The sequence below is a fragment of the Aegilops tauschii genome, chromosome 4 (assembly GCF_002575655.3).
Source record: "Aegilops tauschii subsp. strangulata cultivar AL8/78 chromosome 4, Aet v6.0, whole genome shotgun sequence".
Taxonomy (NCBI): domain Eukaryota; kingdom Viridiplantae; phylum Streptophyta; class Magnoliopsida; order Poales; family Poaceae; genus Aegilops; species Aegilops tauschii.
In genome coordinates, this window is record NC_053038.3 from 523,567,027 (window position 1) to 523,639,115 (window position 72,089).

Genomic DNA, 72,089 nt, shown 5'->3' on the forward strand with positions numbered 1-72,089 from the left:
CATTATAATGACCAACAATTCGAACTATCTGATCATTTTAATACGACCGGCGAAGGGAGTGTGGTTGCCGAGGCCACAAACAACCCCATTCATCGACATTATTGACATCGTTCTCCTTGGAAACAAACTTTTTTTAGAAGGTTCATGAAAAGCCCAACTTGGAATTAACAAAGCCGTCAACCAGCTAGGAGTTACAACTTATGGCATAAATTACAAGGGACAAACTATACAATGGGGAACACCGGAAACCAAACAGAACTACAACCTCCATAAGCAACTAAGGAAAGGAAAATAGAGATTAAATATTGCTAAAGGCGAAGAAGCACTCCACACTAGGATCACTGAAATCAAGGCCGGAGCAATAGAGCATGACATAGCCGACTGACGTAGGTGGACGTTACTCTAGGTTACACTTACGGAAGGAGGGAAGATGACATCTTCCTTCTTGTCACCAAAGGAGGACCCTAACCCCTCGCCTTGGATCAAAAAGCGCCGCACCGTCACGGTTCAGAGATGATCACCCAAGAGATAGAAGAATGCCGCCCTCGCATCGCATAATGGGCATAGGGCGACCACCTAGATTCAAGATATTCCTTTTCAACAACACTGCTACAGTCCAGCCCAACTAGTAGGAGAAGGAAAGCTTCAGGGAAACAGGCGCAAAAGAAGAGGCAACATGGAATTGAGCAGAGACGAAGAGGCAAGGGAATAGAGAAACACTGGCATGGAATCCCAGGTGCCTCTGGCTTTCGTCACGCCACTGCCACTGGGAGAGGAACCCTATCTCTTACCGTCAAGATCAAAGATGTCGCACCACTAGAACCGACCGACGTCCACCGCCACCTGAGAGCACCAACCTGAGGGAATAATGGTGCCTATCACTCATAATACAGTTGCACAAGCTTGAATCGCAATCAACCACAACTCCTCACCTACAAAGCCTCCCATCCGAGTCCCGTCACCCCATGACCACGTCTTCAGGGAGGTCACGAAGTGCAAGGCGCCACTACCGCCAAATCCAAAGCGGATTGAGGGTTTTCACCCGGGCAAGGGGGTCGGATTGAGCAAATGGCGGAGTATGGCCCCTGCATCTGAGAGTTATTCAAGCATCGGAACACCAAGTTCAGCCACAAGCCTTCCATGTTGCATCATTGCTACAAAGAGCTATGCAAGAACAAGAAGTGGATCCAAATAATTGTGGACCACTCCAAAGAGATCAAGGTTGAGCATATACGTTGAGGAGGATGACGAGGTTGATGAAGATGCCAATAATAGACCGGAAGGAAAGAAGATTTCAAAAGAAAGAAAGAAACAAGAGAAATGCATTCGGTGGCACTTACAAAGAAGAACTTGTGGCAATGATCGAGACCAAGAAGATCGCTGCTAGACCTGCCCGCGCGCCGCCGCGTCCCGGATGAACGCGACGCCGCCGCCCGAGGACGCCCGCCCATGCCCGCGCTAGGAGAAGATGGGGCCCCGCCGCCGCCAGCACCTACCGGGCTTTGCCCCGCGACGCGGACCGGCAGCGGCGAGGGGAGAAGAGGGGCGGGGGGACCTGAGGCACCAGCAGCTAGGGTTGCCCCCTCGGTCGCTCGCGGGGGGAGCGACGCGAGGGGATGTACGTGTCTTATCAAAAGATAGTGGTAACCATGTTAGCCTATTGTGTGATGTGGTACATTCTGAAAAAGACCTTTGTGACCTATGCAATGACTTTGTAATTCTCATGTTTTACTAGATCTTTATAAGTTTCCAGATCATTATTGAACACAAACTATAGCTGACATAATGTCTACTTTGTTGTATTGTCGACAATAGTATGTAACTAACTAACACTTGTTCTCCGCAAAAAAAACTAACTAACACATGTGAATTTCTTAGACTGTAGTGCAGATTTTAGTTAGATATTGCAAAGTTCCAAAATACGTAGAATAAAAAATTGTTTCTTTAGAACCTGATTGACACCAAGGTTTTCAAGAAAAAGGTCTCTATTTTTTAACTCCATTGTCTAAATTTTTGTACTCCTGCACAACAATACAATAAATGAAAGATAATGTGTATTACTTGTGACACTCGAATTCAAGCCACAGTTTAATTGCATCTTCCTGGCAAGAATCCTCAAAGGTTGTGAAATTGTGGATCATGCAAGCACATTTATTTTGTGAGTTTTAATAAGATTCATTTAAGCTCAGCAAAGAGGTCCGAGTCCAAAGAAATGTTGGTATTGACCTAGGTTTGCAAAGCATGTATGAGCTATGCACAACCTTGTTTCAATGGCTTCTTTGAACATGTCCTGCGACATGATTTTCTTCATGTGAGTTGAACTCTGTGTTATTACAACATTTAGACTAGAAAGACCGAGAAGCTTCTTGATGTGGTGACAAAGCTACTAAAGAATATGCAGGTTAGCAACTCTTGCATGAAGTTTGGATGACCAAACATTAATAGTACTTCAGAATTTGTGGCTCTCTATACTTTGTCACACACAGTCATGTGCCTCTATATGATGATCTATTAATCGAGTGTTGTTTATTTTTCATTCATTGAGTACTTGGCTTCCAAGTTTGGTTGAAGAATCGTGTTGGCTCAGAACCGAGGATAAGATGTGAGGATAAGATGTGTGTTAGCTGAGACGTGCATTGTTCTCGGTTATTTTAGCTCCGTGACCAGGATCGTAATTTTTTAAAATCCCGTGGCAATGCTCGGGTGTTCTACTAGTATGTTCAGGTTGCCACTGCCTCCCACGTTAGTGTGTATGTGCATGTTTTTTTCATTTCATCAGTTGTAGAATTTAAGGGACTATGATGTCGTTTCATCAGGACATCAACATGTTGAATTGAAGGCGTTACAAACTCTAAATAGATGCGGGATATGAGAAATGGGAGAAAAATATTGGCACCTGTTGTGACACAATCAGAAACCCTAGAATGACATTTTAATGCGTGCATTTGCAAGTTGAATGGATCTTTGAGAATGATCTCTATAGTTATTTGTTGCCGCGTGGCAATAGTATGTGTTAGTTTAACTCACACTATTATATTTTAAATATGAAAAATTTCGTTCCTGTTGTAACTCACCGTAGAGGTGAGGTGGGTGTCATCCGGTTTTAAAGGAGATGGCTCCAGTGAGAAATGGCCCACTATGGCGAAAACCCGAGCGAGAAGGGGAGGGTCTGGCAGAAAAAGAGAAGGATGCGTCGTGGGGTGGGTTTTTTTTGTGTTGGGCCTGTGTGTTGGAGATAACATGACGGATAGTCCTAAAAACGATATTTCTCCTCCACATATGGGCTGGATTTGGGGGAGACAAGAATGTCCATATGGTTGAATCTTCGGAAGCGGAGTTGGTAGCTTCTCCTCACCGGTTTATTTTCATCTTTTTTTCCGCCTTAGCCCCCATTGGTTTATTTTCTCGCTTCCATTAAAAACCAAATCCCATTAAAGGGGGGATATTATTTCGTGCTTGCTTTGGCAAGTGTTGATTCAGTTCAATCACGTAATTAAGACTTTAGAATTCGCATCATATATATGTGAGATCACCTTCCTAAAAGGCAGACATAATTTTTTTCTCGATGATCTTCCAACACAAAATAAGATATTCCTCAATGTGCTTCCGTTTATTGTTATCATTATCTCTACTATTAACTGGTAATCACAACTTTCTAATACAACAAAAATAACATATGTTTTTTTATCTTACCAAATCACATATATTTCCTTATCGTACTAGATCACATACATATGTACTATTAAAGGAGAGGCTGGTATGCATGGTTTATTTTATCCTCCATGGTTTGTTTTGGCCTTCACCTCCCACCACCACCCCTCCATGCTGGTTTTTTATTCTTTGCACACTCCCACCTCCATGGTGGCAGACAGGAATATGTTCAGACTGCCACTCGCCTCCCACATTAGTGTGTATGTGCATTTTTTTCGTTTCACCAGTTGGAGAATCCAAGGGACATATGATATCGTTTCATCATGACAATAACATGTTGAATTGAAGGCGTTGCAAACTCGAAATAGATGCGAGATATGAGAAATGGAAGAAAAATATGGGCACCTGGCGACACAATTAGAAACACTAGAAAAGATGACATTTTACTACGTGCATTTGCAAGTTGAATGGACCTTTGAGAATGATCTCTATAGTTATGTGTTGCCTTTTGGCAATAGTATATGTTAGTTTAACCCACACTATTATATTTTAAATATGAAAATTTTCGTTCCTGTTTGTAACGCACTGCGGAGGTAAGGTGGGTGTTATCCGGTTTTAAAGGAGAGGGCTTCAGCGAGAAAAGTCCCACTACGGCGAAAAACTGAGCGGGAAGGGGAGAGTCCGGTAGGAAAAGAGAAGGGTGCGTCGTGGGTGGGGTTTTTATGTTGGGCCCGCGTGTTGAAGATAACATGGTGGATAGTTCAGACGACAATTGTCCCACACATATGGTCTGGATTTGGGGGAGACGAGAATGTCCATAGTATTGTATCTTCAGGAGCCTACTAGGCGCCCTTTTGATGTCCGAACACGCCCAAACGTATGAGGGAGAAATGAACTTCGACCTTGGAGACGATCTTAAAGCAACTGCAACACGCCAACCCAAACGGACGCGCGCTTTCTCCGTCTTTTGTCTGTCCGTCTGGGTTGGCTGAGCGGACGTCTGTGTTCATTTTTTTGTTTGGGTTTGTGCATACACCCAATGCTGGCTCGACACAATTTTTTGCCCGCGAACTTAAAAACACACACACACACACACGTCTAGACATGACATAGTTAAACACAAAACGTCGGTCAACTACTGGCCAAAATCAACTTAAACATTAATAAAACATAAGAAAGTTTGTGCCTTCCCATGCGCCATCCTAGGCGTCGTCATCCTCTCCTGGATCGGTGATGTCAATCAACTCCGACGCCGGGACAGCCCAGGAGAAGGCCGCCTCCCAGGCCCACTCCGCCTCCTGCGTCGACTGCCATGATGCGGCTTGAACTACGTCGGTATTTTCCTAAAGAGGAATGGATGATGCAGCACAACAACGGTAGGTATTTCCCTCAGTGATGAGACAAAGGTTATCGAACCAGTAGGAGAACCATGCAACACTACGTGAATGGCACCTGCACACAAATAACAAATACTCGCAACCCGACGTATTAAAGGGGTTGTCAATCCCTTTCGGGTAACGGCATCAGAAATTGGCTAGTTGACGGGATAAAAATTGTAGTAGATTGGATAAATAGATCTCGCGGGAACGCGAGATAAAAATAAATAATAATAAATTGCAGGAAGGTATTTTTATATTTTTGGTTTAATAGATCTGAAAATAAAAGCAAATAAAAATAGACCGCGAAGGCAAATATATTAAAGAAGAGCCCCGGGGGCCGTAGATTTCACTAGTGACTTCCCTCGAGAAAAATAGCATACGGTGGGTTAACAAATTACTGTTGGGCAATTGATAGAACTTCAAATAGTCATGACGATATCCAGGCAATGATCATTATATAGGCATCACGTCCAAGATTAGTAGACCGACTCCTGCCTGCATCTACTACTATTACTCCACACATCGACCGCTATCCAGCATGCATCTAGTGTATTAAGTTCATGGAGAAACGGAGTAATGCAATAAGAACGATGACATGATGTAGACAAGATCTATTTATGTACAAATAGACCCCATCTTGTTATTCTTAATAGCAACGATACATACGTGTCAGTTCCCCTTCGGTCACTGGGATCAAGTGATACATCTCCGTCGTATCTATAATTTTTGATTGTTCCATGCCAATATTCTTCAACTTTTACATACTTTTGGCAACTTTTTATACTATTTTTGGGACTAACATATTGATCCAGTGTCCAGTGCCAGTTCCTGTTTGTTGCATGTTTTTTGTTTCGCAGAAAATCCATATCAAACGGAGTCCAAACGGGATAAAAACTGATGGAGATTTTTTTGGAATATATGTGAATTTTGGAAAGTGGAATCAACGCGAGACGATGCCCGAGGGGCCCACGAGAGTGAGGGGCGCGCCCTGGGCCCTCGTGGCCACTCCGTAAGGCGGTTGGTGCCCTTCTTTCGCCGCAAGAAAGCCAATATCCGGATAAAAATCGTGTCCAAATTTCAGCCCAATCGGAGTTACGGATCTCCGGGAATATAAGAAACGGTGAAAGGGCAGAATCTGGAACGCAGAAACAGAGAGAGACAGAGAGACATATCCAATCTCGGAGGGGCTCTCGCCCCTTTCATGCCATGGAGGCCATGGACCAGAGGGAAAACCCTTCTCCCATCTAGGGGGAAGGTCAAGGGAGAAGAAGAAAGAGGGGGTCTCTCTCCCCCTCTCTCCCGTTGGCGCCGGAACACCGCCGGGGCCATCATCGCGACAACGATCTACACCAACACCTCTGTCATCTTCACCAACATCTTCATCACCTTCCCCCATCTATCTACAACGGTCCACTCTCCCGCAACCCACTGTACCCTCTACTTGAACATGGTGCTTTATGCTTCATATTATTATCCAATGATGTGTTGCCATCCTATGATGTCTGAGTAGATTTTCGTTGTCCTATCGGTAATTGGTGAATTGCTATGATTAGTTTAATTTGCTTGTGGTTATGTTGCTGTCCTTTGGTGCCCATCATATGAGTGCGCGCATGGATCACACCATAGGGTTAGTTGTATGTTGATAGGACTATGTATTGGAGGGCAAGAGTGACAGAAGCTTCAACCTAGCATAGAAATTGATGCATACGGGATTGAAGAGGGACCAATATATCTTAATGCTATGGTTGGGTTTTACCTTAATGAACGTTAGTAGATGCGGATGCTTGCTAATAGTTCCAATCATAAGTGCATAAAATTCCAAGTTAGGGATGACATGCTAGCAGTGGCCTCTCCCACATAAAACTTGCTATCCGTCTAGTAAAGTAGTCAATTGCTTAGGGACAATTTTGCAACTCCTATCACCACTTTTCCACACTCACTATATACTAACTGTATTGCTTCTTTCCTAAAACAGCCCCTAGTTTTTATTTACATGCTCTTTATATTCTTGCGAACCTATCTCACAACACCTACAAAGTACTTCTAGTTTTATACTTGTTCTAGGTAAAGCGAACGTTAAGCGTGCGTAGAGTTGTATCGGTGGTCGATAGAACTTGAGGGAATATTTGTTCTACCTTTAGCTCCTCGTTGGGTTCGACACTCTTACTTATCGAAAGAGGCTACAATTGATCCTCTATACTTGTGGGTTATCATCAAGCACCGTAAGATCGAACCCATCACGAAGCACCTCTTCCCATGGCAAGAAAAATCGATCTAGTTGGCCTAACTAAACAAAATATTCGAAGAAGAAATACGAGGCTATAAGTAATCATGCATATAAAAGATCAAAGAAGACTCAAATAATTTTCATGGATAAAAAGATAGATCTGATCATAAAGTCAAAGTTCATCGAGTCCCAACAAACACACCGCAAAAAGAGTTACATCAAATAGATCTCCAAGAGACCATTGTATGAAGAATCAAAAGAGAGAGAGAGAGAGAGGAAGCCATCTAGCTACTAACTACAGACCCGAGGTCTACAATGTACTCACGCATCATCAGAGAGGCACCAATGAGGATGATGAACCCCTCCATGATGGTGTCTAAATTGGATCTGGTGGTTCTGAAACTTGCGGCGGCTGGAATTGATTTTCGCCGACTCCCCTAGGATTTCTGGAATATTGGAGTATTTAGAGCAAAGAGGCGGTGCAGGAGGCCACCGAGGTGCGCACAACCCACCTTGGCGCGCCTGGGGGCCCAGGCGCGCCCTGGTGGGTTGTGCCCTCCTCGGGGAACCCTCTGGGTGCTTCTCCGGCCCATTGGGTGTCATCTGGTCCATAAAAATTCCACAAAAAGTTTCGCTGCATTTGGACTCCGTTTGATATTGATTTCCCGCGATGTAAAAAACAAGCAGAAAACAACAACTGGCACTGGGCACTATGTCAATAGGTTAGTACCAAAAAATGATATAAAATGATTATACAATGATTGTAAAACATCAAAAAACGATAATATAACAACATGGAATAATAAAAAATTATAGATACATTGGAGACGTATCATGCCCTTGCACTGTTGCGCCGCAGCGGGCGTGCTCCACCTACTACCTCTCCCGACGCTCCTCCTCCTCCCGTGCCCAGCGGCACTCCACCTGCATCCGCCGCTCGCCCTCGGCGCCCTCCTCCACCAGCGCGCCCCCTCCAGTGTTCGAGGTACACTGTCTCTTGCTCCGGCTGTTGGAGATACACATAACAGGTAGGCCCATGAAGGGTCGAAATATCATAAAGCATGGGGTCCACACAACATGTGGGTCAAGATAAATCTCATATAGTGTACTATCCACTCGGACATATCAACGTACCGTCCACTCGGAAGACAGTCAACCACTCGGTGGTATGGCTCACTCGGATATGTGAAGACCAAGCAGTCGGCAAGGCAGTCGAAGCATTGTTCTCATAGTGGAGGTTTAATAGTGGGTTGACATTATGTCATTCATGACCCTCTTTGTAACATAGGAGGTGTGGGGGTGGCGCACTCTATATAAGCCACCCCACCACTAAACTAGGCAGGTTCTCATTCTTCTCCCTCTACTCTCTCGCCATTAGTCTCAGGACATAGCTCTGACATGGGGATCCGTTCCTCTCTCTCTTATTGTAATCATCTCCGGATACATACTCAGATAAAACAAAGCCTCTTCGGAGCATGAGACGTAGGGCTGTTATCTCCACCGCGAGAGGCCCGAACTCGCTAAAACCACCGTGTCACCCATATGCATCTCGACAGATCATGCTTCTTTACCCTATCCCTTATTATTGTCGGAATCGTTCCCACGACAGTTGGCGCCCACCGTGGGGCATGGCGTCTATCGAACCATGATGGAGCTAGTTTTTTCATCCATCTCTGGCCAATGGTACGGTCCACCTTGCCGTCGTCTCCGGCCTCGTCTACGACGTCGTCTGCGAGCTCCTACACACGGGCACCGACGTGGTCCACCTCGTCGTCATCTCCGACCTCATCTGCGATGCCATCGCCGAGCGGCCACACACGCGCAGCCGCTAACGCTCGGCCCGGCTCCTTGGCCGCCGGTCGACCCGGCTCCTCGGGTGACAAGGCCCGGCTGTCGGCACTCGGCCTAGCTCCGCGGGCGTCGAAGTGTGACTCCGACTGGTGCAGAGCTCCGGCAGTCCAGGAGTGAAACGCGACACCAGTGCTCGCGTCAACCTCACCCTCGGCTGCGCCGGCCTATTTTATCTCTGGCGCTTGAGCTGCGACCAGCCGCTGGTCCTCCTCATCACCACTCGGCCGCCCCGCGCGCTGCCACTCGGTTGGTCACCTCATCACCACTCGGCCGCCCCGCGCATCGCCTCTCGGTTGGTCACCTCATCACCACTCGGCCGCCCCGCGCGTCGCCTCTCGGTTGGTTACCTCATCACCACTCGGCCGCCCCACGCGTCGGCACTCAGTTGGTCACCTCATCACCACTCGACCGCCCCGCGCGTCGCCTCTTGGTTGGTCACCTCATCACCACTCGGCCGCCCCGCGCGTCGCCTCTCGGTTGGTCACCTCATCACCACTCGGCCGCCCCGCGCGTCGCCACTCGGTTGGTCACCTCATCACCACTCGGCCGCCCCGCGCATCGCCTCTCGGTTGGTCACCTCATCACCACTCCGCCGCCCCGCGCGTCGCCACTCGGTTGGTCACCTCATCACCACTCGGCCGCCCCGCGCGTCGCCACTTGGTTGGTCACCTCATCACCACTCGGCCGCCCAGCACGTTGCCACTCGGTTGGTCACCTCATCATCACTCGGCCACCCCACTCGTCGCCACTCGGCTGGTCACCTCATCACCACTCGGCCGCCCCGCCCGTCGCCACTCGGTTGGTCACGTCATCACCACTCGGCCGCCCCACGCGTGGCCTCTCGGTTGGTCACCTCATCACCAGTCGGCCGCCCCGCGCGTAGCCTCTCGGTTGGTCACCTCATCACCACTCGGCCGCCCTGCGCGTCGCTATCGGTTGAACACATCTTCACCACTCGGCCACTCGCGCGCGTTCAGACAGCTAAGTCATTCCAAATGCATTACATTCTGTCATTTCCGCGTTCCCGAGTATCCTGTAATTCACACATCACATTCACTCGGAGGCCACGCCACCGAGTGTACCTCTACGCTCGGCTGCTTATTTTGACATACTTGCTTAATACTGGTTATGTGACTCCCGAGTCCAACTTCCATTTTTCGCATACATCATTCACGAACACCATGTGTTCTTCATTCAGAGTTTGCATCGGTCCTCCGGGGCTGCAACTCATTCGTAACACTACACTTCCGTTTTATTTGAGCCAGTACTCCAACGAGTTCAGTCGGATCCATCGCTTCGACAAGTTTGAACGGATCCTTTGCTCTTTCAGACTCTTGCTGGTTAACCAGCAAGCCCCTTGCACTCCCAGCGGGTGTCTATGGGTGTTATTCACACAAATTATTTCAGCACACATCAAATTTCCTTGAGAAATTATTACGTCGGCTTGTGCTATTTTTCATACACAAGTTACGCGACCATTCGACGACCCTATGCACCAACTACATCTCTACTCAAACTCGGTCACCATACCGGTCTTAGCGCACCACAACACCGACCTTGTCGCTCTCTTGACTTCAAACACATCCGTCCAACCCCTCTGTCGAATCCTCTTCATCGTATCAATGATATATACCTCGTTAGGCATGAGATAGATAAGTCCCTTTTATAATCAAACTGCACACTTCACTCGTTTGCGAGTTTGCCTCTTTCGAGCATCACTCGGAAGCTCCTCCTCACCTTTACATGAGTCCGACTCGATGAATTACAATTTATCCATTCAAAACTATATTAATCGTGTTCCGACAGGACCGTTGTCGAAGCCTGTAGTACTCTCGGGGGCTACGCCGCACTCGGGGGTTGCAACTCATTTGGAATGACACTCTCCTGAGTGGTCGAGTACTTCATCACCAGTCAGATCCTTCACTTCAACAAGTGCATTCGATCCGCCACTTTGACAAGTTACATAATCACTCAGACACTTTGCGCGCCATCTTCATCCCTACTCACACTCAGTTGGCACGCCGGTCTTGTTGCGTCACAACCACACTACACCGACCTCGTCGCTACATCAGCTTTGAAAGCATATGGCTAACTCCTTCGAGGATTATTTTTTGCCACTCAGCTGCCTCGCTCGTCGCCACTCGGCCGCCCAGCGCATCGCCACTCGGTCCACTCTGTTGTGCACATCTTCACCACTCGGCCACCCCGCGCGTCGCCACTCGGTTGTGCACGTTTTCACCACTCGGCCGCCCCACGCATCGCCACTCGGTTGTGCACGTCTTCACCACTCGGCCGCCCCACGCCTCGCCACTCGGTTGTGCACGTCTTCACCACTCGGCCGTCCCGCGCGTCGCCACTCGGTTGTGCACGTATTCACCACTCGGCCGCCTCGCGCGTCTCCACTCGGTTGTGCACGTATTCACCACTTGGCCGCCCCACGCGTCACCACTCGATTGTGCACATCTTCACCACTCGGCCGCCCTGCGTGTCGCCACTCGGTTGTGCACGTCTTCACCACTCGGCCGCCCCGCGCGTCGCCACTCGGTTGTGCACGTCTTCACAACTCGGCCGCCCCGCGCGTCTCCACTCGGTTGTGCACGTCTTCACAACTCGGCTGCCCCGCGCATCACCATCAGTTGGACATGTCTTCACCACTACACCCCAACACGGGAACGAATAAGTTTCTCATATGATCAAACCTCATATCGCACTCTGTACCAAGCTTTGTTGGGGAACATAGTATTTCAAAAAAATTCCTACGATCACGCAAGATCAATCTAGGAGAAGCATAGCAACGAGCGGGGAGAGTGTGTCCACGTACCCTCGTAGACCGAAAGCGGAAACGTTTATCAACGCGGTTGATGTAGTCGTACGTCTTCACGATCCGACCGATCCTAGCACCGAACGTACGGCACCTCCGTGTTCAGCACACGTTCATCTCGATGACGTCCCTCGTACTCTTGATCCAGTTGAGGCCGAGGGAGAGTTGCGTCAGCACGATGGCGTAGTGACGGTGATGATGAAGTTACCGGCGCAGGGCTTCGCCTAAGCACTGCAACGACATGACCGAGATGTGTTTCTGTGGAGGGGGGCACCGCACATGGCTAAGAGAAACTATGGTGTGTCTTTGGGGTGCCCCCTCCCACATATATAAAGGGGGAGGGAGGAGGAGGCCGGCCAGGGGGAGGAGGCGCGCCATGGGGGGCAATCCTACTCCAAGTAGGATTCGACCCCCCCTTTCTTATTCCAACAAGGAGAAGGGGGAATGAGAGGGAGGAGAGATTGAAAGGGGGGACGCCCCCCTAGTCCAATTCTGTTTGGGCTAGGGGGGGCGCCACACCTTGGCCTGCCTCCTCTCTTCCACCTATAGGCCCATGAGGGCTAATAACCCCCCGGGGGGTTCCGGTAACCCCCTGGTACTCCGGAAAGTACCCGATACACCTCGGAACTATTCTGGTGTCCGAATATAGTCTTCCAATATATCAATCTTCATGTCTCGATCATTTCGAGACTCATTTCATGTCCGTGATCTCATCCGGGACTCCGAACTACCTTCGGTACATCAAAACACATAAACTCATAATATCGATCGTCATCGAACGTTAAGCGTGTGGACCCTACGGGTTCGAGAACTATGTAGACATGACCGAGACTCATCTCCAGTCAATAACTAATAGCGGAACCTGGATGCTCATATTGGCTCCCACATATTCTATGAAGATCTTTATTGGTCAAACCGCATAACAACATACGTTGTTCCCTTTGTCATCGGTATGTTACTTGCCCGAGATTCGATCGTTGGTATCATCATACCTAGTTCAATCTCGTTACCGGCAAGTATCTTTACTCGTTCCGTAATGCATCATCCCGCAACTAACTCTTGCAAGGCTTATAGTGATGTACATTACCGAGAGGGCCCAGAGATACCTCTCCGACAATCGGAGTAACAAATCCGAATCTCGATCTATGCCAACTCAACAAACACCATCGGAGACACCTGTAGAGCATCTTTATAATCACCCAGTTACGTTGTGACGTTTGATAGCACACTAAGTGTTCCTCCGATATTCAGGAGTTGCATAATCTCATAGTTATATGAACATGTATAAGTCATGAAGAAAGCAATAGCAATAAACTAAACGATCATAGTGCTAAGCTAACGGATGGGTCTTGTCCATCACATCATTCTCTAATGATGTGATCCCGTTTATCAAATGACAACACATGTCTATGGCTAGGAAACTTAACCATCTTTGATTAACGAGCTAGTCTAGTAGAGGCATACTAGGGACACTCTGTTTGTCTATGTATTCACACATGTACTAAGTTTCCGGTTAATACAATTCTAGCATGAATAATAAACATTTATCATGATATAAGGAAATATAAATAACAACTTTATTATTGCCTCTAGGGCATATTTCCTTTAGTCTACCACTTGCACTACAGTCAATAATCTAGATTACGTAGTAATGATTCTAACACCCATGGAGTCTTGGTGTTGATCATGTTTTGCTCGTGAGAGAGGCTTAGTCAACGGGTCTGCAACATTCAGATCCGTGTGTATCTTGCAAATCTCTATGTCTCCCTCCTTGACTTGATCGCGGATGGTATTGAAGCGTCTCTTGATGTGCTTGGTTCTCTTGTGAAATCTGGATTTCGTTGCCAAGGCAAATGCACCAGTATTGTCACAAAGATTTTCATTGGACCCGATGCACCAGGTATGACACCTAGATTGGATATGAACTCCTTCATCCAGACTCCTTCATTTGCTGCTTCCGAAGCAGCTATGTACTCCGCTTCACACGTAGATCCTGCCACGACGCTCTGCTTAGAATTGCACCAACTGACAGCTCCACCATTCAATATAAATACGTATCCGGTTTGTGACTTAGAGTCATCCGGACCAGTGTCAAAGTTTGCATCGACGTAACCATTTACGACGAGCTCTTTGTCACCTCCATAAACGAGAAACATATCCTTAGTCCTTTTCAGGTATTTCAGGATGTTCTTGACCGCTGTCTAGTGATCCACTCCTGGATTACTTTGGTACCTCCTGATAACCCACAAGTATAGGGGATCGCAACAGTTTTCGAGGGTAGAGTATTCAACCCAAATTTGTTGATTCGACACAAGGGGAGCCAAAGAATATTCTCAAGTATTAGCAGTTGAGTTGTCAATTCAACCACACCTAGATAACTTAGTATCTGCAGCAAAGTATTTAGTAGCAAAGTAGTATGGAAGTAACGCTAACGGTAGCAAAAGTAATATTTTTGGGTTTTGGAGTGATTGTAACAGTAGCAACGGAAAAGTAAATAAGCGAAGAACAATATGTGAAAAGCTCATAGGCATTGGATCGGTGATGGAGAATTATGCCGGATGCGGTTCATCATGTAACAATCATAACATAGGGTGACACAGAACTAGCTCCAATTCATCAATGTAATGTAGGCATGTATTCCGAATATAGTCATGTGTGCTTATGGAAAAGAACTTGCATGACATGTTTTGTCCTACCCTCCCGTGGCAGCAGGGTCCTAATGGAAACTAAGGGATATTAAGGCCTCATTTTAATAGAGTACCGGACCAAAGCATTAACACATAGTGAATACATGAACTCCTCAAACTATGGTCATCACCGGGAGTGGTCCCGATTATTGTCACTTCGGGGTTGCCGGATCATAAAACATAGTAGGTGACTATAGACTTGCAAGATAGGATCAAGAACTCACATATATTCATGAAAACATAATAGGTTCAGATATGAAATCATGGCACTCGGGCCCTAGTGACAAGCATTAAGCATAGCAAAGTCATAGCAACATCAATCTAAGAACATAGTGGATACTAGGGATCAAACCCTAACAAAACTAACTCGATTACATGATAAATCTCATCCAACCCATCACCGTCCAGCAAGCCTACGATGGAATTACTCACGCATGACAGTGAGCATCATGAGATTGGTGATGGAGGATGGTTGATGATGACGATGGCGACGGATTCCCCTCTCCGGAGCCCCGAACGGACTCCAGATCAGCCCTCCCGAGAGGTTTTAGGGCTTGGCGGCGGCTCCGTATCGTAAAACGTGATGAATCCTTCTCTCCAATTTTTTCTCCCCGAACACGAATATATGGAGTTGGAGTTGAGGTCGGTGGAGCAACAGGGGCCCACGAGGCAGGGGGCGCGCCCCCCACCCTCGTGGACAGGTGGTGGCCCCCCTGGCCTTGATTCTTTCGCCAATATTTTTAATATTTTCCAAAAATAAGTTCCGTGGAGTTTCAGGTCATTCTGAGAACTTTTGTTTCTGCACATAAATAACACCATGGCAATTCTGCTGAAAACAGCGTCAGTTCGGGTTAGTTCCATTCAAATCATGCAAGTTAGAATCCAAAACAAGGGCAAAAGTGTTTGGAGAAGTAGATACGACGGAGACGTATCACCTCCCTGCTAAACTAATAGCAAGGCACACATCAGGTCTGGTACACAGCATTGCATACATGATAGAACCTATGGTTGAAGCATAGGAAATGACTTTCATTTTCTCTCTATCTTCTGCAGTGGTCGGGAATTGAGTCTTAATTACTCAACTTCACACCTTGTAACACATACAAGAACCCTTTCTTTGCTTGATCCATTTTGAACTTCTTCAAAACTTTATCAAGGTATGTGCTTTGTGAAAGTCCAATCAAGCGTCTTGATCTATCTCTATAGATCATGATTCCCAATATATAAGAAGCTTCACCGAGGTCTTTCACTGAAAAATTCTTATTCAAGTATCCTTTTATGCCATTCAGAAATTCAGTATCATTTCCGATCAACAATATGTCATCCACATATAATATCGCTACAGAGCTCCCACTCACTTTCTTGTAAATACAGGCTTCTCCAAAAGTCTGTATAAAACCATATGCTTTGATCACACTATCAAAGCGTATATTCCAACTCCGAGAGGCTTGCACCAGTCCATAAATGGATCGCTGGAGCTTGCACACTTTGTTAGCACCTTTTGGATCGACAAAACCTTCTGGTTGCATCATATACAACTCTTCTTTAAGATATCCATAAGGAATGCAGTTTTGACATCTATTTGCCAAATTTCATAATCATAAAATGCGGCAATTGCTAACACGATTCGGACGGACTTAAGCATCGCTACAGGTGAGAAAGTCTCATTGTAGTCAACTCCTTGAACTTGTCGAAAACCTTTCGCAACAAGTAGAGCTTTGTAGACAGTAACATTACCGTCTGCGTCAGTCTTCTTCTTGAAGATCCATTTATTCTCTATGGCTTGCAGATCATCGGGCAAGTCAACCAAAGTCCACACTTTGTTCTCATACATGGATCCCATCTCAGATTTCATGGCCTCAAGCCATTTTGCGGAATCTGGGCTCATCATCGCTTCCTCATAGTTCGCAGGTTGGTCATGGTCAAGTAACATGACTTCCAGAACGGGATTACCGTACAACTCTGGTGCGGATCTTACTCTGGTTGACCTACGAGGTTGAAGTTTCATGATCATCATCATTAGCTTCCTCACTAATTGGTGTAGGAATCACGGGAACTAATTTCTGTGATGAACTACTTTCCAATTCGGGAGAAGGTACAATTACCTCATCAAGTTCTACTTTCCTCCCACTCACTTCTTTCGAGAGAAATTCCTTCTCTAGAAAGGATCCATTCTTAGCAACGAATATCTTGCCTTCGGATCTGTGATAGAAGGTGTACTCAATAGTCTCCTTTGGGTATCCTATGAAGACACATTTCTTCGATTTGGGTTCAAGCTTATCAGGTTGAAGCTTTTTCACATAAGCATCGCAGCCCCAAACTTTAAGAAACGACAACTTGGGTTTCTTGCCAAACCATAATTCATATGGTGTTGTCTCAAAAGATTTAGATGGTGCCCAATTTAACGTGAAAGCAGCCGTCTCTAAAGCATAACCCAAAATGATAGCGGTCAATCAGTAAGAGCCATCATAGATCGCACCATATCTAATAAAGTGCGGTTACGACGTTTGGACACACCATTACGCTATGGTGTTTCGGGTGGCATGAGTTGCGAAACTATTCCGCATTGTTTCAAATGAAGACCAAACTCGTAACTCAAATATTCACCTCCACGATCAGATCGTACGAACTTTATTTTCTTGTTACGATGATTTTCCACTTCACTCTGAAATTCTTTGAACTTTTCAAATGTTTCAGACTTATGTTTCATCAAGTAGATATACCCATATCTGCTCAAATCATCTGTGAAGGTCAGAAAATAACGATACCCGCCGCGAGCATCAACACTCATCGGACCGCATACATCAGTATGTATTATTTCCAACAAGTATGTTGCTCGCTCCATTGTTCCGGAGAACGGAGTCTTAGTCATCTTGCCCATGAGGCATGGTTCGTAAGCATCAAGTGATTCATAATCAAGTGATTCCAAAGGCCCATCAGCATGGAGTTTCTTCATGCGGTTTACACCAATATGACCTAAACGGCAGTGCCACAAATAAGTTGTACTATCATTATTGAACTTATATCTTTTGGTTTCAATACTATGAATATGTGTATCACTACTATCGAGATTCAATAAAAATAGACCACTCATCAAGGGTGCATGACCATAAAAGATATTACTCATATAAATAGAACAACCATTATTCTCTGATTTAAATGAATACCATCTCGCATCAAACAAGATCCAGATATAATATTCATGCTTAATGCTGGCACCAAATAACAATTATTCAGGTCTAAAACTAATCCCGAAGGTAGATGTAGAGGTAGCGTGCCGACAGCGATCACATCGACTTTGGAACCATTTCCCACGCGCATCGTCACCTTGTCCTTAGCCAATCTTCGCTTAATCCGTAGCCCCTGTTTCGAGTTGCAAACATGAGCAACAAAACCAGTATCAAATACCCAGGCGCTACTAAGAGCATTAGTAAGGTACACATCAATAACATGTATATCAAATATACCTTTCACTTTTCCATCCTTCTTATCCGCCAAATACTTGGGGCAGTTCCGCTTCCAGTGACCAGTCCCTTTGCAGCAGAAGCACTCAGTCTCAGGCTTAGGTCCAGACTTGGGCTTCTTCACTTGAGCAACAACTTGCTTGCCATTCTTCTTGAAGTTCCCCTTCTTCCCTTTGCCCTTCTTCTTGAAACTAGTGGTCTTGTTGACCATCAACACTTGATTCTCCTTCTTGATTTCTACCTCCACAACCTTTAGCATTGCGAAGAGCTCGGGAATCGTCTTATCCATCCCTTGCATATTATAGTTCATCACGAAGCTTTTGTAGCTTGGTGGCAGTGATTGAAGAACTCTGTTAATGACACTATCAACCGGAAGATTAACTCCCAGTTGAGTCAAGTGATTGTGGTACCCAGACATTCTGAGTATATGCTCACTGACAGAACTATTCTCCTCCATTTTGCAGCTGTAGAACTTATTGGAGACTTCATATCTCTCAATCCGTGCATTTGCTTGAAATATTAACTTCAACTCCTGGAACATCTCATCTGCTCCATGATGTTCAAAATGTTGTTGAAGTCCCGGTTCTAAGCCGTAAAGCATGGCACACTGAACTATCGAGTAGTCATCAGCTTTTCTCTGCCAGGCGTTCACAACGTCCGGCGTTGCTCCTGAAGCGGGTCTTTGATACGTCTCAAACGTATCTATAATTTTTGATTGTTCCATGCTATTATATATTCTGTTTTGGATGTTTAATGGACTTATTTATACACTTTTATATTATTTTTGGGACTAACCTATTAACCGGAGGCCCAGCCCAAATTGTTGTTTTTTTGCCTATTTCAGTGTTTCGCAGAAAAAGGATATCAAACGGAGTCCAAACGGAATGAAACCTTCGGGAGCGTTATTTTTGGAACAAATGTGATCCAGAGGACTTGGAGTGGACATCAAGCAACCAACGAGGCGGCCACGAGGCAGGGGGCGCGCCTACCCCCCCCACCCCCAGGCGCGCCCTCCACCCTCGTGGGCCCCTCGTGGCTCCACCGACCTACTTCTTCCTCCTATATATACCTACGTACCCCAAACCATCAGAAGCGACCACGAAAACCTAATTCCACCACCGCAACCTTCTGTACCCGTGAGATCCCATCTTGGGGCCTTTTCCGGCGTCCTGCTGGAGGGGGCATTGGTGACGGAGGGCTTCTACATCAACACCATAGCCTCTCCAATGATGTGTGAGTAGTTTACCTGAGACCTTCGGGTCCATAGTTATTAGCTAGATGGCTTCTTCTCTCTCTTTGGATGTCAATACAAAGTTCTCCTCGATTCTCTTGGAGATCTATTCGATGTAATCTTCTTTTGCGGTGTGTTTGTCGAGATCCGATGAATTGTGGGCTTATGATCAAGATTATCTATGAACAATATTTGATTCTCCTCTGAATTCTTTTATGTATGATTGGTTATCTTTGCAAGTCTCTTCGAATTATCAGTTTGGTTTGGCCTACTAGATTGATCTTTCTTGCAATGGGAGAAGTGCTTAGCTTTTGGTTCAATCTTGCGGTGCTCGATCCCAGTGACAGTAGGGGAAACGACACGTATTACTTATGCTCTTGAGAGAAGCCACTAGTGAAACCTATGCCCCCCGGGTCTATTTTCCATCATATTAATTTCCATTATTTCCATTACTGTTTACTTTGCTTTCTTTACTTCTACTCTTTATCATAAAAATACCAAAAATATTATCTTATCATCTCTATCAGATCTCACTCTCGTAAGTGACCGTGAAGGGATTGACAACCCCTTTATCGCGTTGGTTGCGAGGTTCTTATTTGTTTGTGTAGGTGCAAGGGACTTGAGCGTGACCTCCTACTGGATTGATACCTTGGTTCTCAAAACTGAGGGAAATACTTACGCTACTTTACTGCATCACCCTTTCCTCTTCAAGGGAAAACCAACGCAATGCTCAAGAGGTAGCAGTCTTGCACCTAGCGGTGCTTCCAGGACGTAATTCTTCTGTGTAGCAATGAGGATAATCCTCAAGTTACGGACCCAGTCCGTGTAGTTGCTACCATCATCTTTCAACTTAGCTTTCTCTAGGAACACATTAAAATTCAACGGAACAGTAGCACGGGCCATTTATCTACAACAACATAGCCATGAAAAATACTATCAGGTACTAAGTTCATGATAAATTAAAGTTCAATTAATCATATTACTTAAGAACTCCCACTTAGATAGACATCCCTCTAATCATCTAAGTGATCACGTGATCCATATCAACTAAACCATGTTCGATCATCACGTGAGATGGAGTAGTTTTCAATGGTGAACATCACTATGTTGATCATATCTACTATATGATTCACGCTCGACCTTTCGGTCTCAGTGTTTCGAGGCCATATCTGCATATGCTAGGCTCGTCAAGTTTAACCCGAGTATTCCGCCTATGCAAAACTGGCTTGCACCCGTTGTATGTGAACGTAGAGCTTATCACACCTGATCATCACGTGGTGTCTTGGCACGACGAACTGTCGCAACGGTGCATACTCAGGGAGAACACTTGTACCTTGAAATTTAGTGAGAGATCATCTTATAATGCTACCGCCGTACTAAGAAAAAATAAGATGCATAAAGGATAAACATCACATGCAATCAATATAAGTGATATGATATGGCCATCATCATCTTGTGCCTTTGATCTCCATCTCCAAAGCACTGTCATGATCACCATCGTCACCGGCTTGACACCTTGATCTCCATCGTAGCATCGTTGTCATCTCGCCAACTATTGCTTCTACGACTATCGCTACTGCTTAGTGATAAAGTAAAGCAATTACATGGCGATTGCATTTCATACAATAAAGCGACAACCATATGGCTCCTTCCAGTTGCCAATAACTGTTACAAAACATGATCATCTCATACAACAATTTATATATCATCACCTCTTGACCATATCACATCACAGCAAGCCCTACAAAAACAAGTTAGACGTCTTCTACTTTGTTGTTGCAAGTTTTACGTGGCTGCTACGGGCTTCTAGCAAGAACCGTTCTTACCTACGCATCAAAACCACAACGATTTTTCATCAAGTGTGTTGTTTTAACCTTCAACAAGGACCGGGCGTAGTCACACTCGATTCAACTAAAACTGGAGAAACAGACACCCACTAGCCACCTGTGTGCGAAGCACAGCGGTAGAACTAGTCTCATGAACGCGGTCATGTAATGTCGGTCTGGGCCGCTTCAACCAGCAATACCACCGAATCAAAGTATGACATGTTGGTAAGCAGTATGACTATTAACGCCCACAACTCTTTGTGTTCTACTCGTGCATATAACATCTACTCATAGACCTGGCTTGGATGCCACTGTTGGGGAAGGTAGTATTTCAAAAAAATTCCTACAATCACGCAAGATCTATCTAGGATAAGCATAGCAATGAGCGAGGAGAGTGTGTCCACGTACCCTCGTAGACTGAAAGCAGAAGCGTTTATCAACGCGGTTGATGTAGTCGTACGTCTTCACGATCCGATCGATCCTAGCACCGAACGTACGACACCTCCGTGTTCAGCACACGTTCAACTCGATGACATCCCTCGTACTCTTGATCCAAGTTGAGGATGAGGGAGAGTTGTGTCAGCACGACGGCATGGTGACGGTGATGATTAAGTTACCGGCGCAGGGCTTCGCCTAAGCACTGCAACGATATGACCGAGGTGTGTTTCTGTGGAGGGGGGCACCGCACACGGCTAAGAGAAACTTTGGTGTGTCTTTGGGGTGCCCCCCTCCCACGTATATAAAGGGGGGAGGGGGGAGGAGGCCGACCAGGGGGAGGAGGCCGACCAGGGGGAGGAGGCGCGCCATAGGGGGGCAATCCTACTCCAAGTAGGATTCGGCCCCCCCTTTCTTATTCCAACAAGGAGAAGGGGGAAGGAGAGGGAGGAGAGAAGGAAAGGGGGGCCGGCCCCCCTAGTCCAATTAGGTTTGGGCTAGGGAGCGCGCGCCACACCTTGGCCTGCCTCCTCTCTTCACCTTTAGGCCCATGAGGGCCAATGACCCCCCGGGGGGTTCCGGAAAATACCCGATACACCTCGGAACTATTTTGGTGTCCGAATATAGTCTTCCAATATATAAATCTTCATGTCTCGATCATTTCGAGACTCCTTTCATGTTCGTGATCTCATCCGGGACTCCGAACTACCTTCGGTACATCAAAACACATAAACTCATAATACCGATCGTCATCAAACGTTAAGCGTGCGGACCCTACGGGTTCGAGAGCTATGTGGACATGACCGAGACTCATCTCCAGTCAATAACCAATAGCGGAACCTGGATGCTCATATTGGCTCCCACATATTCTACGAAGATCTTTATCGGTCAAACCGCATAACAACATACGTTGTTCCCTTTGTCATCGGTATGTTACTTGCCCGAGATTCGATCGTCGGTATCATCATACCTAGTTCAACATCGTTACCGGCAAGTCTCCTTACTCGTTTCGTAATGCATCACCCCGCAACTAACTCTTTAGTCACATTGCTTGCAAGGCTTATAGTGATGTGCATTACCGAGAGGGCCCAGAGATACCTCTTCGACAATCGGAGTGACAAATCCTAATCTCGATCTATGCCAACTCAACAAACACCATCGGAGACACCTGTAGAGCATCTTTATAATTACCCAGTTATGTTGTGACGTTTGATAGCATACTAAGTGTTCCTCCGATATTCGGGAGTTGCATAACCTCATAGTCGTAGGAACATGTATAAGTCGTGAAGAAAGCAATAGCAATAAACTAAATGATCATAGTGCTAAGCTAACGGATGGGTCTTGTCCATAACATCATTCTCTAATGATGTGATCCCATTGATCAAATGACAACACATGTCTATGGCTAGGAAACTTAACCATCTTTGATTAACGAGCTAGTCTAGTAGAGGCATACTAGGGACACTCTGTTTGTCTATGTATTCACACATGTACTAAGTTTCCGGTTAATACAATTCTAGCATGAATAATAAACATTTATCATGATATAAGGAAATATAAATAACAACTTTATTATTGCCTATAGGGCATATTTCCTTCAAGCTTACCTCTTTCGAGCATCACTCGGGGGCTACGCACAGCCGCCCTCAGGGGTTACGCCCATTTGATCAACCCATTGATCACATCAGGAATATCTTTCTGACCATACATGCTCGGTCCGCCGAAAATCTATAAGGGTAATACTGTCCACTCGGACAATCGCCCAAATCATTACCTAAAGTCATCTTCAAGACTGCAAAAGGGTGAAAACGACGCTCCTCTACGGATACACTTGGCCCTTATTCTAGGCTCCAAGGCGTCAGTTTCACAAACTTGGACTCAGAGATGGCATGTGCTGGTGTTCCCCCGGGATAATGAGTGGCCTCTCTCCGGAGAGTCAGCCCACACACTAGCCTCGCCATCCGGGTTTCATGGCATGTCCACGTCAGACCACTAGTCTATCTCCTCCGGGAGACATACGAGTGCCACCAAGTTTTTCCTTGCAGTCAACATACCCCTATTAGTTGGGAAGCATGTCCACTCGGACATATACGCATTTCATGCAAAAGGGTGAAAACGAAGCTCCTCTACGGATACAGCTCTTACAAATACCCCTTTCATGCAAAAGCTAACGGTCAATGTAAGAAGTACTACTGGAATGAATACTCACCGGAGTGTCCAGCTTTTTTCTACAGTCGGCAGTTTCAAAGCCGAATTCATTCACTGTGCCGAGAGCATGAAGATCCACCTGCTTGACCGAGTTCCAGGCCGAATTTATTTAGCGTGCCGTGTGCACGAGGATTAGTTCGACTGATTCGGCTCCAGGCTGAGCTTATTTACCACGCCAAGTGCCTGAAGATCCATCTGATCGACTCAATTTCAGACTAAAAGATAATTACCATGTCGACCGCATGGAGGTTTACCAGGGGACTTAAACCCTCTGCCAGACTCATCTAGTCCGATAGAGGCTCGGGGACTACACCCAGTGGGTGCACTCAGCATGGCCCCACTGGAAGAGAGCTAAAAAGGAAACATTTTGCTCGAACAAAATTCCGAGTAATCTGTTACTCGATGCAAGACCAGTACAAGATCCTCAAGTACTGCTCGACTTCTGAGTCGAGGAGGAACAAGCTAGACCAATACCAGATCCTCAAGTATTACTCGACCTCCGAGTCGGAGAGGTACAAGTTCGATCAGTACCAGCTAAGAAGATTTTTAGTTCTCTCAGACCCCCGCCGACTGCCCACAGTCGACGGTGGTCTCGGTGACTACACCCAGTGGGTGCACTCAGCGTGCCCCCACTGGAGTAATCTCCACTCGGTACGGCCTGACCGGTTCGAGTGACGAACAATAAACAAACAAGTTCTAAGGCTCCCGTCGACTACCAAAAGAAATTGCTATAAGATGAGTTTAACGCTCCTCCGCGGACTTGGTTTGAGCCTTCTTCTAGGACTCAAAGCGTGAAACTCATAAGTTTGGATCTAGAACCGACTCGTATTGACGTTCCTCCGGGATAAGAATGGCATCTCTCCGAGAGAGCAATCCATGCGTCAATCTTGTTGCAAAGATTTAATGACACACCCATACTCTGATCACGAGTTAACCTCTTCGAGATATGAACGAATGTCACCAAATTGCTCCTCGCGGGCATTTACCCCAGATCAGTCGGGAAGCGCAGTGCTGGAATCCATTGAGATTTTGTTCAAACCTTGGTTGTCTTAAAGCATGATGACATGTACCGAGTATTTCTGTAATCACTCAGGCCACACCGTGTCTTTCACAAACTCGTTCTACAAAATCACAATCGATTCGGGGGCTAATGTTGGGGATACACATAACAGGTAGGCCCACGAAGGGTTGAAATATTATAAAGCATGGGGTCCACACAACATGTGGGTCAAGATAGACCTCATACAGTGTACTATCCACTCGGACATATCAACGTACCGTCCACTCGGAAGACAGTCAACCACTCGGTGGTATGGCTCACTCGGATATGCGAAGACCAAGCAGTCGGCAAGGCATTCGAAGCATTATTCTCATAGTGGAGGTTTCGTAGTGGGTTGACATTATGTCATTCATGCCCCTCTTTGTAACATAGGAGGTGAAGGGGGTGGCGCACTCTATATAAGCCACCCCCACCACTAGACTAGGCAGGATCTCATTCTTCTCCCTCTAATCTCTCGCCATTAGTCTCAGGACATAGCTCTGACATGGGGATCCGTTCCTCTCTCTCTTATTGTAATCATCTTCGAATACATACTCAGATAAAACAAAGCCTCTCCGGAGCACGAGATGTAGGTCTGTTATCTCCACCGCGAGAGGCCCGAACTCGCTAAAAGCACCGCGTCACCCATATGCATCTCGATAGATCATGCTCCTTTACCCTATCCCTTATTATTGTCGGAATCGTTCCCACGACACCGGCGTCGTGCTGAGCCACACGGGCGACACGCGAACCCACTCGCGGAGCTGTCCGGTCCTCATCGCGCCTGCTCTCCTCCAGAGCACATTGTGTCGCCGCCTCTAGCATGGCCTGGTAGGCCGCCTTCTCCTCTGGCTTGACCTCTGGGGCCGGCGGGGGATGCTGTGGTTGAGCTGCACGTGGCGGCGGCGCTCCTCCTTGTGCACCAACGCGAACCAGACCTCCCAGTTGGGAGAGTCCGCCATGTAGGCAGGGAGCCGCTGCTGCTCGGGCGTCAGGAGCTCGCGGTTCCAGTGCACCTCCTTGGCATGCGCCCGCGCCGACTGTGGCACCGCCGACACCGGGATGCGGTGCATGTCCAGATGCCAGCCGTGGGGCAGGTTGACATCTGGACAGGGCATCGGCTGGCGGTACTGTCGGTGCCACTGCGCATGGTGCACCGGGATGTACAACCGCTCCCTTTGCCGTGGCGGACCGCTGCGTCGAGGAGGCGCGCCGGACGAGCTGGCGCGAGGGTAGAGCTTCGCCTTGCTCTTGCCGAAAAACCCCAGGGCAAGCTAGGGTTTGCGGTCGTCGGCGAGGGAGCACGCGTGACCAGATGTGGAGGGAGAGAGGAAGTGGATGAGCCCCCCCGGCATGCTTGCATTGAAAAAGGACGGCGACTCGCGGCTTCTACCCACTTCCAAGCGGGTCAAGGAAGGTGGCCACGTTTAATACGACCGGGCGGTGGTTGGGCGGCAGACATGTTGGGCCGCGGAGGAGCGGAGAGCTCGAACCGGGCTGCCGGCCCAGCAGCTTAGGTGTATGGGTGTCAGGGACGGACTCTCTCACGTCGCCCCTTTCCTATAAAGAAAAAACTTCTAAACGAGAGGGCTGGTTGGCCCAAGCAAGAAGGGCCACCTATTCTTCTTCACCTCCATCCTGCCCCTCTTGCCTTCTCGTTTAGGGTTTTCTTCTTCGCTCATAAAACAGATCGGCTAGGAGAATCGAAGCGTAGGAGAGAGGGCCGCGGAGGAAGGGCGATGGCGACCAGGATGTCAAAGGAGGAGCTGGCGGCGTATCAGCCGAGGCCGGGGGTGCGCTGTGAGAAGGCGGCGGCGGAATTCTTGGCGAGGAGGAAGAAGGAGATGGAGTCAGAGCCCGAGGAGTCCCGCACCGACCTGAACGCGTACGAAGCAGGCCTCTACCGTGTTTTCTGGGAGCAGATGTTCGGCAAGGACGGCGGCTCCTACGAGGACATCAGTAAGTAGCCTCCGACCTAATTTCTTGCTGGCCGAAAGAACTTCTATACAACAATTAAACATTAGCTTTGTTCTAGTTTCTTGTGCTGGAAGCTTATCGCATTGAAAACTTTATATTGTAATACTTTTAGTGCTGTGTTGAACCTGGGTTTAGACCAGAAGACCTGTTTGAACTGCTGGTTTCATTTTAATAAAATGGAACCGGGGGGACTCCCCTTTGATCGGAAAAATAAATAGCTTTGTTCTACTATTCTGATGTTTGTACCTACCAAGTTTTGTTCTGTTCTAAACATCCTTTGAATCAAAACTTCAAAAGTAATTGCTGCAACATTAGTCAGAATGAACAGAATAATCAGTCAAGTAGGTACCTAGCTAGCTAGCTGCTGCAACACCTCGTGTTAATCTTGTAGCTGCCACCGTCCCATCGACATTCAAAATATACATTAACACCATGGGCGTGCTTGACCTTCTTGCTGTTGCTGTTGGTTTTGGTCTGGTAGTTGTTGGCTGTAAACCAAATCGTACACTTCGACCTTTTATCTCGCAATCTCCGACCTAATTGCTTGTTGATCGTGTGCAAGAAATTAAGAAGGAAGGATAAAGCTAAGTGAGACTAATTTCTTAAATCAATTTTTCAGCGATGATCCCTCCCATGGCTTTCACTGATCGCGGCTGCAAGTTTGCCGACCTTCAGTCCACTATACAGATTTTTTCCATCAAAGTCAAGGAGACAACAGGAGGGTTGAAGTGGCCGTTGGATGTCTACGGTATGGTCGCTGTCCGTGATGTGGTCGATCACAACCTAAATGTGATCTTCCATCGTGAGAGGGATAACTGCCAAATCATTACCACAGAGGTTTGTTTATATTTGTACTTCCATCCATGAATGCTATCTTTTTTACAAGAGGATCATTATGCGATTGTTTCTAAACTTAAAGTAATAACTTTTTTTCGTAGGCTCTATTAAGATGAAATAAACCAGCTGTTACACTGATTGTTAGGTATAACATTAACTTGTATAACCTTTTTGGCTTCATTAAGATGAAATACACATAATCCTAAGTCCATCAGCATTGAGTTGTTGTAATGTTTTCTACTTGTACGCCGAATTCATATGCTTTATGATGAAATACACATAATCTTCTTTCGCATTAGGTAACCTATTACTGTTTGTTTAGAATAGTTTCTTTCACCGTTCAGAGTTCTTGATGACTTAAGCATGTTTCCTGACCCAACTCTAAATTATTGGCTTTTGCCTCTCAGTCAAATTCTGCTCACCATATGTTACCTGTTGTGGCTGCTAGCTTCTCATTCAAGTCAATAGGTTTAAGTTCCACTTGATAAATGAGTTGTGTATCCATGGACAAACTCTATCAACCATAGACCAGTGACTAGTGACTACAATAATTATGATTGATGTCTTAGGAATTCCATGCTCTTTACATCTGCTCCTGGGATGGCAGACCATTAAACCATATTTGATTTATTTTTTTGCAATATTATTTTCTGTACTTGATAGTTTTTGTGTTCTCTTCTTATTTCTTACTTGAAAGTGTTTTTATCATTGCTTGTGTGACATCGGCTTTAAGATTTTCAGTATACACCTGAACAATATGGGTGTCTTCAAGATACTGTATTATTTTCTCCCATATTTATGCTATTCACCTGAAGCCATGCTTCTTAATATTTACCCCTTCTTTGGCATCAGTTAACTTATTATTGTTCGTTTAGATTTCCGTTGACACTTTAAGGTTCTTAAAGATTTAAGAACACTCTTGCTCCTGGTCAAATTCTGCTCATCATTGGTTACATTTTGTGTCTGCTAGGCTTCTCATTCAAGTTACTAGAATTAAGTTCCACCTTATAAATAACTTGTGTATCCATGGACTGACTCTATATCAAATAGATTTGTCACATTTCACTGTAGCCTACTAGCCTTCGAGTCTTATTATTTATGAATGAAACATTGTGATAATTTATTTACGAATTACATGTTTCATGCAGGATCCATATCTGGCACTAACAGGTCCTACCCGAGCTGTTGTGGTGTCTGTTCATCCTATATACTTTGATGTGGACCTTAAAGTGAAAGGTGACACAAAGTCTGAAGACAAAGATCTAAGCTTTCTAGCAGCCTGTTACAGCAGTAACGGCCCATGGGGATCCTGCTTGTTTGATCGTGCTTGGACCAGCAAGCTCAGCACTCTAAAGTTTACATTCGGCCACTTGGTTCACTCGGTGGAGGCCACAGTGAGTGTGAAACTCATTGTAGGGACGTGGCCCCATGGTTATCGAGGCGTCTTTACTGCAGAGACCTCCGGTATTCCCGGAAAGGCCATGTTGCTGCTGGATTCTTATGATGGCAAACTGCCCATGGATGTTGATGGTCGGGTCAAGCTTTCGCGTCGCGTTGTTTGCGTTGAGTATGTTCAGCCTTTGGATGAGCTTGGTAGGGCTAATCTAAGAGTTTCGGTGGAGGCAGTGTACATCAAAGGGAAGGATAATGATGAAAAGGTCAAAGGGAAGAAAGATAATGTGAAGTTTGGGGTTGATTTTTTGCCCAAGAAAAGGGGTAGAAGCCGGCAAATGATAGAAATTCTCTCGTGTGAGATGGAAGTAAATGTTGTGTGGTCTCTTATGTCGACCTTCAAGAGCAGCTATAAGAAGGCCATTGCAAGTCACCTGGAGAGTCTAAGTTTGATTTAGATGCTGGAGATTTAGTGGTTGTTGGAAGTTAGCTGTGAGAAGTAACTATCTGTTGGAAGTTATGTTTGTCATATCTATCTTATCATGTGGCATGTATATATGCACTTATTAACCTAGTAGTGTAGTGGCTGTTTAATTGATCCAGTTGGCAGCTCATTCTCTCTTTTTTTTTGTTTAATTGATCCAGTTGGCAGCTCATTCTCTTATCCCTATAGTAGTTAAATGTGTTGTACCGACTAAGCTGAACTATGTTGGAGTGGTAACTAAGGATGTTGTGTTTCTTATGTATCGTAGTGGTGGCATGTATGGACAGAATTAATTGATCCCCTCGGTATCTATCCATTATTTTACGGTTATCTTTGGAACGTTCCTTGTGGAGGAGGTCCCAGGGAACGCCCCCACGGCGGTTTCATGCAAATCACACGGTAGTATCATGTTGGTGCTGTGAGCATGGTGAAATGTTTCCATTGTATAGAAATGCTTGGACTAGAACTTGTATGCGGTAGTGGGAGGGGAGAGCTAATTGTGTAGTATTAGTGCTCTTAGTTCGGAAAATACACAGGAGCTCTCGGGTGCTCCGCACCCCTATACGAAAAATATTCGTAAAAAATTCTCAGAAAATCAAAAAAATCCAAAATTTCGGGATGTCAAACCTGGTTTCCCAATCTACTTCCGTGTGAAATTTCGTGAAAAAAATACCAAAAAACGTATCCGTGGCGAAGGAATTACTGCCCGGAAAAAAAATGTACTCAAACAGTGTTTTGCGATACATAAGAAATTTTTGTCTTTTTGCCGCGAATACGTTTCCTGGTATTTTTTCACCAAATTTCAGACGGAAGTACATCGGGAACCCGCGTTTGATATCCCAAAATCCCAGATTTTTTTTTCAAATTTCTCGGTATTTTTTTTCTGGTATTGTACGTATAGGGGTGCAGAGCACCCGAGAGCTCTAAATCCTCATCCCTCTTAGTTCATACTATAGTTTTACCATCACTCCTAGTTTATACTTGTTCGCCCTGGGATTGGCAACTTTGGCCTTGGTCCCTAGCCCGGGGGAAAGAGAGAAAAAGAGTTCCACGATTCCAAGTTCATATACAAAGCACATCGTGTGATGGTGCTTCCTAGGTCTTTGGTGGGCTAGTTACAAGAGACCATGCTAAGTGTTGTTATTAATAATGATGGGGCGTCCCATTTGTGTTAAGAAAAAAAGTTCATACACAAAGCCTTCATGGTTACGTGACATAAGGACTGTGGTTGTCAATCCTGCTATCTTATTTGGTTGATTCAAGATCAGGCCAGGCCAGGTCATTGCAGGTAGATGCTAGTTAGTTCATGTGCCCTTGGTGATGTAGACTTTGGCGATCACACCTAAGTTTAGCAATGACAAAAGGCTTCATGAGTTGTTAAGAATGCACTTCGCGTCAAGTTCCATATAGATGTGCACATTTCAGATTTTGCGGCAGTTTACAGGTAATATTTAGTCCATTTCCTTCATTAGTGTACGTACAACATACTGCCTCTCGTTTCCATTTTATCCCATATATGTTGTCTTATCTGCAGTTGTGCATCGCGTACAAAAGACAAAGAATATATCCCAAAACAACTCATAAAAAGGAAATAAACTGCTCATGCCGCCTCTGCTTCGACGCAACAGGTTCAGTGCACTATGTATAGGTAGAGCTAATGTATCATTGTATCCAACTCTGTCTTTTCGCATCATCTCCGCAGTTCATGGTTGCGACAATGAAACCGGACAATCTAAACAAACTCCACGCTCCTCAGACCACCCCCTACTTGCACCTGGACTAGAATCACCGTGAACACCGATAAATTATAAGGCGTTGTATCGACGAGCTGTGAGCCTTGGATGTTAATCCCGCGCTGCCATGTTCCTCCAGGCAGCAATGGGCTTCGGAAGGATGTGGAAGAGCAACTTCGGAAGGCTATCCAGTAGCAGGATCGGGAGAGGCAGAGTGAATGAGTCTGGTTTCAGGTTCCACTTGCTCCTCAGCCACACTGAAGGGATGCTGTTGTCCGAGTCCTGGAACTCCGGGGTGCTCCACCATTTCCTGACGGCGAGCAGGCCATCGCCATATGAAGGCACCAGCCTGACCGCTACAAGATCCTGCTGGCTCCTGTTCATGTCTGGTCGGCCTCAGCGCCAAGCCTTCCCCGTTCCTCGACAATAGGCCACAACCACTGTCCTTCCTCATCGTTGTCAGCTCAAGATCGGCCTTCTGGTGCCGCCTTATTCGATTTTCAACGTCATCAGTCTCCCAGCTGGCATCGCTAGTCGATACTAGCGTGTATACTGATTGTTGTGCGGCGATTTTCTTTTCGATGTTCTTAAAATTTTGTTTACAACTTGGTTGGTAACATTCATTCATACATAGATAAGGTACATTGAGTCAACATAGGCAGCGTAGTTCTAGGATATACAATAGTACAGTTTTTTTTGGAACATAGACGCTAGAAGCGTCCGGCTTTAACTTAATAAAGCCACCAGGCAGAATCCACACAAACAGTCTTACAAAACAAGAAAAACAAGTCCAGCGAGCACATGGCTCAAGATAAAACTAAGTAGCACACAACCACAAGCTCGGAAACACAAAAGCGGAGTATCAAGGCCAGAGCTAGCAGCACGAGGAGGATCATGAGGCAGCCATCGACCCGTGCCGCGCCTTCATCATGGATGTCTTGATCAGCTCCATGGCCTCGTTCATGCGCTCGATGTCACGCTTCTTCCTCAGTGGAGCCCAGACCTGAAGGAAAATATGGCATTTGAAGATAATATCAGCGGGGTGGGTCGGGAATTTGTGTTCCATCGTAATTTTGTTACGAACCGTCCAGAGGGACCAAAGAAGTGCCCCAACGCATCTCCAAACTATCCTAGCATTGGCCTCTCTTTGCGCCGTTAAGATAGATAGCAATTCGTGGCTAGACTGAGGGTTCCAATTTTGATTGAATGCGTCTCTCACTGCACTCCACGCAAATCTAGCAAGCACACAACCAAAGAAGACGTGGTTCGCGTTTTCCCCTAAACCGCAGGTGGTGCATGTGCCGTCCGCTGGCCCATTTCGTTTGGCAACGTTGTCCGACGTGGGTAAGCGGTTGCGAAACATTTGCCAAAAGAAGATCTTGATTTTGAGAGGAATGGCAGCCTTCCATAGCCCCCTAGCTATATCTAATGTAGGTCCCGAAGATAGCATGTCATATAAGGACTTGACCGAAAATCGCTTAGAAGCGGTCAACTTCCACGATATCGTGTCCGCCCCAGTGCTACGGTTCAGACCACCCAAGTCGACCGTCAAAGCGTCCCAGCTTGCAGCCTCCCTGGGCTCTAGATTCCTGATGAACGAAATGGCTGGAGGGTGGACGCGTAAAGCATCGGCCACGAAAATGTTAGTGTCCGTTGCCAGTTGGTACAATTCCGGATGGGATTGCCATAACGGCTCCTGACCCCACCAGTGGTCGAGCCAGAACCGTGTGGACTTGCCGTTGTTTACCCGGAACTGTGCACCAACTGAAAACGCCGGTCGTACCGCTTGGATCCCGTTCCAAAAGGCCGAACCGTTGGTTTTAGCCTTGAACAGATTCCCCTCCGGAAAATATTTGGCTCGAAGGATGTCTGCCCAGAGCCCCGACTCGTTTTGGGCAAGACGCCACCACCACTTAGTTAGCAACGCCACGTTCATGAGTTTAGAATTCGTGATACCTAGGCCGCCAAATTTTTTTGGCCTACACGCTGCTGCCCATTTTACTAAGTGATACTTGCGCTTGGTCCCGGCTCCTTCCCAAAAGAACCGGGAGCGAGGGGTATCGAGTCTTGTGTGAACCCCATCCGCTAGTAGGAACATCCCCATAGTGAAAATAGGGAGGGAAGATAAGCTCGAGTTGGTTAGGATTAGCCTCGCCGCCGAGGACATAAACCTACCCCTCCAAGGGCTCACTCGGTTAGCGACCTTCCCATAAAGCGGTTCCCATTCCGCTATGGTAGGTTTCTTGGTCGAAATCGGGAGGCCCAAGTATTTAATTGGAAAGCTCCCTAGCTTGCAATTAAGGAGATTCGCAACCCGCGAGCTAGCTAGAGCATCCATCCCAATGGTGATCACTTCGCTTTTCAGAAAGTTGATCTTAAGCCCTGATAAGATCTCGAACGCAAGCAAGAGTAGCTTGGTAGTTGCTAAGCTGTGGTCATCGGGTTCGAGTAAGAGCATCGTATCGTCAGCGTATTGCAAATGCGTGACCCCACCCGGAATCAGATGCGCAACGAGCCCTTTGATGTGGCCCGCTGCCCTTGCTTTATTAATCATGGCCGCCAAGGCATCCGCAACAAAGTTGAAGATAAGCGGGGAACTTGGGTCTCCCTGGCGGAGACCACGCTTGTTACGAAAGAACTTGCCCATTGTGCCGTTGATATTGACCACCGTGTGCCCACTACACACGAGGTGCATGATACGATTTACGAATCCTGCCTCAAACCCCTTTTTGAGGAGGACTTCTCGCACAAACTCCCAGTTCACGCGATCGTACGCTTTCTCGAAATCTAATTTGAGAAGCACTCCCTGTGCCTTGGTCCTTTTCAACTCGTGAACGATCTCTTGTAACGCAATTGGTCCCTCGAGAATGTTACGGTGTTTGAGGAAACCCGTTTGACTAGAGCTAATCACTCGTTGAGCGACCGGAGCCAAGCGCGATGCATACACTTTCGCACAAATTTTGAACGGGACGTTGATCAAGGTAATGGGTCTAAAAAGTTTGATATTGTCCGCCCCTTTGACCTTAGGAATAAGGCAAATGGCTCCGTAGTTCAGCCGGGAGAGATCCACCGTGCCTAAGGCGAAGCCATTGACAATATCGTAAAACAAGTGCTTAAGGCAGGGCCAAAATGTCTTAAAGAACTCCACCGGCCAACCGTCCGGCCCAGGCGCCGTGCTCGTTTTCATGCCGTGTAAGGCCTGGTCTATTTCCTCAGGAAGGAAAGTAAGGGCTAACCTATCGTTCTCTTCCTGCGAGACCCGCTCTGCGGTATCCCACAAATCACCGAAGGAGTAATGGTTTTTCAGCGACCGTCCCCAAAAGGCCTATGAAAAACTCGTAGATATGGGCCACAATTTGGTCCTGCGCCAACAGAACACCCTGTTCTGTTTGGAGATGCAGGATGGTGCATTTCCTTTTCCGCCCGTTCGCGTAGGCGTGGAAATATCCAGTGTTTGCGTCTCCTTTCGTGACCCATTTGACTCCGCCCCTGCGTCGCCAATATTCCTCTTCCGCGCGTAAAATCGCTGTCACTTGATCCTCTAAAGCGTACCTATGCGCCCACTCGGCCTCCGAGAAAGGTCGGCGATCAGCCTCCAAATCTAACAGCGAGATCGCCTCAACTATGCGCGCGCGCTCTTTCTTGGACTCGCTACCATGATTAGCGCCCCACCCGCGCAGGTAGGCACGCAGCTTGCTAGCAGCCGCGACCCAGCCCTCTGCTGGACCGCGTTGAGGTCCCAGATGAGCACAAATCACGCCCCAGCGCTCGACCACCATCTGGGCAAATCCCTCTGCTTCAAACCACGCCGTTTCGAAGTAAAACCGAGGGCTACGGCGAATGAGCTCCTCCCCTGAGGAGAAAATTAGCGGGACGTGGTCTGATCCGATGCGCGTCTCCGCCACGAGGGAGCACATGGGGAACAAGACCTCCCATTCCGGAGTAAAAAAACCCTATCTAACACGCTACGGACCGGCTGCATTTGCTTGTTAGTCCAGGTATATCTGGCACCAGTCCGTGCGGCCTCCCGCAATGCTGCTGCCGCAATGGCATTATTGAATAAGGACACCCTTGTCCAGTCAATACGGCCATTATTCTTATCCGCCCCCGAGCGAATTAAGTTAAAGTCTCCTCCTACCACCACAGGGAGGTTGATATCCCTTTTGGCCCCGACCAGGGTGGTAAGTTCTAGTAGGAACGCTGGCGATCTGGAGTGGTCAGCCGGCCCGTAGACACACACGACCACCCACGACCGGCCAGAAACACGGTGCTTAATAGTAGCAGATAAAAGGAACACACCAACATCCCAATGCAAAACCTCACAGACATCTTTATTACAACCCAAGAGAATGCCACCAGAGTGACCGACAGAGGGAACCCACTGCCACTCAAAACGTTGAAGAGGATCAAAAGCAAGCAAATCCCTGAAGGTAAAATCAGATTTAATCGTCTCTTGTAACGCAACCACGTCTATATGATCTTTGACAATGAATTCTCTGAGCTGCGTGCGTCGACCACCGTGGCCACAACCACGGATATTCCAGAACATGTAACGCATCTAAATCACCCTGTTACGTAGGCGCACACCTCTAGAGGTCACCGCCTTCGCCACTCTCTTCCTAGCCGTCGCTCGGCCATTAGAAGGAAGGACACCAGCATCCCTAGCTAGTGACACCTCGTCAGGCACTCTCTCAGCAACAACCTCTACTGGCACAATGGCTAACTCGCTGTTGTTAGCACAGCGTACAGCAGCGGCCGCCAGCGCAGCCTGCGCCTCTTCCCTAGCGCGCACAAGAGAAACGATCTCGGACTGCGCCCCACGAGTCTCCACCCCGCAGTCATCTAGAATGCTCACTAGTTGCTCATCCGAGAAGGCATTAAGAATGCGAAAAGAGGGCAAGGGGTTACCTGCGGCGTCCATGTTCTTGTCAGCGGTGCGAAGTTTGGCGCTTTCCAAGGAGGAGAGGTCGCCGAGCTTGGCCTTGGCCCGAACGCTCGGGGCGCGCTGCACCACCGGGATCGCCTTGGTGCGCCTGGCCTTGTTGATAGTCCCCGTCGTCCCCAGCGCTGCGCCCAACTCACCACCAAGGTCAGAGCTCTCTGCCTCCGCCACCACCATCGCCTGCTTGTTCGCCGGTTTCCTCCCCGCCGTCTTCTTCGGTTGCCTGCCCCCACTGTTGGAGCCCCGGCGCGGAGCAGGCGTATTGTCAGCTGGCTCGCTAACCACGCCACCGTAGTCCGCCCCCACAGTCACTGGTGAGGAAGAGGTTGGCAGAGAAGGAGGGACAGCAGAGGAAACCCCACCCGCGCCAGTCAAAGTCGCCGCCACCTAGGATGAGCCAAGGTTGGACCCGTACTCGTTGAAGGTAAGTTCCAGCGACCTGGCTAACGGGGGCCCGCTGACCGCGGTGTCCTGTGTCGCCACCCCCATGGCACCAATCTCGGCCGACAACGCACCCAGCTTGTCCCAAGTTTCCGTGTCAATGGAAGTGTCCTGAATGCTGTCGTCTTGGTCCTCTCCCTTGTCTGTCATCTTGGTATCCTGGTACTCCGCACCACGAGGGCCGCCCTCGCACCCTTGCGACTCCTTGCCTGGTTCGGCCCTGCCGTGCTTTTCGGTGCCCAGCGTCCGAGCGCCCGGATTCGCGACCTTGTCAGTGGGGTTGGCAGGGCCCGCTCCCAGCACGGCCCGCTCACCACCCCTTTTGGGCAGGGTCTCGCGCTCCACCTTGATTTGGTATCCCTCATGGTTGAACCATACCTCGACAACTCCATTGAGCTTCTCCGGGGCTTTGCACGCAAGCTTCATCCGAACAGGCCCCAACCTGATCAGAGAAAGTTCATCGACCACAATTGGCCTGCCCAGCATTCGGAACCCTTCCCTAATGCGATCTTCACGCCTATGTTTCTTTGGGATGCCATGGAGACGCACCCAAGTCTCCGGCATCACCATGGGTTGGACCTCCTCGTGTAACATGTCGCGCACCCGCGCAGTGATGTCATTGATGGACAGAAACAATTTGCCACTAGACTTCGCCATGTGTAACAGGTCTGCAGAAGGAAAGACCACCACGAAATCATCATCCCCCACTTGAGATACCTGCCAGTCCCAGTCGCCTGTCACCATGTGCTTCAATTCTTGCTTGAGAATCCGTAGGTTCAGTTTCCCCGGCTCCGCAGATAAGATGGCCGCGTTCTTGATGCGAGCATCTATGGGTGCTTCGGCCTCGTCCATGTCCTCGAACTCTAGGCAGAAAAAGCCTTCCCCAGAAATGGCGCTGCCCATGATTTGGAGGTGGAGTTGCCGGCCCCTTGTTGGGCAGTGTGCAGACGCATGCCCTTCTTCCTTGCAGAGTACACAGAGGGGCAAGAACTTGCACCGGGACTGGAAGTGGCCGGGGCGCCCGCACTTGAAGCACTCCACGTCCGCCGCCACTTCCACTGGGATGGGTTCCTTCACCGTACCCTTGGGAGCAGAGGGCAGTGCCACCGCCAGTGAAGCTGCCCTCGGCTTCATGGCCTTTGGGTCCCCGTGGCCCCCACCACCGCTGGGGAACGGCTCGGGCTTCCTCTCAAGCTCTCGACGCCGCTGCTGGACCTTCTTTTTCTTGCGCTCCTGCTGCTGGATCCACCACGGGGGAGGAGGACCCCAATCCCCCTCGCGCCCGCCCTGGTCGCGGGATCCGCCTCGCTCTTCTCTGGTCTCGCGTCCACCCGAGCGCGAGCGCATCACACACTTCGCCTTGTCACGAAGTTCCCGCTCCCTACGCCGCTCCGCCTCCGGATCTGAGACCTCCATCGGCCGCTTGTCCGCACGCCTGTCTCCCATCACCACCGCCGCGAAGGACTGGAGAAGGGGGGAGGAGGGGGGCAGATCTGGATCGAGCTAGCGGAGTGGGCAAAGCGCCGCACCTCGCGAGTGGTGGCTGGAAACCCTAAACGGGGATCCAGGCAGCCCCGCCTCACCCATATATATCCAGTTATCGGGCCAGAGTCGGGCCGCGGCGCGTTGGGCCGTTGTGAAGCATGAGGCTGCGGTGCCGCGGCCGACTCCAGGCCTAGTCCACTCGGCCCAGGCCCAGAAGCCGCTGCCAGCTCCACGCACGACGCCGACCCCGAAGGGGCCCCCACCAACGGCCCACCCGGCCCAACCCTAGGGCCTGGTGCCGAGCGCATCGGCTCGGGACCGCACGTCGCCCCCGCCGCCGCCACTGCCGTCGCCACGGGGGACGCCGGCAGGCGCGGCCAGTCCTCCCTGGACAGCTCCATCTGCGACTCCGTCAGGCTCGCCGCCGCCTTGGCTCGAATGCTCGCCGCTGCCCCCGACGAACCGCCAGCACCTGAGCCCGAGTCGAGCTCCCGCGGCGGCTGCCAGATGCGAGAAGCAATGGATCTGGAGCCACGGCCGCCCGGCGCGAAGCGACTCCCGCGCCCCGAGCACGAGGCCACCCCGCCGTGCTTCGCAGCCAAGGCCACGAAGTCGCCGAGCGACGGCCCTGCCGGCGCCGCGCACAGGCCTCGCTCCGGATCCAGCTCCCCGCCTTCGTCTTCCTCTTCCGAGTCCTCCGCCGCCAACGCCCAGAAGCGGTTGTGGCGACCTGCGGCCCCCACTGCCGGTGAGCCGGCGCGGCCCTCCCCGCCGCTCACCTGAAGCACGCTCGCGGTGCGCCGGACCCCGGTCCAGCCCGTCTTCCCCGCCACGGCTGGCTGCCACACCGCAGTCGCGTCGCCCACGCTGTCGCCCTTGCTGTCGCCCATCTTTTCCTCATACAATAGTACAGTAAGTGCAACGTTTCTATTTCCACTTAGAGCTGAGATCCTCGGCTGAGTTTGTTTCTGTATAGAGGGCTGGGGCCGCGCTTTATTTGCATGTTTCAAAGAAGTTTTGTATATGTTGAGAAAAGGCTCATGCGATTGGTTATCCCTTTGTTGGTCCATGTCTTCAGGAACGAGGGACATTTATGTATTGTCATTGTTTGTGTCGAGTCTTGCCTACAGGTAGCATTACGTCCAAGCTGACATCGCTAGTCGATATGCTTCTCGCTTTCCTTTTCTGACCTGGAGGTCGGTTAAGATTCAGAAGTCAGCACATATCGGAACCATGGTTCATGCATCATCGAAGAAAACAGGGGACGGTTTTAACTTTGATAGCCATCGCCATTTCGGCGCCATTGTCTGTCGGGTCACGCTTCGGAGTTGGCGCGAGGCCGTAATATCCTTGTATAACAGGCTCATGGACGGTGAAACCGTGCTCGGCGGCAGTTTCAGGAATGGATCCAAGGAGGCATTTTTGGCAGGCCGGCACAGTTTCAGGAATGGGTCCAAGGTGGGATAAGTTGTATGTCACAAAATTTATATTGTTGAATTCATATTTGAAAGAGGTTTTCAAAGATATCATTTTTATGTTATATAACTTATTTTTTGATAGTGAAATTAAATGTCAGAGTTTAACCCAAAATACAAGGGAGATTCATAAACCAGGCGGAGGTAGTAAATGTTATATTGTAGTCAGAGCATCAAGTGTGTACCAACCAGCAAGGAAGTCCACCATTGATCTTCTTCAGATCCAGGTGTACCAGGCTACCAGCAGAGAAGTCCACTTGTAATATTCAGGCTCGGCATAGTAATCAGCACTCACATGGTGTGATCATTAAATGGAAACGCCAACTAGGGAAGTACTATGATTGCATATTGTATAGCATCGACGAAAATATGCCTCCCTGTAGAATAAAATTCAGCCGGAGGGCAAACACGATTGCTACAATCCTACTTGTGTTCTGTCGGTGCCGCCATGATACTGTTCACTTGTGATTATGTTTTTGCAAGTACATATGACAAATCTAGGACATGTGTAATGTGGGCATTGAGTGCAACTGTGCAAGCATGTGGAGCGCATTACACCTGTCATGCGTCCACATGCAAGATCCCATTTTCTTCCTTTCATCCTTGGCTTTCTCTTGATGTTCCCAACACCACCGTTGGCACTTGCAACCAAGTGGGCCCCTTTGGAAGGTTCCGCAAAAGCAAAGCACAATTGCCATTCCACTAGGTGTCGATGTCATCAGTTATTAGAAGGTTTATCAGCAAGGCCTCTCGGCGGGGATCCTTCTGGTTGTGGCCGGGCGTGGCGGCGGCAGCACCCGTTCCCACTCCTTCTGCTACGGTGGTGCGTGGCAGCGGCGGTGGGGCGGGCTCGATCTAGTCTCACATGGGCCTGGCATGCCCCGATCTTGCACCATGTTGCTTCCTGTGCATGGCATCGACGCTGTGTGGCTCTGCCCGCATCACTTGGGCGCCGGACCCCGGACCCGGCGGCGGCAACGGCCTCCTCCTTCCGCCGGAGGTGGGCATCGAGATATGGTTGATCTTGGGATCTCATGTCTCGCAAAATAATCGGCCAAGCGGTGACCCTAGTGGTCTTCGCGCAAAGTCACCGTTCTACCTATGATCAGTCCTCTTTGATCTGTCCATCGGTGAGTTCTGGACTTCTCCTTCAAAGGAAAACAAGAACTAACATATATGGTGCTCTTTGGACACCTTGATTGGACAAGGGTCGGTCGTATGCACCCACAACATCGGCATAACCAGCTTCACCGGGGTACCGTGAAGCTCTGTATTTGTTGACACCTTGGGACATCTCTGCATCAAGATTTCCAAGGGATAAACACATTCGGAGAATGCCACGGCGTGATTGGAGGACCTGCAACTGGCGAAGGCGGGGTCTTGGATGTGATGAAGACTTTGCTTCACATGCAGTTGTTCGGACTTGGCTTGCAAGATATGTTCTTGTCTAGACCGGACATGGGTTCCTGTGAGCCTGGTGGTACATGACTTGTAGTTGTAGCCTCCGCAAATGGGGGTGGCGGGATTGGAGGACTTCTTTGTTGGTGCTGCTCCTTTGAGTACCGAGTCATGATTTGCAGGGTGAAAACCCAAGGTCTGACCTTTATTGGTTGTACCTGACGGTGTCCTTGTTGAAGGCTTTGTTCTGGGAACGCGGTGTTTCTCGAGGGTGGAAACCTACGATCTTTGATTGGGCAACGACAACACTTGTGCATTGTTTTGTTCCTGGAGGCGTTGCTTTTGGAGAACCTTCTTTAGTCCGAGTGTTGTCATTGGTGGTGGTTAGAGTGATGCTACTGCGGGTGATTGATCACCATGGCAAGGTCTTTTTTTCTCCATTTTTCCTTTTTCCCTTTTCCTCTTTTTATTTTCTTTTTTATTAGTTGTGTGCATCCTGGATGTTTTTAGTCATCTTGTTGGTGCAGAGGCCGAGCGTAATTGGTATCTACTTGATATTAATATATTCTCCTTCTCGAGAAAATATTGTTTCTAGTACATGCTTTGTTTTTCTGCTTGGCAAAAAATGAAACGGATAAAGTTTTTCCGTTGAGTCTTGTGTTAACTGGTGGTATTTGGTTTACTGGTAATTTACCTTCCCAGTAAAAGCTAGCAGTCAAAGACATCAACCGTCCTACATAACCACGATAAGCGAGAGGAAAGGTTTCCAAAATTGTAACCATCAAAATGAAAATTACAATTGGTGTTACAATCCAATGGGAGAGGAGAGGTATGTATATATTTTTATCCTTATTTAATTCAAATTACAATCATAGTTAATATGTTTTCACAAATTAATTATGATAATTAAATATATGATAGTGTTGATATTAATAATAGCGGTGTATATATGCTACAATTTTTATGTGATCGTTAAAAAAACATGAATATATTGTGCTAAACTTGAATTGCGTTTGTAATGGAAGTTAAAAATTTTGATACATTGTGACTTAAAAGAAAGTTAAACCAATCATCGTATATGTGAGAAAAAATGCATGCAATTTGGGTTTTATTTATACCAGCATTAACATAGTGTATACATCTTTATGTGTTTCCTTGAATGGGTTGATAGGGGTCACTAAAGCACATGGTCTTTTAAATGTCTTGACGGCAGTTTATAGTTTATAACTAGGTATATGAAAAAGAAATAGAGTAGATTAAATATTTATGAGAAGCTTGTACCAAAACATTATATTGGTGCTTCATCCTTTTCTCTGGGTCAGATGTGTCTCGTATGTTACAATAACCCCATGATACAAGTATGCACTCCATAATTGGTAATAAAATAGAATCGTTGCAGGTTGTAGCTATGTTAGATTTTAGTACTACATGTAGCCACTCATCAGAGAGACACTAGTACATACAAGGGCATTATAGGCGGTTCCCATGCAAAGCTCTCAAGCGGTTTTGAGTTCCACCTCTAGGCAATAGTCGTTCTAATACTTCATGTATTGGACAAAGTTCGAAAACTGTCTGGGACAATTTTTCCACCGCAAAAGGTTTCTTGGGCAAACCATCTCCAACAGTAGGAGTATCAGAGGCGCCTTTCTCTAGAGAACCACCTCTAATATTTAAGTATTATAGAAACTTTATTTTCCATAATTGTTTGTATTTTACTTCAAGACTGGAATTTCAAATGTGCTTTGCAGTCAGTCGTCAGGCATTTGAAATAAATCATAGAAAATTTACATACATACACACATCCCCATTTATCTCATAACTGCACATTGCATTTCATAATAAATTTGCATATTTCCAAATTTCTATGGACAATATACGCAACAATGTGCTAAAATCTAAAAGTTGTATTTGTTGGTTACCGTCGTTGTCGTGGACTTTGCCGACCACTAGTGCCAATTGGGCGAAGATTCTTCACCAATGACTCTGCACTTTGTCCACACAACTGGTAAACCCCATATTCATACAAACATATTACTGATATGTACATCTTCTATATGTTAAGGGACATAACTGATACGTACATTGTAATTTCACTGTAGTGTTTTGGGTTGGAGGGAAGCATTTTTTGCATCCGTTGGGACGTTCCACCATGTGTGGCTCTCTCTCCAAAGCATAGCAAATGGAACAATATGTGCTACTATGATAACTATTGTCAGGAGAAGATATTTCTCTACTTGTTATGACTAAGTTGATTTTTAGGTCTGCTCAGGGCAGCTTAACAACAAACTTAGATATAATACTTGCCATCGATGATACTTACTAGTTCATGTGCTGATTTTTTTTCGTCTATGATGTAGAACGTAACGAGTTACTCCACGGTCTTTAGTTTTACATGTGGATGTACATATTTTAAATTATGCACTAGTTTTTATGTACTCTGTAACATCCCAAATTTTCAATTTAGTATGTTATACATAGATCATCATTGCATATCATATTTTATTGCATTTTGACAAATCCTCGATAAATCCTAAGCAACTCAAGGACCCTCGGAGAGAGTTGGGGATTTTCTCGAATTTTCATATTTGATTTTCATCAAATAATAAGACGAGGATTTTGATTTTTATTATTTTCTCTCCGGAAAAATATTTCATTAAACAAAATAAATGAGAGGAGAAAATATGACTTCTCCAAAACAATTGAAATACTGGAGGAAAAATGTTAAAATCATCTATTGGATTTTATTTGCAATTTTTATTGCATTAAAAATATTGCATATTTTCAAAATATTTATTTTGTGTAAAAAAATGTTCACCCTATTCTAGATTTTCTAACTAGACGGGGAAAATTTATTTTATATTTTTTGGACTTTTATTTATTTTTCTACGAATTATTTTCCGCGGAACGTTTAAAAAAAAACAGCACGACGCCCGACCGGGCCGCAGCCCAGCCGAGCGCCGGCCCACCCCGCGCCCCTCTCCTTCCCCAGCACGCCGCCGCCGCCGCCGTGTCCGCCATGGACACGGGAGCCGCCTCCCGCTCGGCTTGCCCCCTCCTCCAAGCTGCTGCCGCCCCTTTATATACCCCCGCACCCCCCCCTCTTCTCTCACCTCGCCCACCGCCGCCGCACCCGCCTCGTTCGCCGCCGCCGGAGCCGAGCCCGAGCCGCCGCCGTTCGCCGCCCCTCGCACCCCTCCCCCCGAGCCCCCAAGCCCCGCCGCCCTCGCCGCCCCTCGACCGGAGCACGGGAGCCCCGCAGGAGCCCTGCACCCGACGAGGTACTACCTCGCCTCGTTGCCGGTTTTCTTTAAAAAAACCATTCGTTTTTAAAAAAACCCTAGATCGGTTTTTTCGGTTTTATTATTTTGCGAGCGTTCACCGAACCGTTCGTTTTAACGGACGCGTTCGTCGGTTTTTCTCTGTTAACGAACGTCCGTTCTTTAACCGTTCGTCCGTTTTTTCTTTTTCGTCGGATTTTTCCGCTATTTTCTCAGATTCGATTTCTGATCGAATCTTCGTTTCTGTTTAACTTCTCGCTCGTTTATCGGAATCAGGCGATTCAAGCGCCTAGAGTTTCGTCTCGAAATTCTCTTTCCGTTTAACCTACTCAAACAAGATTTTGCTACAGTAAAATTTGACCTAGATCCAGATTAGTAAACGAAGCTTCTTTCTTTCGCAGTTTGGCTTTCGTTGCTTCGTTCGAGTTGATTCTTTTTGCAAACCGGAGTTCTTAAGTTGAACTTTCTGGTTGGATCTTTCATTCGAGTTTTACCTGTGCATTAGATGAGTACTGATTGTATGCTTGTTTGTTTGCGATAGAGTACCCGGAGTGTGCCGCTTGTTACTTCGAATTGCTAGGTTTTGCGGATCATCAGCAAGGCAAGTAACACTTTGATCATACCTTCCATACCCAGTTTTATTGCATTAGATCTATTCCTCAAACGCATGATTAGGATCTAATTAAATTGTGGGTACTGGGAAGTAGTTGAGGTAGTACCTATTACCTGTTTTATTTTCAAACCCTTGGGAGTTACTTCTACGTTTGCTATTATATTGCCATGCTATGCTCGTAGACGTGGATTGGGTTTGAGAGATTTCCATGACAGATGTGAGATTGTTAATTAATGGTTTACTTAAGGTGGCAACTAAAACTCACATCTGGGTGGATTGAGGTACCTGGGTATTCCAGGATTGCCTTTTTTCTTTTGGACCGCCACCCAGGTTCAAAGGGATCATGAGATTATTCATGCTAGAAACTTCCGTGTGCAGCCGCAAGCTATTATGGGCTCTAGCATAGTTGACTAAGTTGTGTGAACTCTTACAGTGGTAGACTAGCAGATGTAGGGGAAAGTAGGTGTAACTGTCTACCCATACGTAAGGTGTAAACACTTCTGAAAGACTGTGTCTCGGTCATCCGTTACTCAAACACCATGTAGTGCGAGTAATCCAACGGAGGAGATCGAGTCTTGTGGGCAAAAGTGCACAAACCTCTGCAGAGTGTACAAACTAATCATGGTTAGCCGTGTCCCCGGTTATGGACAACTTGAGTATCTAGTATCTGGATTATCATGTGAATCTCATCATCATGTTACTTCTAATTAATTTTGTTGGGTTATTGATGACATTTAATTGGGATTGAGATGCTGTCAACCATCTCAATGTTTCACAACCACCATGATAGTTAAATAAAATTTATTCCTTTGAAGTAGGATAAAATTGGCTTTTCGCAAAATTGTAACCATAGAGCTTTCCACCAGCCATATATGCATGTAGTATAGCATTATTATTGTTCATTATTCTCTATGTGTTACATTGCCAGCATATTCTATGTGCTGACCCGTTTTCGGGCTGCAACGTTTCATGTTGCAGACTTTTCAGACGACGAGTAAGGTGCCTTAGGTCGTGGTCTTATACTCAGTGATGCCGCTGGAGTTGATGGACTCACTTATCTTCCAAGTCTTCCGTTGTTATCGTTATTAGATGGCCTTAATCCATGTTTATCATACTTATTCTCTTTGGAGATATTCGATGTAATAAGTGTGTGATTGCTACTCTGTTATAAATCCTCCATTTGTACTGTGCGTGTCAGCATTACTGATCCAGGGATGACACTGGTGCACAGCAGCACAGACCATTTGAGGTCTGGTCGCTACAAAGTTGGTATCAGAGCACACGCTGACTATAGGACACGACCACTAAGCTTAAGCCCTAGAAAGCTTCTCTCTTCTCATTTCTGACCCCTCTCCACTTTCTACTCTTTTAGGAATGGCGGATGCAAGGAGCAAGTTCATGCAACCAGATGAAGACACGCCGTTTGGTCGACACTTGAAGGAAGTCACCAAGTACTTGAACATAGGAATACCAAGCATCACCGGAACCTACAACGCCACATTACCTGAAGAGGAGAGCTGGAAGATTCAAGTTCACATTCCAGGAAGGACGTTTGTGCCAGTTACTGAACCTATAAGATTGGTTTTCGAAGCACCAACCTGGAGTTTAGGGAAGAGCATGGCCGCACACATCGCCATGGGACGCATTGGAGAAGTCTATCATGAGGAGCTTAAGGATACAATTTACCAAATTTGTGGACGCCGAGACGCGCAATGGGAGATGATCAGAACCAAGAAGGATGGATCAATTGCAGCTTTCATCCAGGAGCAGAACCAACATATTCGTCGCCAGGAGAACCAGATGTGCACGGACAAGGAAGAACTGAAGAAGGCATTAACGAAGATCAAGGAGCTCCAAGAAGAACTCAAGGCTACACGCGAGGATTATATGGAGGAAATCATCGCACTAGTAGGGAAGAATGACGACCTGGAGAAGAAGATTGGAGTATTCATGGGAAATCCAGTGCCAAAAGCAGAAGTCGACGAATGCACTTGTCCGGATAACTACATCATCATCGACGACACCGACTCGGAACCAAGTGAAGGTTGACGAAGCTGGAGCAGACATCATGGAGTCTTCAACGGATTAGAATTTTATTAGACCACCATATCAGTAGTAGTTTTTCCCCATTTAATAGTATAGTTCAAGCACTTTGTAACGCTAGTTAGATCGATTGTTTTGCCTTGTTTGAATTGATTGAGTGATATTGATTGAAATTGTCTCATGAGCATATGGGTAGTGTTTTCTCTCTAGACCTCATTCTATTCTTAACTCTCATCTTTTCTAAACCTATCAGATGCCTCCGAGACGCGACACCGGATTTGTTTTTCCACCAGAGATCACCCAGTTGATTCAGCAACAGAATGCCCTGATGCAAGTGTTAGTGCAGAACCAAGGCAACAACAACAACCCACCGCCACCACCACCTGTTGATCACTTAGCCCGTTTCTTAAGGCTAAACCCGCTGGTGTTTTCCAGTAGCACCGAGCCGATTGTTGCAGATGATTGGCTCCGCAAAGTTGGAAGGGAGTTGACCACTGCAGGATGCACAGATGCGGAAAGAGTGCGTTTTGCCACACATCAGCTTGATGGACCCGCAGCATCATGGTGGGAGAATTATACAGCCACGCACCCTATTGACACTGTCACATGGGACCAGTTTCAGCAAGCTTTCCGTACAGCTCATGTTTCAGCAGGAGCTATGGCTATGAAGAAGCATGAGTTTCGCAACCTACGCCAAGGAGGACGCACCGTAGGCCAGTATGTTGAGGATTTCAGTAAGTTAGCACGTTATGCACCAGATGACGTTGCTACAGATGCAGCCAAGCAGGAAAAGTTTTTGAAAGGACTGAATGATGAGCTGAGTATGCAGTTGATGGTAGCAACTTTCAACAACTTCCAGGAGCTGGTAGATAGAGCTCTCATGATTGAAGGAAAGCAACAGCAGATTGAAAACCGTAAGAGGAAGTATGGACAAGGGAAGTACAATTCTGGAGCTCAGCAGAAGCCACGATTTGCCCCGAAACCGGGAGGACAGTTTCAGCATACCCATGGAGGAGGTAGTTCGCACAACCATAATGGCTCTAAAAATGGTAATGGGAATGGAGGAAGCAACGGATAGAACCGCACCAACCCATCTACCCCAGCCAAGAGGGACCTGAGCCAAGTCACTTGCTTTAAGTGCCAGAAGAATGGACATTATGCCAATGAATGTCCTGAAGCCCAAAATGGAAATGGCAATGGAAGCTCTGGGAAGAAGCCGAACCCGTTCAACAAAGGGCATGTGAACCACGTGAGCGTGGAGGAGGTTGAAGCTCAGCCTGATGCAGTAATAGGTAAGTTTTTGGTTAAGTCATTTACTGCAACCGTTCTTTTCGATACTGGTGCATCGCATTCATACATATCAAGGGGATTTGTGAATAAGTTTAAGCTGTCCACCAAAGTTCTCAGAACCCCTATGTTAGTAACCTCGCCAGGAGCAGAGTATATGGCCAGCCAAGGATGTTTTCAGATACCATTGGCCATTGGTAGGCATGTTTTCCCCTCAGACCTCATAGTTTTGGAGTCGCAAGGTTTGGATGTGATTTTGGGAATGGATTGGCTATCGTTGTATGGAGGAAACATCGATTGTGCCAACAAGACGATTTTGCTTACCACCCCGGAAGGAAAAAGGATTAAGTATGTATCCCGGCATATGCCGAAGAGGACTCAAGTAAATTCCTTATCAGGAGTTGTACAGGAGGAAGTACCAGTGGTGAAGGATTATCCGGATGTATTTCCAGAAGAGTTGCCAGGCATGCCGCCAGATAGAGACATTGAGTTCTTGATTGAACTTTTGCCAGGCACAGGGCCAATATCTAAGAGACCGTACAGGATGCCCGCAAAAGATTTGGAGGAAATTAAGAAGCAGATCAAGGAGTTACTGGATAAAGGCTATATTCGCCCAAGTTCGTCACCTTGGGGATCACCGGTACTTCTAGTGGAGAAGAAAGATGGATCGCTGAGGATGGTTGTTGATTACCGTGGATTGAAAGAAGTGACCATCAAAAACAAGTACCCGCTGCCGATGATCAATGATTTGTTTGACCGCCTACAAGGAGCTAAAGTATTTTCCAAGATCGATCTACGATCAGGATACCATCAGTTAAAAAATTCGAGAGCAGGATATACCCAAGACGGCATTTACCACCAGATATGGATTGTATGAGTATACGGTTATGTCATTTGGTCTGACTAACGCACCTGCCTATTTCATGAACCTGATGAACAAAGTGTTTATGGAATTTCTGGATAAGTTCGTCGTGGTGTTCATTGATGATATTTTAGTCTTTTCCAAGGATGAGGAAGAGCATGAGGAGCATTTACGATTGGTACTTGAGAAGCTCAGAGAACATCAGTTATATGCCAAGTTCAGCAAATGTGAATTTTGGCTGAAGGAAGTTGGATTCCTCGGACATGTTATTTCTGGAGAAGGAATAGCAGTGGACCCTGCCAAGGTTGACACAGTGACAAGTTGGGAATCACCCACGACAGTTGGAGAAATCCGGAGTTTTCTTGGACTTGCAGGATACTACCGGAGATTCATCGAGAATTTCTCGAAGATTGCTAAGCCCATGACTGAGCTATTAAAGAAGGACACCAAATTCAATTGGACTGAGGAATGTGAAGCTAGTTTCCAAGAGTTGAAGAAACGATTGGTTACATCACCAGTGTTGATTCTGCCAGATCAACGGAAGGATTATGAAGTTTATTGCGACGCTTCTCGTCGAGGACTTGGAGCAGTGCTTATGCAGGAAGGAAGAGTTGTGTCATATGCTTCACGACAACTTAAACCCCATGAGAAGAATTATGCTACGCATGATTTGGAATTAGCAGCCGTGGTGCATGCATTGAAGACATGGAGACATTTTCTCATCGGAAACCATTGTGAGGTGTACACGGATCACAAGAGTTTGAAGTATATTTTCACGCAGAAGGAGTTAAATCTCAGACAGAGGAGATGGTTGGAGCTCATTAAAGATTATGATATGAGATTGCATCACCCTGGAAAGGCTAACGTAGTAGCAGACGCGTTGAGCCGCAAGAGTCATGTCAACACCCTCATGACAGGAGAGTTACCTCAGGAGTTAGCCGAGGACCTTCGCGAGCTATGTTTGGAGATAGTCCCAAGAGGCTATTTAGCGACACTGGAGATTCAGTCTACCTTGATGGAAAGGATCAGAGAAGCTCAGAAGGCAGACAAGGAGATTGAAGAGATAAAATAGAAGATGAGCAAAGGTAAAGCCAAGGGATTTCGTGAGGATGAGCACGATACCTTATGGTTTGAGGACCACGTATATGTGCCAAATGATCCAGAGATCAGGAAGTTGATTTTGCAAGAAGCCCATGATTCACCGTACTCGATTCACCCAGGGAATACGAAGATGTATTTGGATTTGAAGAATACTTTCTGGTGGACCGGAATGAAGAAGGATATTGCAGAATATGTAGCAGTTTGTGATGTGTGTCAGAGAGTGAAGGCAGAGCATCAGAAGCCAGCAGGATTGCTACAACCATTGCCGATACCCGAATGGAAGTGGGATAAAATAGGCATGGATTTTATCACAGGATTACCCAGGACTCGTTCAGGCTATGACTCGATATGGGTTGTAGTCGACCGTTTGACGAAAGTAGCTCATTTCATTCCAGTGAAGACCACTTACACCAGTGCTAAGTTGGCAAAGATATACATGACCAGGATCGTATGTTTGCATGGAGTTCCGAGGACCATTGTATCAGACAGAGGAACCCAATTTACCTCGAAGTTTTGGAAGCAGTTACATGAAACATTGGGAACCAGGCTGGAATTTAGTACAGCTTTTCACCCGCAGACAGATGGACAGACCGAGAGAGTCAACCAGATTTAGGAGGACATGTTGAGAGCTTGTGCCCTAGATTATGGATCTAGTTGGGACGACAACCTGCCATATGCGGAATTTTCTTATAACAACAGTTATCAGACCAGTTTGAAGATGGCCCCTTTCGAAGCCTTGTACAGAAGGAGGTATAGAACACCGTTGTTATGGGACGAAGTTGGAGACCGTCAGTTGTTTGGACCAGATTTGATTAAGGAGTCTGAACAGAAAGTGAGGTTGATTCGCGATAGGCTCAAGGTAGCCCAGTCCAGGCAGAAGAGTTATGCTGATTCTAAACGAAAAGAGACAGTTCACGAAGTCGGAGACCGAGTGTATCTTCGAGTATCACCACTTCGAGGAGTGAAGCGCTTTGGAGTGAAGGGAAAGTTAGCTCCCCGTTTTATCGGACCATACAGAGTTGTGGAACGTTTGGGAGAGGTTGCCTACAAGCTGGAATTGCCCGAAGGATTGTCTGGAGTTCATGATGTATTTCACGTTTCCCAGTTGAAGAAGTGCCACGCAGAGATGGCTGAGATACCACTGAGAGATACTGTGCCACTGGAAGCGATTCAGCTGGAAAGTGATTTGACCTATGAGGAGAAACCAGTTAAGATTCTTGAGTATGCCAGCCGAGTTACCCGCAGCAAGGTTATCAAGTTTTGCAAAGTCCAGTGGAGTCACCACACGGAGGATGAAGCCACCTGGGAGCGAGAGGAAGATCTACGGAAGGACCACTCCCACCTGTTTTCTAGCCAACCCGAATCTCGAGGGCGAGATTCATCTTAAGGGGGGTAGGTTTGTAACATCCCAAATTTTCAATTTGGTATGTTATACATAGATCATCATTGCATATCATATTTTATTGCATTTTGACAAATCCTCGATAAATCCTAAGCAACTCAAGGACCCTCGGAGAGAGTTGGGGATTTTCTCGAATTTTCATATTTGATTTTCATCAAATAATAAGACGAGGATTTTGATTTTTATTATTTTCTCTCCGGAAAAATATTTCGTTAAACAAAATAAATGAGAGGAGAAAATATGACTTCTCCAAAACAATTGAAATACTGGAGGAAACATGTTAAAATCATCTATTGGATTTTATTTGGATTTTATTTGCAATTTTTATTGCGTTAAAAATATTGCATGTTTTCAAAATATTTATTTTGTGTTAAAAAATGTTCACCCTATTCTAGATTTTCTAACTAGACGGGGAAAATTTATTTTATATTTTTTGGATTTTTATTTATTTTTCTACGAATTATTTTCCGCAGAACGTTTAAAAAAAAACCGCGCGACGCCCGACCGGGCCGCAGCCCAGCCGAGCGCCGGCCCACCCCGCGCCCCTCTCCTTCCCCAGCACGCCGCCGCCGCCGCCGTGTCCGCCATGGACACGGGAGCCGCCTCCCGCTCGGCTTGCCCCCTCCTCCAAGCTGCTGCCCCCCCCTTTATATACCCCCGCACCCCCCCTCTTCTCTCACCTCGCCCACCGCCGCCGCACCCGCCTCGTTCGCCGCCGCCAGAGCCGAGCCCGAGCCGCCGCCGTTCGCCGCCCCTCGCACCCCCCCCCCCCGAGCCCCCAAGCCCCGCCGCCCTCGCCGCCCCTCGACCGGAGCACGGGAGCCCCGCCGGAGCCCCGCCCCCGACGAGGTACTGCCTCGCCTCGTTGCCGGTTTTCTTAAAAAAAAACCATTCGTTTAAAAAAAACCTAGATCGGTTTTTTTTCGGTTTTATTATTTTGCGAGCGTTCACCGAACCGTTCGTTTTAACGAACGCGTTCGTAGGTTTTTCTCTGTTAACGAACGTCCGTTCTTTAACCGTTCGTCCGTTTTTTCTTTTTCGTCGGATTTTTCCGCTATTTTCTCAGATTCGATTTCTGATCGAATCTTCGTTTCTGTTTAACTTCTCGCTCGTTTATCGGAATCAGGCGATTCAAGCGCCTAGAGTTTCGTCTCGAAATTCTCTTTCCGTTTAACCTACTCAAACAAGATTTTGCTATAGTAAAATTTGACCTAGATCCAGATTAGTAAACGAAGCTTCTTTCTTTCGCAGTTTGGCTTTCGTTGCTTCGTTCGAGTTGATTCTTTTTGCAAACCGGAGTTCTTAAGTTGAACTTTCTGGTTGGATCTTTCATTCGAGTTTTACCTGTGCATTAGATGAGTACTGATTGTATGCTTGTTTGTTTGCGATAGAGTACCCGGAGTGTGCCGCTTGTTACTTCGAATTGCTAGGTTTTGCGGATCATCAGCAAGGCAAGTAACACTTTGATCATACCTTCCATACCCAGTTTTATTGCATTAGATCTATTCCTCAAACATTGCATGATTAGGATCTAATTAAATTGTGGGTACTGGGAAGTAGTTGAGGTAGTACCTATTACCTGTTTTATTTTCAAACCCTTGGGAGTTACTTCTACGTTTGCTATTATATTGCCATGCTATGCTCGTAGACGTGGATTGGGTTTGAGAGATTTCCATGACAGATGTGAGATTGTTAATTAATGGTTTACTTAAGATGGCAACTAAAACTCACATCTGGGTGGATTGAGGTACCTGGGTATTCCAGGATTGCCTTTTTTCTTTTGGACCGCCACCCAGGTTCAAAGGGATCATGAGATTATTCATGCTAGAAACTTCCGTGTGCAGCCGCAAGCTATTATGGGCTCTAGCATAGTTGACTAAGTTGTGTGAACTCTTACAGTGGTAGACTAGCAGATGTAGGGGAAAGTAGGTGTAACTGTCTACCCATACGTAAGGTGTAAACACTTCTGAAAGACTGTGTCTCGGTCATCCGTTACTCAAACACCATGTAGTGCGAGTAATCCAACGGAGGAGATCGAGTCTTGTGGGGAAAAGTGCACAAACCTCTGCAGAGTGTACAAACTAATCATGGTTAGCCGTGTCCCCGGTTATGGACAACTTGAGTATCTAGTATCTGGATTATCATGTGAATCTCATCACCATGTTACTTTTAATTAATTTTGTTGGGTTATTGATGACATTTAATTGGGATTGAGATGCTGTCAACCATCTCAATGTTTCACAACCACCATGATAGTTAAATAAAATTTATTCCTTTGAAGTAGGATAAAATTGGCTTTTCGCAAAATTGTAACCATAGAGCTTTCCACCAGCCATATATGCATGTAGTATAGCATTATTATTGTTCATTATTCTCTATGTGTTACATTGCCAGCATATTCTATGTGCTGACCCGTTTTCGGGCTGCAACGTTTCATGTTGCAGACTTTTCAGACGACGAGTAAGGTGCCTTAGGTCGTGGTCTTATACTCAGTGATGCCGCTGGAGTTGACGGACTCACTTATCTTCCAAGTCTTCCGCTGTTATCGTTATTAGATGGCCTTAAGCCATGTTTATCATACTTATTCTCTTTGGAGATATTCGATGTAATAAGTGTGTGATTGCTACTCTGTTATAAATCCTTCATTTGTACTATGCGTGTCAGCATTACTGATCCAGGGATGACACTGGTGCACAGCAGCACAGACCATTTGAGGTCTGGTCGCTACATACTCCCTCTGTCCCAAAATAAGTGACTCAACTTTGTACTAAAGCTAGTACAAAGTTGAGTCACGTATTTTGGGACGAAGGGAGTAATATTTTCAAGAACAGAGTTGAGATGACAAATCCACGGGTTTTTTTTTGCGTTCAATCCACGACAAAGTTTAGCACAAAGCCACAAGTAAGATATATATAATACTTACCATTGATGGTACATACGTGTTCATGCCTGTGATGTGGTTTGCAACGACTTATTCTGTGGTCTTCAGTTTGATAATAAGCACATGTAGACGTATACATTTCAGATTATCCTATAGATAGTAGCTATATTTCCAAGGATAGATTTGAGGCCACAAATCCCCAACTAAGAATAACACACAAGGACTAACAAAGCCATCTCCTTCATTAGTGTATGTATAGCATATTGCCTCTCATTTCCCTTTGCTTCTATGTGTTGTTTATCTGTAGTTCCACGTTGGATAAAAAAAACAAGAAATTTATCCTCAGATAACTTAAAAGGAAACAAATTAACTGATCCTTCTCCTTCTGCTTTGGCGCAATAGGTTCAGTACGCTATGTATATGTAGAGCTAATGTATGACTCTATCCAACTATGTATTTTCGGCAGCATCTCTGCAGATTATGGAGTAAGAAGAACCACACCTCTACGACGCAACAATGCCCGCTGACCGAACCAGGCCATCTAAACAAACTCCTCACACTTCGAAACCCGCTTCTTGCACCAGAACTAAAATCGTCAGCTGCCAAGGATAAACTATAAGGCGTATTTATGAGCTCTAAACCTTGTTGGAAATTTATGAGACAATAATGCACAGAAAGGATTACTGAATACATATAAATATTACATAATGGCATAGCAATATTTTGTAGGAGTGGGCTTTAAACATACCATATAGGCTATGATTAAAATTGGGGAATCATTGGATCAAAGGAAAAGAAGTTTTCTTTGTAATGGTTGAAAAAAAAATCAGGTTTTTAATATGGTGTCATTAGGGTTTTCAAGATAAACCCTAAGAATTGTCTTGTGGGATCAAAATTTTCATTGAGGTGGTTCATGGTTCCAGGGAAGAGAGCTTGCAATTTACCAAGTCGTTGACCAAAGATCCAAAGAAAAACTAAGAAAGTCAATGCATTAAAAAGTAGGGAGGCACCTGCCAAATTTCACCAATTGATGTTTGGTCTGTCATTCTTTCCATCACAGGGTATAGGGAAAAGGACGTGTTGACGTGAGATTCCTTCCGCCGGCGCCATAGGGTATTGCATAAAGGGAAATGTGTTGACTAGCTACGCTTCTGCCAGGTCAAGCACAACGAGAGATATGCATTTTTGTCAATTTTGTTTGGTAGGGGTGTATAATGTGCTCCGACATCCAAACTGGCACTCGCGACATCTACCAGTCAGTTGAAGCACCAGAGATACGCCTACAACATACATCATCAAACTACAAACTGGAAACATATGCAAGGATAAAAATTGAAACATTTCAGAATACAATACATTTTAAAAAATACAAAACTATTTCAGAATGGAAGACATTTTAAAAAAATATGGATTGGATACCAAACGTCCTAGTGAAGTATCAAGGGCCACCCAAAAATAAGAAAAGGGTAAAAGTGTTCCCGTTGTGTTTAATTGTGGTCTTTGGTCTGCTCCTCGTCTGCAAAAGCCTTCGATAAAAATCAACTACACACCGGTTCCTACATAAAGGTAAGTGAAAAGGGGTTTCCAGCTGACTCACCATGGAAAATATTTACTCTTGACATGTGTCCCCGGAGGCTTCGGTGGAGAAGCCTCGGAGCCCTCCTTGCTCTTTCTCTCTACTAAGAACGTGGATATTGCTAGCCCAACTAGCGAGTATCTAGTCTTCCGATGATCAACCAGGCAGAGAAAAACACAACCTAAACTACAGCTATCGCAAGCTAGCAGAACACACATACACGCATACACTTAGATGGAGCTGCTCCTAATAGCTTAGAGCTGGATGGCTTGTTTCCTGATTGGAATGGCCTGATTACAAACCAGAGAGCTCAGCCCTTTATATAGTACAATGAACCAACTATATTAGCTGCTTTATGTAAACTCATACGTTATATTATAAAGTACGTCACTGCTGACCACTAGTATTTGCTTAGCTACTAAGTTACGTAAATTCCAGTAATTCCTTTTTTCTTTTTTATTAATGCCGCTGGTGTTGCATGCTGCCGAAATGCACATGCATGTCTACCGTAAACATGGCTTAAAACCACAGATATGGAGTCATACCTAAAAACATACTAATTCGTTTTCTTCTATTTTGTTGTTATGTACAAACTACTAATCCATCATTGATTATACTAAACTTTTCTACTTATTTATGCATATTTTAATCAAATCACAATTGTAGTTAATCTTATTTGATAACTTCCTTTTGATAGTTAACATACCTCGACATTAGAAAATATTTTAATGATGTTTTTTATGTAATACTTGTAATATATCAGTGAAAACTATGAATTCATTTTGCTAAATTTGAACTGTTTTGTTGTCAAATTTACATTTTTTTAATCTTTGATACAGTGTGCATTAAAGAGATATTTATACTATATCCTATAATTGTGTGGAAAATAAGAGAATGCAAAATCACACATGAATTAATCTGTGATATTCGCATGACATATAGTGTATTTATTTATGCCTTTATATTTAAATATCTTGGTAGATATCTCTAAGCCTTGTGATCTTAGAAATATCCGAATAGCGGTTTCTAATTTGATATTAATGTATACATAAATTCTAATGCATATTTATTTACGAGCATCTTGTCATTGAATCATTAACATGTTACTTTATAATATCTAGGTCAAATGTGTCTCAGATGTTACGCTAGGTCCATTAATCCAGAAATATTAGTACTACCGACGGGTCAAAACCCCGACCATTGTGTGTCGGTGACCAGCTAGTTACTTTCTGGTCACCCGAACCACTCTGCATTTATCAAGGGTATGTTCATCTATATTTACACCCAATATGAAAAAAAGAGCGACTTACGGAGATCCAACACATCTCACACATCCAAACACGTCTATCAAATGGTCTATGATGCTCTAGTGTTTACCGCTAAACATGTTTAGCATATAATTAATATTGTACCTAATATCAACTTCTGTGCTAACCATGTAAGTGTATCCTGCTTAATATCAATATGCAGTCAATATATTTCCTAATATTAACGTGGAATGCAACTAATACTTCTTATAATATACCCTTGTAATTATATTCTTCGTAATATCAACGTGCAATCAATATATTCCCCAATATTAATGTGAATGTAATTAATATCTTTTTTATATAACGTGCATCGCACATACACGGTTACTAGTACTAGAAAGTGTAGTGATGGCACATCAAGTTCTAGACTCTATGCATTCCTCTCATGAGAAAGGACTTGTTCTCAATCTTGACTACGAAAAAACTTTTGACAATGTAAGCCTTGAATACCTAGCCAAACTTCTTCAAATTTGAAGTTTTGGTGAGAAATAGATTTACTAAATTCACCAAATTACTCATGACACCTATAGGCGTAGAAGGTAATAACTTGGAAGAAAAAAATTCAAATTGAAAAAACTTAGAATAGGGTGGGTCCCCCTTCTCCCCTCCTTTTTAATCTAGTCGCTAAGATATGATCTAAGGCAGCCACACATGACGTAATTCAAGGGTTGTGTCCCGGTGTCTCCCTTGGAGGCATCCTATGCCTATATTATGCATATGATACAAAATTTTCTTAGAAAACAACCTAGAAATAACAATATCATAAGTGGGCACCTCCAATGTCCAGTGGCTTTCGATACCCGCAAAACCTACCCGTGATTTATCGCACCATTTTTGGCCGCCACCACTTCAAATTCCGAAGCGATCTTTGTTTCCAGCCCTGATCTGGCACTCAGCCGGAGGGGGGAGTCTTCGTCTTCAACCTCTACATCAACCCTTACTGCTCCAATGGCAATGCAAGAATAGTCCACCTTCAAGGCTGGGGGTTTGTGGTAGTAGCTTTGTGTCATGTACATCTTTTTCTTGATCTTATTGTGAACTCTCATATGATTGATCTTAGGTACTGATGATTTGTTGAACTGTTTGAAGTACCTCTCGTGCATTTATGGATCAAATCTTGTTCATGTTATATTCTTAGATTTTGGGAGTTCATGAGATTACATGATGCATACGTAGTATAATCCCTGGAGACACTTGATGAGACACCCAAGGTTGAAAGCATGCAGATCGTCATGCTAGTACAGAAAAGATGCAAATGCTGAGATTCATCTTCTCGATGATCAGCGACATCACTGATACATTGTAATTTCAGTGCAGTGTTTTGGATCGGAGGGACGTTCCACCAGATGTGTTTCTCTCCAAAGCAGAGCAAGTTTGGTACTTTAGGTTGTGTTTGCCCTGCACCTGCAAGTTTGGAACAATATCTGCTACTATGGTAACTATCGTCAGGAAAGATATTTCTATTATTGTTATGACTAAGATGGTTTTTGGGTCTGCTGAGTGCAACTTAACAGTAAACTCAGATATAATACTTGAAATTGATGACACGTATACTAGTTTATATGCTGATTTTTTCCGCCTGTGGTGTAGTTTGCGACAAGTTATTCTGCAGCCTTCAGTTGATTATAAGCACATGTAGATATATATTTTAAATTTTGCACTATTTTACAGGCAATATGCTCAAGAACAGAGCTGAGATGACAAATCCACGACTAAGAGTAACACACAAGCACTAACAAAGTCCATTCTCCTTCATTAGTGTACGTACAACATACTGCCTCTCGTTTCCCTTTGATCCTCCTATATGTATGTTGTCTATCTGCAGTTCTGCGTCGCGTACAAAAGACAAAGAATATATCCTCAAACAACTCATAAAAAGGAAACAAACTGCTCCTGCTGCTGCCATCGCCGCGGCGCAGCAGGTTCAGTACACTATGTATATGTAGAGCTATTGTATCACTGTATCCAACTCTGTCTTTTAAGCATCATCTCTGTAGCTCATGGAAGAAGAAGAAGAAGAAGCGCACCTCTCGGTTGCGACAATGCCCACCGTCCACACCGGACCATGTAAACGTACTCCCGAACCAGACAATGTAAGCCAACTCCTCACCCCTTGTTGCACCTGGACTACAATCACCGGCATACACCGATCAATAAATTAAAAGGCGTTGTATCGATGAGCTGTGAGCCTTGGATGTTAATCCCGGGCTGCCTTGTTCCTCCATGCAGCAATGGGCTTCGGGAGGCTGTCGAAGAGCGGCTTCGGAAGGCTGTCCAGGAGCAGGATTGGGAGAGGCACAGCGAAGGCGTCTGGTTTCAGGTTCCACTTGCTCAGCCACACCGAAGCAATGTTGTTGTCTGAGTCCTGGAACTCAGGGGTGCTGGACGATTTCCTGACGGCGAGCAGGCCGTCGCCATACGAAGGCACGAACCCTGCCGCGACGAGATCCTGCTGGCTGCTATTCATGTCTGGCCGACTTCCCGACTTTGGCCTCAGCGCCAAGCCTTCCCCGGTCCTCGGCAACAGGGCACCGCCATTGTCCTCCCTCATCGTTGTCAGCTCGAGATCGGCCTTCTGGCGCCGCCTTATCTGCTTTTCAGCGTCATCCGTCTCCCAGCCGGCATCCCCGTTCACACCAGGGAAGCCGGTCGATATGCTCCTCGCTTTCCTATGCTGGCCTGGAGGTCGGTTAAGATTCAGAAATCAGCACATATCAGAAGCATGGTTCATCACAATTGAAGGAAACAGGGGATGGTTTTACCTCTAACAGCCGTCCCCATTTGGGCGCCTTCGTCTGTCAGGTCCCGCTTGGGAGGTGGCGCGAGGCCGTAGTATCCCTGCAACAGGCTCATGGACGGCGAAACCGTGCTGCGCGGCGGTTTCTGGAACGGGTCCAAGGCGGCATTTTTGGGAGGCCGGCGCGTAGTCCATTCCCTGAAACGAATCTTAATTGTTATATCTCCAAGGCAGAGCATGAGGTGTACCAGCCAGCAAGGAAGTCCACCACCGATCTTCCTCAGATCCAAGCGTACCAGCCAGCAGAGAAGTCCACTGGCAACATTCAGACCTCGGCACAATAGTCAGCACTCACATGGTGCGATCATTAAACAAGAAACGCCAACTAGGGAAGCACTCCAGTATGAATGTGAACCAAGAATCACATATCGTATAGTATTACTGTATAGTAGTCTACAATAAAATTCAGCCGGAGATAAAATACACTTGCTACTGAAATCCTACTTGCGTTCTGTCGGTGCCGCCATGATTATGTTTTTGTAACTATGTGCAAGTCCAAGCAGGACATGTGTGGTGTGGGCAGTGGGCGGTGAGTGCAACTGTGCGGGCATGTGGAGTGTGATACACCTGTCATGCGTCCACTCCACAGCCTAGATCCCAATTTCTTCCTTTGCGCGTTGGCTCTCTCCGGATGTTCCCACCCCACCACCACCACCACCACTGTGTAGCACTTGCAGGTGCAGCCGAGTGGGCGAAGACCGGCCGGCCCCCTTTGGAAGGTTGAGAAAAAGCAGAGCACATTTGGCATTCGCCACTTGCCACTACCGAAAGGTGTCGATGTCGATGTAGGTGTGCGTCTCTGTCGATGGTCAACAGACAACAGTGACTGGGAGTGTGTGTGTCTGTCAATGTAGGTGAAGCAATTTCGTTGGATTTAAGCCGAACCTGCCTACCTCGCTGGATTTTGACCTGTTTCTCATGAGCCATGATCATGGTGGGACATTGCCAAATTCTAATAAGATGAGAAAAGGGGGAATAGTCGGTGCCAATTCTAAGATGTTGAAAGAAATTTTCTCCTGGAATTGGTCAGGATTCAGAACGGGTCGCCCGGGCACGCGTTGAGACGAGACAGGGGAGTGAGACGGAGGAATTAGGTGAGGCTCCATCTGCCAAGTGGAAAGTGGTAATCTGGCGGGCGTAATCCATCCATCTTCCGGTTGTAAACTGTAATCTAATCGAGGAAAGGGGAAAGGGGGTACCTTGCGGCGGCGGTGGCGGCCGGGGAGGAGGAGGGAGGGGAATGTTGGGCGGGCGGGTGGCGGCCGGGGAGCGGGATCCGCAGCGTCTTGTGCGCGAACATCTGCAGGTCGGCGGTGAGGCCGTTCACCCGCTTCACGTCAGCCACCTGCGGACCAAACCGATGCACGGATGAGCCGGGCGGCGGCGGCACGGCGTTTCGATCGGAGAAGAAGAGAAATCGCGTGCGTGCGCGCGTTGAATGAATCGATTGATTGAGATTACCTCGACGCCGTACTTGATGGCGACGCCGGCGAGCGTGTCGAAGCGGCAGACGCGGTGCAGGATGTAGCGGCCGCAGGAGGACATGGGCGGCGGCGTGGGCGACTGCTCCGCCTCGTCCTCCGCCATCGCGGCGGCGCCCCAGCGGCCGCCGCCTCCGCCGAGGACGATGGTGTCGTCGGCATCGTCGTCCTCGTCCTGCCGGCGGGGAAGGGGGAAGGGGAAGGGCGCCGCGTGGACGCCCATGGCTCGCTCGCTCCGTGGCCCTCGCCCGATCCGGCGCCTATTATTGGGGGGTGGCGCGCGTCGTCGGTGGCGAGCGCGCCGCGGGAGGCGAGGCGAGGCGAGGCGAGACGAATGGGGCGCGCCGAGCGAATGGGAAAGAAATAAAACGCGAGCTGCGCGGCGCGGGCATCCCTCCCAGCTGGAGTGTTGTCACTCGATTCGATTCGGCTCGCTTCGCTTGGGTCACAGGTTGGTTCGGGTGCACGCACGCGCAAGCCATGAGACGACCCGGCCACCCAAGGCCGAGCTCGTGGCTCGTGGCTCGTGGCGTCGCGTGATGGTGTCGCCTTCCACGCGTCTCGCCTTTTTTTTAACACAGTCCATACACAGATGCTCGTACGTACACACATACACTTGTCTCTGTGAACGTACGTACGCACACCCTATAATCACGTCCGAAAAACCGGACCGACGCATCATTTTGAGATGACGAAGTTGCCACGAACCTTTGTCGTCGACGTGAACGTTTCCCCCCACTAAATGCATATCACCGAAAGACATGTACTCCCTCCGTAAAGAAAAATATAATAGTGTTTGGATCACTATTTCTTTACGGAGGAAGTAATAACTTTAGAAAAAAAAATAGGAGCACCAACGTTAGGTCTGGGCATGAACTCTATTGAACAAGAGATGCCATTGTCCTCGTAACCATCGAACCACGGATTTGTGGGCGCGTCTCACCCTGTCATACCATATGGCTATGGCTAGGTCCAACATGCCACGGGCACTACCCTCAAAAACTTAAAAAAGAAAGAAGAAAACACGCCACGGCCGAGAACGAGCCGCCGATGGACGCGAGTGCAGCCGGGAGGAAGGAAGCGACGTGTTATTTTACTCTTGTTTCTCGGAGGAAGCGGCGGTCGTATCATGACGACGCGCGCGCAGGCGTCTTTTTCGGCTTGGTCAAGCAAGCGAGCGCCATTCCGGCGAGCGGCTCCGGCCTTACTTTGGGGCGTGTTTTTCCTTTGGAGCGTGCGCATGGTGGTCGCAGCGGCAGGAATCCGGGAGACCTTACGCGTGTCCCCGCTCCGTTCGCCGTTTCGATCAGTCAGTGTTGTGGGCCCTATGTGCGTCTACGATTTGGGCATGTGCTGTGTACCTTTCCTCGATGCACCTCCGACGCTGACATTGCCCCACCGTCGGTGCAGCCATCACTGTCCACCGTCACCTCCAGCCTTCCGGCGACACTATAGGCTCGGCTGGCCGGAAAGAAACTGGACATGGGCGACTCCAATGCATGATAACGCGGCCCTCGTGCCTATTTTTTACCCTGAGTAAATTTCGGCGGCCGCTTGGCCTTCCTCTCGGTGCCGACACGCCTCGCTGTCGTCGTCGACCCCCGGGTGGCGGAACTGTTTCGCGCTCGCAGCCCGCAGCCCTCTCCCGCGCCGTCTCCTCACTCTTCCACACCGGAATCAACATTTTCATCGATGTCGAGGCCGCCGTCACGTAGCTCCGCCCTGTCGCCAGCGAGGTCCGTTTTTGCCCCAAAAAACCGGCCGGTCTTCGAGATGGCACAACGGGCTCAAGCTCAAGCTCTAGCCGACCGACATCGCCAGGATGGGCAAACCAGACCACCGTTGTCGACCCTACATCCCCGACGCATTCACCACCTCCATGTCGGGGAAGCGCATCCACGGCCTGCTAGGAAGCTTCGTCGGATGTCCTCTGACGTTGTTCGTCCCTAGCCGTAGCTCCATCACCAATAGTCGTCTCTCCGGAATATAGGAAACTTTGCACACCAAACTAAGATAAACATAAACAACTTAAGAAACAATTTCCCACACAATATAAATAAAGTACTTGAGCATCATAAGTTCACACACACACACACAAAAACAAACGTAGTACCAAAAGATATCATAGATAATAAGAGCTTTCCAAGCCCTATAAGATGCTATTAGGAGAGTGGCTTGACAAAATCAGCAACTGCACATATAATGACATGGGAAAATATTATTGAACTCATCCATCTCTTTCTTTGGCATCCAAACACCAAATAGACTTGTGCAGTTTAAGAAATTTTTCCACAAGCAAAAATAAGACTAGTGTTGTTTGAGGAATATGTCCACCTCAGCATTGGTCGAACATGACAAAAACTTCATGCAGATTGGTGGCTTTATCCCCATGAGTGCAAGCACCGAGTGAGGAATCATCCTTAATCCATCGCCACAAAGCAACCCGGACTCAACAGCGGGTGCTAACTCCTTGGCACTTGCACTGTCCATACGGTCCCACACAACCAACAATATGTTGGGGCTAGACAGCAACAATGCGCTGCACAAATTCACCGACACGGCAAATATGCACACTACACAGCCCCCTCCACTTGTGATGAACTTTGAGGACAGCTTCAATCAACAAGTAAGCAGCGGAATAACACAAACAACATGCACATGTGACACAGGATTTAACGTGGAAAAACCTCCTCAACTTGAGGAGTAAAAAAACCACAGTCATGGACCGACCGGTCCACGCAACTTCACTATGAGAATGATGAGTATAAAGTCTTCTCTAGAACCTCTAGAGAAATTTACAACACACTCTCCACGTTGCCAACCGGCAACAGCAACAACAGCCACAAGAGGCAAGATTTCAGCAAAACAGAGTTTACACAGCTTCTGTACCCTTCAATGTTTTGCAAACTGCTCTTAAACCGCTGAACCAAACAACACCAAATTTGGCAGACAAGTAGATGACAGTTTCAAACTTCATGTACCATTGTCTTGGTGCTTGTTTCAGGCCATAGAGACTTTTCTTCAGCTTGCACACATAGTCTTCTTTGCCTTTCACAAGAAACCCCTCAGGTTGCTCCATGTATATTTCTTCCTCCAACTCACCATGAAGGAATGCAGTCTTCACATCCATTTGCTCAACCTCCAAGTTGAGACTTGCTGCCATGCCAAGGATTACTCTTATGGATGTCATCTTCACAACCGGAGAAAAGATCTCATCATAGTCAATGCCTTTTCTCTGGCCGAATCCTTTTACAACTAGCCTGGCCTTGTACCCTTGGATGTGATGTGTTCTCTTCTTGCTTGATTCTGTAGACCCACTTGTTCTTCAAAATTTTCTTGCCCTTGGGCAACTTCACCAACTCATAAGTATGATTCTTATACAAGGAATCCATCTCTTCTTGCATAGCATTTTTTCACTCCTTTTTATGCTCATCTTTCATTGCATCTGCAAAGCATTCAGGTTCTGAACCGTCAGATAATAACACCACGTATTGATCTGAGGGATACCTGCTGGAAGGAATTCGACCCCTGATGGATCTTCTGAGTGGAGCAGCTGCTGGACTTTCTGGTGCTAGTGCTTCCTGCTGATCCAGATCATCAACTTCAGCATCATACTCTTGCTGCTGCTATTGGGGAGCATCTTCTTCACCTGCACCACCATGTACATCATCTTGTACATCTTATGCATCTGCTTCAACTTGCACAGGAGCCGGAGCTGCAGGAACTGGGTCAGAATCAATCATTTCTTGCCATTGCTGAGGAGGAACCTGCCCCTTTGTCTTCATAATATCCTCAATTGTTTGGTCTTCAACAAACACAACATCACGGCTTCTCACAACTTTCCTTGCTATAGGGTCAAAGAGCTTGTAGCCAAACTCATCACCTCCATAGCCAAGAAAGATGCACTGTCGTGTCTTCGAATCAAGCTTTGACCTTTCATCTTGATAATATGAACAAAGGCCTTGTACCCAAAAACCTTCAGGTTGTCATATGAGACGTCCTTGTCACATCAGACCCTGTTAGGAACATCTCCCTGCAAAGGATAACTTGGTGAGAGATTAATAAGATAAACTGCAGTCATCAAAGCCTCACCCCAAAAGTGTTTACGTAGCTTTGCACTTGACAACAAGCATCTAACTCTCTCCACAATTGTCATGTTCATCCTCTCAGCAAGATCATTCAACTGTGGTGTCTTCGAGGGAGTAAATTGATGCATAATACCTTGTTGTTTGCAATATGCATCAAATGGCCCAATGTACTCTCCTCCATTATCAGTGTGAATGCACTTGATCTTCTTCTTAGTTTCTCTCTCAACCGAGGCTTGGAATTGCTTGAATACACCTAGTACTTGATCTTTGGTCCTCAAAGTGAAGCCCAAACTTTCCTGGAAAAGTCATCAATAAAAGTCACAAAGTACTTAGCGCCACCAAGAGATCTTACCGACATTTTGCAAACATCGGAATGTATCAAGTCTAGCTTCTCGGGCTTCTTGTGAGGAGGTAGAGTCTTGAAGACAACTCGGTGTTGCTTCCCTGCTAGACAATCTGAACATTTCTTGATGTGAAGTCCTTTCACACCCTTCAACATTTTTTTCTTCACTAGCACTGTCATCCCCTTCTCACTCACGTGCCCAAGTCTCTTGTGCCATAGAGCACAATGATCATCCTTCTCTAGTGCATTGACAGAAGCACTAAAGAGCTTAGCATGAACATGATACAAAACTGAGACCATTTTACCTCTTGCAACAATCATGTTGCCTTTGGTGAGCTTGTACTGCCCTTTTCCAAAACTGCTCAAGTAATAATCTCCATCAAGCAAACCAACCGAGATAATATTGAGACGAAGTGCCTCAACATGCCTCATAGATTTGAGGACTAACCTTGTACCATTTGCGGTCTCCAAATGCGCATCTCCTTTTCCAATGATGGCTGCTCTATCATTGTTCCCCATCTTCACAACACCAAAATCGCCTGATATATAGTTAGTGAAGAGCTCCCTGCGAGATGTAGCATGAATGGTAGCACCGCTGTCCGGTATCCAAATCATCTCGTCACCATCCACAAGGTTGACGGTTTCATCAGAAACAACAGTGATCTTCTCCTCAACAGTGGAACCAAATCTGCCCTCATTTTCTTTATGAATAACAAGCATGATGTCCTCTTCTACTGCAGTAACTCGGTTGCCCTCTGTCTCACTATCACTGTCAACTTGCTTCTGATCTTGCTTCTTCTTTTTCTTTTTGTCTTTCTTCCACTTGTCACATTGCCACTTAATGTGGCCCTTCTGATGGCAGTGATGGCACTCATAATCAGCATACTTACTTTTTGATTTGCTCCTACCTCTTTCTGCCCCTTTACCTGGACCTCTGCTCTTGCTTCTCCCCTGGACTGAGTGACCAGCACCTCTGAATGTGAGGAAGAACTAGCTTCAGCTACGGTTCTGGACTCTTCATTTAGTACCCTAGTTTTCACAAGATTCCAAGTGACAACTCCATTAGGTGCTGAATTGCAAAACGTGACCTTAAAGGTCTCCCAGCTGTCCAGTAATGAGCCTAGTAGCAGCAAAGCTCTCACTTCATCTTCAAATGTAATTCCCATTGAAGAAAGCTGATTTATAATGCCTTGGAATGTATTCACATGATCTGCAATTAGAATGCCCTCTTTGTACCTCAAGCACATTAATTGTTTGATCAAGAACATCTTGTTTGTACCTTCTTTTCAGGCAAACAACTCTTCCAATTTCTACCATAAGGTGCGTGCATGTGTCTCATCAATGATATGGTTCAAAACATTGTCATTGACCCATTGCCGAATGAACCCACAAGCTTGGCGATGAAGTACCTTCCACTGACCTTCCTCAATGCCCTCCGGCATCTCAGTGGAGAACACTGGCTTCCAGTATTCTTTCACATACAACAAGTCCTCCATCTTGCCCTTCCATGCTTGATAATTTGTACCATTCAAAGATATCATCCTGCTGGTATTCACTTCCATCTTTCACCACAAGAAACTCAGCAATTTGCACAAGCAAACCAAGGCTCTGATACCACTTTGTTGGGGCTAGACAGCAACAATGCGCTGCACAAATTCACCGACAGGGCAAATATGCACACTACATAGCCCCCTCCACTTGTGATGAACTTTGTGGACAGCTTCAACCAACAAGTAAGCAGCGGAATAACACAAACAACATGCACATGTGACACAGGATTTAACATGGAAAAACCTCCTCAACTTGAGGAGTAAAAAAACCACGGCCGTGGACCGACCGGTCCACGCAACTTCACTATGAGAATGATGAGTACAAAGTGTTCTCTAGAACCTCTAGAGAGATTTACAACACACCCTCCATGTTGCCAACCGGCAACAGCAACAACAGCCACAAGAGGCAAGATTTCAGCAAAGCAGAGTTTACACAGCTTCTGTACCCTTCAGTGTTTTGCAAACTGCTCTTAAACCGCTGAACCAAATAGTACCAAATTTGGAAGACAAGTAGACACATGAGTTCTTGACATCCCCTCCAAATTTCAGCTCAATCGGATATCATTTGCCTACCCAAACTGTTCGTCTCCCAAAATTACTCTGTTCTGAAACTGCAGTAGTCAGAGCTGACAAACCACTCTCAAATCTGATGCTCCACTGACGCAATCCTCAAACCAGCCAACCAGATCGAAGTACTCAAAGTAAGGAACGAGCTCACCAAGTTTGGGGTCGATCCAAGCACGTTTGAGCCTCCAACCACCAGCTTGAACACTGTCTAGTCAGATGCAGCAAATCTGGACAGAACCTCCGCTTCTTCTTCTTCCTCTCTCTCAGGTTGTGTTTTTTCTTGTGTGCTCTCTCTCTCTCTCTCACTCTCACGAATGGAAGCCACCCCCAGCAGGGGTGGAGTGGCTAGGGTTTTCTCCTTGCCTCACTTCCCTTAGAAGCGCTCTCAACCGTTGGATGCAGCGAAGATCAACGGCTGACATGTGTTGGACTTATGGGCTGATGTTGGGCTGCCAACACACCTCCATGTGGAGGGACTTAGCCCAACACAATAAGCTCCCAATGAACATGTCAATGGAAAAACTGGAGCCGGCGTAGAAAGGGATGGCCATGGCCATCGACAGCGGCAAGAACCTTGCAAACTTTGAGATCACAAGGTCTTTGGCCACGTTGACGGCGATGGCAACTATTAAATAGACGATGAAGAGGCTGGCCCAATATTTGGGCAGCGTCTCAATCCCATGCACGCTGCTACGGTACACGTGGGCCCAGATCAAGGGGTGCTCTGAGTCCAGCTTGCTGATGCCTTCCAAAGTGAAAGTATTATAGAATATCCAGAAGACGGTCAGGGCAACGGTGCACCCCATGGCCGTGCCGATCAGCTAGCTCAACATTGACCGGTGCCACGGCAGTGTCATGTAACCTATCTTGGTTCTTTGCATCACTTATCCCAACATCTTGACTACGCTAAAGATGATGCCATAGGTGGGCACACAGCAATGGCACTGTCATCCCTTGCTACCGGCCAAGTCCCGATAGCCAAGATTGCAAATTTTCGGTATGTCGATGCGATGGAGAAGTCCATGTGGCCAAGAGCATGCACAAAGGAGAACGCTAGCACGGGCACGACCGTGGAGTAAGGGCCACGTAACACTAAATAGACTCATACAGTTTGGGGGGGGGGGGGGGGGGGGCTTCGCCCCCCCACCCACCACGTACACCAAAATTGGCCACATAAGGGCATGCCCAATGCATAGCCCCACTGGCGGAGCTTCGTGAGGGCAAAACCAGGCCGTGGCCCGCCCAGCTCCGGGAGGGAATAATAATTTTGTACATGTAACCAATCGCAGTAGCAGACCAAATCTAATACGTAGTGCATGTCTCATTTGGATGCATCCATCCAGCACCGCCGACACTCCTCGCATTCATCCAGGTCCCAGCTGTGCCTTGCACCCAGGTCTAACCTATATATCTGCCCCCGATTGACTGCTGAACCAAGCTAGGGCACAACCGCTCGGAGTACCGCGGAGGAGGTTCCCATACCCTAGGCGGCAGCCAGCATTGAGCGACCAGGGCAACCAGCAAAAGACTTCAGAACCAGTCAGCCAGTGCACAAGAAATTTCCTTTCTTTCCTCATATTTTACTTCACAACATCATCTCGATACAAGTTTCCATATACAGTCTTAAGGCTATAACCTATACAAATATAAAATTTCGCTGACTAATGCCTACTTAATTTTATGGTTTAGATTAAAAAAATATTGGCCCGCCCATCTTATTTGTTGTAGCTCCGCCACCGCATAGCCCTACGGTGATCTCCCGTAGGCCATGTAGAATCAGATGTCAGCAAAAGTATGTTCGGATGGTGTAGTGAGATCCTCGGCAGGAGGCGGGTGGTTAGAGAGAGAAAAGTGTGCTCCGATGCATAAGGCTGAAAAAGTTGAAGTTGAGAGTAGGATCATGTGTAGTGACAGTCTACTTACTATTTTTTGATGAGGCCCACTGGTAATAGATTGCGTTGGGTAGAAAAAAATCAATATAGATGCCCCAAGCTATTTTTTGTCATGAGGCATCTGTATCACTGAAAAAAATAGCGCGCTATAGCGCCGCTAATAGCACGCTAATAGCACGCTAATAGCACAATGTCATGAGGCATATAGAGAATTGGCTCGCTAAATAAATTAATGTACAATGTCTCGTTAATAGCACGCTAATAGCATATTTTCAGGGGCCACGCTATTTTCTGCAGCGCGCTATTTTTTTCATTGATCTGTATACATATGTCACCATTGTACATGCCCGAATGACTTCATCATATCCTTCTGCCATACTAAGTCTATTATTTGCTTTACGTATTCACTAACCTCTTGGGTGTAATAAGCATTGACTACTGGTGTAGTGGTTAACATGTTAGATCGTATATTAGCTAATGTCTCCGTTCATTGGGAGTTGGGGGGGTGGCCCTACTTGCCCCATCTATGGACTGGCCTTGCTCTCATTGCGATTATTAGTCATGCATGATGTATAGAAAATTCGTGGCTGCTAGTCATAGTTGGGGAGCATATTATAGGAAAATAACATCTGACAGCATACATAACCGATGATCATGTACATGTTGCAGAACCTCGTTTCACTTGGTGGAAAGAATTCAAACTATGTTGCTGTGCCGACGAAAAATGTCCAGTTGGTCAGCATTCACCATAATGGCAAAGCAACACTCTAGAAACACCAATACGTCCAACTTCTCGCAAAAAAAAAACGTCCAACTGCCAGAAAATAATTTTTTTTGGCCCAACTATCTGACCGTCTACGAGTGCAACCGAACAAAGTAATTCACACCTTTTGTTCGACCCATGCATGCATGCACTTACCACACGACCTTCTCATGTTCCAGTGTCATATACCATGCGTTTAGAGTGATGCTACTGCATTTTTTTTATACTTATGAATCTAGGGGTGTGTTTGGTAGCATTTTCGATTTAGCATGGTTGTTCTTCTCTGATACATGCTGAATGGATGCATTTGCTGTTATTTGGTAGTTGTGTATATGCTAAAACATGCTGAGCTGAGACTTTGTTTGGCAGTGTACATGTGTTTAGACATGATGAATAATTTAATGGTGAACTAAAATTTAAACACACTTCCGAATTCTGTTTTTTAAAATTAAACAAAATTTGAAATTCTGAACATTTTGGAAATTTTAAGAAATTTAAAACTCAGATTTTTTTGAAAATTTAAACACATTTGGAATTATGAATATTTTTTGAAAATTTAAACAAAATTTGATTTAAACATATTTTGAAATTATGAAATTCTTTGAAAATTTAAAGAAAAATAGAAATTCTGACGTTTTTTGAAAATTGAGACAAATATGAAATTCGACTTTTTAAAAAAAATGTAAATAAAATTTGAAAGTCTGAATATTTTTTGAAGATGTAAACACATTTTGAAATTCTGAACATTTTTTAAAATTTAAACAACTTTTGAAATTCTGAACATTGAAAATTTAAACATATTTGAACGCGCTCTGGTGGGTGGGCCGGGACGAGGGCTGGGGCGAAGATGGCTGCCTCCATGCACCCTATCTGGACATGCTAAACTCAACATGGCTAAGATACCTTTTTGCATGAGATGAGCATAGTCGAGGTAAGCCCATACACCTTGCCAAAAAGTTAAAAGTGGGTCGGTAGGAAACTTTCAGCTCACGCACCCTCCATGCACTTTATGAAACACACCCTAGAGGGAGGGAGAGGGAACAAGGAACGAGGATGCCTTAGTGAACATCAAGGTGGGATGTTCGGGGAACTAAGGACACACATGTTTGTCAGACGCATGCGAGGCAGCAGTCCGAACGCTTATTTACGGGCCGGACCATCTCTCATACCGATATATATTCATGCACGTTATATGGAAACCTGTGGTGGCTAGAGCTAAAAGTTGAGGAGCATGTTGAGCAGAGGGACAGCTTCGAATACCAGACGGATCAT

General features: G+C 46.5%; 1 protein-coding gene and 1 pseudogene across 1 annotated transcript; both read right to left on the bottom strand.

The window, feature by feature from the left end:
* Positions 1-31,353: 31,353 nt before the first annotated feature.
* LOC141022074 (uncharacterized) lies at positions 31,354-39,540 on the bottom strand (annotated as a pseudogene).
* A 19,529-nt stretch (positions 39,541-59,069) lies between these two features.
* Positions 59,070-62,040, bottom strand: LOC109747399 (uncharacterized). The gene is made up of 4 exons (XM_020306465.4): positions 61,595-62,040; positions 61,333-61,478; positions 60,099-60,271; positions 59,070-60,015 (listed from the first exon to the last, which is right to left on the bottom strand). Exons 1-4 carry the CDS (start codon positions 61,835-61,837, stop codon positions 59,534-59,536), a joined length of 1,044 nt encoding a protein of 347 aa, XP_020162054.1. The 5' UTR covers positions 61,838-62,040; the 3' UTR covers positions 59,070-59,533.
* Positions 62,041-72,089: the final 10,049 nt, after the last annotated feature.

Bases quoted from the DNA above. Each gene is read 5' to 3' on its own strand.
- LOC109747399 (XM_020306465.4), bottom strand. From the start codon at position 61,837: ATGGGCGTCCACGCGGCGCCCTTCCCCTTCCCCCTTCCCCGCCGGCAG. The intron at 60,272-61,332 runs GTACCCCCTTTC...GATTCGTTTCAG, and splicing joins GCCGCCACCGCCGCCGCAAG to GGAATGGACTACGCGCCGGC. The intron at 60,016-60,098 runs GTAAAACCATCC...ACCGACCTCCAG, and splicing joins AATGGGGACGGCTGTTAGAG to GCCAGCATAGGAAAGCGAGG.